The following is a 72,089-nucleotide window of genomic DNA, read 5'->3' as shown; positions in this document are numbered from 1 at the left end:
TTGGCTGTCAGTGTCTCCTCCTTATCAGGACTTTGATTTTCACTCATATGCAGGAGTGATCATCATTGAGTGTAATGAGGGATCAGTGAATGGCTTCTATGCCGTGTTGGGTTATATGGGGTTTCTGGCAGCTGTGAGTTTTCTCCTGGCTTTCATGGTGAGGACATTACCAGACAGCTTTAATGAGGCCAAGTACATCACGTTCAGCATGCTGGTGTTCTGCAGTGTCTGGATTGCCATGATCCCGGCCTATCTCAGCACCAGAGGGAAATACATGGTGGCTGTGGAGATATTTGCCATACTGACCTCATGCGCTGGAATATTAGTCTGCATATTCTTCCCTAAATTGTATATTATTCTTTTGAGACCAGAGAAAAATAATAAGCAAATTATCTTTAAGCAGCCATAATTTTGAAAATTAATTAATATGGAGAGGAACATTAATAAAAAAACTGCCTTAAGAAGCAAGCATGTTTATTTGATCTTTATTACCTGTTTGAAGGGGCACTATGATGTAAAACTATTAAAAATGAAATGTATGTACACACACACACACACACACAGACACACACACACACACACACACACACACACACACACACACACACACACACACACACACACACACACACACACACACACACACAGTAAAATGCACTGTATGTAATATTACTTCTGAGTAGATATCACTTACAAAAAGTGTTTTTCTTCGATAGTGAAGATAGGAATCTGATAGCCCAATATAGTGTAGTATTTAAATCAATTGAGCAAATTGTAGATAAAAGCAACAAGAGTTATACTCACAAACATGAGTTACCACACAGGAAACCACTAGCAAGGCAGGTGGGGAGAATTAGAACCTGACCCCACTCAGGTTTTAGGAATTTGCTCTCTGTAGATAGGAATGGTATGAGATACACCCCTCCACCAAGGGTGGACTGGACTAAATGCAAAATATTTGAACAGAGGCGCCAACAAGAATAAAAAGTCTAAAAAACATTTACAAAGGGGGAAGTTAAAGTGGACTTACCTCCCTTGCAGATTAACAGACTGAAAGCTGTTATTTTCAAACAAAATAACATTTATTAGGTGCTCCAAAGTGTAACACGTTTTGCAGGTCAAAATCCTGCTTCATCAGGCAAATAATGGAGAAAACTGGGGGAAAAAGAATGCCAGAGGACACAAAGCTCAGGACCCATAAAATCTGATTGTTATAATAGCATTTTAAAGAAACAATGACATATTATCATGTGTACAAGTTGCCAATGAATGTGAAGCATATATATTGAGTGAAAGAGTTATTTGCTTTAATATATATATTGCTTCCCCTTATGTTATAAGGCAGCGCTGTTCAACTGGCGGCCCCCGGGCCGCATCCAGCCTGCCAGGCCACCTGCTGCGGCCCGCCCGTCTCCCTGAGATGCAGGCATGGCTTGCGCTATGGGCGCCATGCCTGCTCCCTCTTAATAGTGGCCTCTCCTGTGTCCCCGCTGCCTCACAGCTCAGACCTCAAAGATTGCGGCGACTGAGGTAAACAGAGTGTGCATGGTACCCGCATACACGAGTACGTCACATGCGGAAGTGACATCATTAGTCACTTCCGCATGTGACGTTCAGTCGTACGGGTGCCATGTGCACTCTGCTTACTTCAGTCACCGTGATCTGTGAGGTCTGAGCTGTGGGGCAGTGGCAGCGGGGACACAGGAGAGAGAGGTAATGGGCGAGGCACTGGACACCTCGCTATCTAACTGGTGGGGGCACCTGTCACTATCTAAGCTGGGGGGGCACCTGTCATTATCTAGCTGGGGTGACACCTGTCACTATCTAGCTGGGGGGACACCTGTCACTATCTAGCTGGGGGGGCACCTGTCACTATCTAGCTGGGGGGACACCTGTCACTATCTAGCTGGGGGGGCACCTGTCACTATCTAGCTGGGGGGACACTTGTCACTATCTAGCTGGAGGGACACCTGTCACTATCTAGCTGGGGGGACACCTGTCACTATCTAGCTGGGGGGACACCTGTCACTATCTAGCTGGGGTGGGGCACCTGTCACTATCTCACTGGGGGGACACCTGTCACTATCTAGCTGGGGGGACACCTGTCACTAACTGGGGGGGCACCTGTCACTACCTCATCCTGCCAAAAACACTATTGCCAGGCCAGCAAGGCACAGCAGCCAGTAGAGGAGAATTTAGAAGCCAGGTGAGAGGTGTCTACCATATTAAAGGGGCATTCTGCTTATTTATGTGAAATGCTGTTTATTTATGTGCCTCATGACTGCTGAATTTGTCATGTTGGGGGCCTCATGATTGCTGAATTTGTCTTGTTGGGGGCATCATGATTGCTGAATGTGTCTTGTTGGGGGCCTCATGATTGCTGAATTTGTCTTGTTGGGGGCCTCATGATTTGTTGGGGGCATCACGATTGCTGAATTTGTCTTGTTGGGGGCCTCAAGATTGCTGAATGTGTCTTGTTGGGAGCCTCATGATTTGTTGGGGGCCTCATGATTGCTAAATTTGTCTTGTTGGGGGCATCATGATTGCTGAATGTGGCTTGTTGGGGGCCTCATGATTGCTGAATTTGTCTTGTTGGGGGCCTCATGATTTGTTGGGGGCCTCATGATTGCTGAATTTGTTTTTTTGGGGGTCACATGATTGCGAACTGCGAGACTATGGAAAAGCTGAATCATCATCATGAGATGATAGCATTAAACCTATTTTTTTAGCTTTTTAAAATGGAAAATAAAACTGGGAGGTTCTAAAAAACAACAACACATTTTTCAGGAGTAGAATGGATGAAATTGTTTATCTTCACAGTTTATTTTCAACTTGGATTTTCCATAATGTTTATGTATGAGTTAAAACGTTTGTATGTAGTTTAAATTTGCTGTTGCCACTTTGCGATAGATAAGTGACTTTTGAGTTGCAGTTTGGGCACTCGGCCTCCAAAAGGTTCGCCACCACTGTCCTAATCTAATGTCCCACATTGCTAAGTTCATGTAAATTTGTCTCCACCCGTGGCCACACCCGCACTCTGGTCCATTGCCACACCCATTTTTTGGCGCGTCGCTTTACGCGCGCCGCTCTACGCACAACGGAACCCTCATGGTTTTTGGCACGCTGCGTGCGCCACACAACTTCACCAAAATCTTAAATTGCATTTTGTGGAAAGTGCTGCCAATCTAATTGTCCTTTAATTGCATTTTTTTACTGGGGGGGGGGGGGGTTGCGGCTCTAGCAAGAACCTTCGGCCCTCCACCATGGGGTCTGAAAAAAAAATGGCCCTCCATGCCCGTGAAGTTGGAGAGCACTGTTATAAGGGATAGTTCTTTAAGGCAAGCTATTGGTGGTGAGTAAGCATTTTATTGTGATTATAGTGCTCAGTATCGGTATAGGGCATATAAATAGTTGTTATATGTTGGATGTTTTGAGATTTTAATCAACTGATCTATCACTGGTGGATTTGATTTCTATATTCTGCGAGGGCCCTGCTGAAGAGAGAAGTTATATCTGTGTGACGTCATGTGATTGGAATATCAAAGCTATAAATTTAATATAGTGATAATTATACACTAATTGTTAATTAATATACAGTATATTACTTGGTTTAAAATGGGCTTTCAGTAGTTAGCTGAGCTGAGCTTAGCATGTGTCCCTTTCCTTGTAGGGGTTAAGGTCACAGAGGTCAAGACCATCCTCATTAGGAGTGTAAATATAGATCTCTGTCAAGCCAAGCTTATGGTTGCAGGAATTGTACCCTGACTTTGATTGACAGGTGGTGGTTTTTGGGGGTGATGTAACTCCACCCTAAGTTATTCTAAGTTAATGGAAGAGGTTTAGTTTATAATATAACCATATGTAGTAAATCTCAAAGATTACATCATTAGCATTATTATCTCACTCACTCATACACACACACACATTCATTCATTCTCTTTACATGACAGACACATATACAAATATACATATGCACAAATAGAAGACTACTACAAACAATAGATTCGATATACAGATTATACAGAAATTTACTCATTCTGTTTTTATATCTTTTGTAACTAACTGTACCTTATTGATTATTGAATATCTACGAAGATCAATAACGTTTAATTAAAATCCACATCCACATTTTACTGTCTCCTGAGGACTTTGTTTTTTTTTAAAAGAACCATTTTTCGAATCCCATTTTATAACATTTGGTGAGCCGCCAGTCGCAAAATTCTTTGATTCACGAAGATCACATCATCCAGACACAAAACTAAAGCAGCCACATAGCAACATCGTTTTAAAATCGGGGGAACGAGAAGGAAGCTGAGCTGTGTTTTTGTGAAACTCTATTGCGCTGAGCCTGAAGTGGGAAATGTGACAAAGTTGACAGGAGATCTGATGACGGACGTCATGTGGATGTAAGCAGGAATCTATTTGCAAGGGTAATTATGTTTTATTTTTTGTTGAATTGGCTAAAAGTTTAAATAAAGTCAGATCGCGTTATTCAAAATTATCAAAGTAATCCAAAATTAATATTTGTCAGCTAATAAGGAAAATAGTTACTTAATGTTTTGCTAAAATGAACAGCATGCAAAGGAAATGTTATCCCTGTTTCTATGTAATATGCTTTTATAGTGGCAAACAGAATTCAAACCTTGTCAGTGGGTGTGCATATTTAAGAATTGGAATATCAGCATTCATAAGTAAGATGTGATTGCTTGTGACCATAGACAGGCAGATATTGTAAACAATCGTTTTTCGTAAAAATTGTTAAAAGTAGGTTTTAAACTAGTGCGTTTAGTCAGGAAGTTATTCTTAGTGAGTTTACTGTGAAATAACATGATTTGGTTTAATTTAGACTAAATAAATTTGAATTGTTGCAAGTAACGATTGCACCAATAATTTAATCAAAAAGGAATAATGTGTTAGGTAAATTTAGCAGCACATGACTATAGTTATAAACTTGTTTATCACTTGCATTATAGAATTGATTTATGATGCTTTATAAGGTAAAAAAATATTTTTTGGAAATCACTATGTGTGTTCAGTCTAATTTGATCAGTGATTAATTTGATTAATGTAAGCAGATCATGATATGCTGAGTGCACAGTCCCATACATTGTTGATCATGAATAAGTATGTCTTTATACTTATATACATATTTTTCATATGGGTCATTTTTTCTTACCGGAGGAAAGATTAAATGTATGAAAATATAATTAATGAATGGTGACAGATGTTTTCATATCTTTTTCCGGTCAGAGGTGTGAAATCAAATGTGCCAGTTCTAATTATTGTTAATCAGGGGGACATTGTGCTAATGTATCAGATATCTGGATTAAAATGGTATACTTTGATCATTGCTGTAAATTGTCAAGTAATGTATGCACTGATATCCTAGACTGTACACAATATAATTACGTTAAAAGGACAGCATATTAGAGGAAACTTCTGATAAAAGTAATTGTTTATTTTATACTAGCCGACCCGCGGCGTAGCATACGCCGCATAAGGGGGTAGAGGGCAGGAAGGGGGTATTGGGCACAGCAGCGGGGAGGGGGGTCGGACCCCCCTCAACTGGGTCCCTCATGTGTGCTCCCCCTCCAGCTTAAGCTCAGCAGGAACCCCCCCCCCACCTGGGTCCCCCATGTGTGCTCGCCCTCCAGCTTAAGCTCAGCAGGAACCCCCCCTCCCTCACTCACCTGGGTCCCCCATGTGCGCTCCCCCTCCTGCTTAAGCACAGTAGCAGCCACCACTATTAGTAAGAGGCAGCGGGCGGGGATGCCTCACCTCTTCCGTGTTCCAGCGTGTGTTCCACTGTTGTCACTTCCTGCAATGCCACTCACTGTATTGGTGTAATTTGCCTTTTTAAAAAAGAAGGAAATCTGCAATAATTCAGCTATAAATGAACATTTGTGGTTACCCACAATGCACTGCTACTAAATATGCCAATTATTCTTTTTCACCCTTAGTAACCCAAGCAAGCATCCAGATCCACTGGTGTATAGCAAGCCTATAGCTTTAAATTTTATACAGTCATATCAAACCCACATGTAGACAGTCTGTTTCAGACTTTTGGTTCTTATCAGTACATGGTAGGGATTGATATGGCTGTATGAGAGAGGGCTTGGACCAGTACACCTGAATAACCAAGCAGCTCAGGGCGACCCAAACCACTCGGAATGTATAGGGGGATAAAAGGGACCAAAAAGACCTTCTACTAAAAAAAATCAAAGCTTGGTGAAATTTGGCTTCTTAAAACAGAAGCAAATCTGAAATAATTCAGCTATAAGTGAACATTTGTGGTTACCCACAATGCACCGCTACTAAATATGCAAATTATTCCTTTTCCCCCTTGGTAAGTCAAGCAAGCCTATGGGCCTGATTCACAAAGCGGTGCAAACTGATTAGCACGTGAAGTGCCGTTCGTGGACTTTTGCACGAGCAAAGTGCCGCGATTTGCGCGATAGCGGTCTTGAATCGCAGCAGTTTGCGCGCGCAAAACTCCGCAATCGTGCGACTCACGGCAAATTGCACACACAAAAGACCGCGATTGCACAAATCGCAGCACTTCTCATGCTAATTGTTTAGCACACCCATGCTAAACAGTTGGTACTGCTTTGTGAATCAGGCCCTACAGCTTTACATTTTACACAGTCATATCAAACCCACATGTGACAGCATACTTCAGTCTTTCAATCCTCATCAGTACTTGGCAGGGATTGATATGGCTGTATAAGATAGGGCTTGGACCAGTACAACAGAGTAACCAAGCAGCTCAGGGTGACCCAAACCACTCGGAATGTATATAGGAGGATAAAAGAGACCAAAAAGCCCTCCTACTAAAAAAAGCAAAGCTTGGTGTAATTTGCCTTCTTAAAACAGAAGCAAATCTGCAATAATTCAGCTATAAGTGAACATTTGTGGTTACCCACAATGCACCGCTACTAAATATGCAAATTATTCCTTTTCACCCTTGGTAAGTCAAGCAAGCCTATGGGCCTGATTCACAAAGCGGTGCAAACTGTTAAGCACGGGTGAGCTAAACAGTTAGCACGTGAAGTGCTGTTCGCAGACTTTTGCGCGCGCAAAGTGCCGCGATTGCGGTCTTTTGCGCGTGCAAAATTCCACGATTGCACAAATTGCGGCAAATTGTGCACGCAAAAGACCGCAATAGCGCGAATCACGGCACTTTGCACCACAAAAGTCCACGATCGGCACTTTACGTGCTAACTGTTTAGCACACCCATGCTAAATAGTTCGCACCGCTTTGTGAATCAAGTCCTATAGCTTTAAATTTTATATAGTCATATCAAAACCACATGTGGCAGTCTATTGCAGACTTTTGGTCCTCATCAGTACATAGCAGAGATTGATATGGCTGTATGAGATAGGGCTTGGACCAGTTCAACAGAGTAACCAAGCAGCTCAGGGTGACCCAAACCACTCGGAATGTATATAGGAGGATAAAAGAGACCAAAAAGCCCTCCTACTAAAAAAAAGCAAAGCTTGGTGTAATTTTCCTTCTTAAAACAGAAGTAAATCTGCAATAATTCAGCTATAAGTGAACATTTGTGGTTACCCACAATGCACTGCTACTGAATATGCAAATTATCCCTCTTTGCCCTTGGTTTGATATGACACTACTTCTTCTTCTTGCTTGGACCAGCCCCTTCTTCTTGCTTGGACCGGCCCTGGGGGCAGGGCGCTACTTCTTCTTCTTGTTTGAAGGTTGAGGCACTTACTCTATTATATATATAGATGTGCTTAAGTGATAACATATTTATTTTCACTTATGATTTATTGTATACATGTATTTTATCTCCTTAATTATTACATTTTATTTCCTGAGAAATATGTGAAGAAGATCAAAGGTAGTGGTGATTTTTCTACCCTTTTCAATAAATTGATGAAATCTAAGGTATGATATTAATTGAGTTATGGGACAATAAAATAATTAGAGTATCAGTTGTCTATAGAGAAGTTGATTTCATGTTTCATTGAGTTTATTTTGGATACTAGCAATGGAATACGTCCAGTTGCTATGTTCTTTAGTAACGCCCAGTTGTAATGAAGTATGGGGAGTGTCATGAGGTATATTTAAAGGGACAGCTGTAGCTATGTCATCTGAGCTGTGGTCATCTAAGTTGCAATGGTTCAATGAAGTTTAAGAACAATTAAAAAAATAGTTATTTCAAGATACATCAGAAAATTCTTTAAAGAAATGATGTATTGATAATTTTTTGAGATATTATTGTGTAAGAAATGCAAAGGTGTCATTTTTATGGTAGATGAGTTACATATAGTTTACTTGCAATTTGCACTCACACAGCAAGTAGATTTACTGATAAAAGAAACGAGAATACACACAAAAAAGATTCATGCTGTGAGAAACACAGAAGATGTAATCGCACTTGACAAGAGTTATGATACTGCATTTTCTTGTTATAGATTTTAATGATCCATTCACGGTTGGAGATGACATGCAAAGTCACATGACGCAAACTAAAGAGCCATTTGAGATGAAGGAATGAATGGCATTTCTGAGGTTTGCAAGGAACAGGGCTTAGGCCTGAAGAACTTTGAAAAGTTTTTTCTTCTCCTCATGGACTAAGTTACGCTGAGTTTTTACATAGTTTATACATTGAACTGAACTGGAGAAGTGAAATGTAATATCTCTATTTTTTTATTGATGTTTTATGTTCAATTGTTTGTTTGTTTTGTTTGTTAGTGAACAGGGTTCATAGTGAACATTTTTAAGGAAGTTTTTTTTAAACTTATTAACACATAGATCAAATATTTTTTTTTTTTGTTATTGTTTATTGTTTATTGTTTGGAAATTGAAGATTTTAATAGATTTTAATAGAGAAAATTTTCATAATATATTTTGTATGCAAAGTTATTTTGCAAGTTTGATGGAATCATTCATGAACAAGTTTTAGATGGTGTAAAAATTATTGATTCTATAATTAATGGTTTGTATTTAGAGATCTTGAAATCTGATTTAAAGGCAAAGACCTTAACAGAAAGCAAAGGGCTAGATAGATAGCATAATTATGTCAATTTAAATCAGATGATGTGAAAGTATTATGATACAAATGGCATCAGTATCATGTTCTTTAATAATACATTTTTTATTATATTTTTTTAATTTTGATCAATAATGAGCAGAAACATAATTGTCAAGTATATGTTTGAGAGTTCAAACTGAAAATATTACAAATTTCCAAACAATAATATAAGCTTTTTAAGGAGATATAACTTGATATAAAGTGATGCAAGGTATACATTTTATCATATGGATTTGGGATAGATAAATTATATGAATGCTATCAAGATGAATATGTAGCATATTAATGATATCAGTAGCTGGAAGGCAATACAGTTTAGTATCTAACATTATTAGGGTGATCCAATGAAGTATTTACATTATTATTAATTTATCAAAGATTTTATGATAATTTTACAATGGATGAAAAAGTTATGAAATTCAAAGTTTAGATTTGTCATCATGCTTGCATGTTTAGTCCAAGGATATTGATTTGGTTTAAAAAAAAAAGTCTATCATTTTTGTCTAATGTGAAGATTTCTGTACACTAACTGAAAGGGTTAACTTACACACTGACACCTGAGAAACAAAGAACAGTTGCAGTTAAAAGTTTTTTGAGTTCATTCACAAAGGAGAAGTTATATTACATAAGAGGAGCATATAAATGCAATTAGTTTAATAAAGTTAACAGTTTCTCTATATAATATATTGTTATACATAAATTAATAAATTTTCCAAATAAGATAGGTGGAAAAATTAAAATTTAAAGGATTGTTATTAGCTTATCTAAAAACAAGAGGTAGCAAAGTTTACATATAATCATCAGTAAAGTATGATAAAATATAATTTTATTACATTTTAAATAAAACATTTTTGATAATGATAAAATTAAACAAAAATATATTTATAGAAGTGAAAGTAATTTTAATAAACGATTTAACTTCTATAAACAGGGGGATGTTATATGTTGGATGTTTTGAGATTTTAATCAACTGATCTATCACTGGTGGATTTGATTTCTATATTCTGCGAGGGCCCTGCTGAAGAGAGAAGTTATATCTGTGTGATGTCATGTGATTGGAATATCAAAGCTATAAATTAATATAGTGATAATTATACACTAATGGTTAATTAATATACAGTATATTTCTTGGTTTAAAATGAACTTTCAGTAGTTAGCTGAGCTGAGCTTAGCATGTGTCCCTTTCCTTGTGGGAGTTAAGGTCACAGAGGTCGAGACCATCCTCATTAGGAGTGTAAATATAGATCTCTGTCAAGCCAAGCTTATGGTTGCAGGAATAGTACCCTGACTTTGATTGACAGGTGGTGGTTGTTGGGGGTGATGTAACTCCACCCTAAGTTATTCTAAGTTAATGGAAGAGGTTTAGTTTATAATACAACCATATGTAGTAAATCTCAAAGATTACATCATAGCATTATTGCTGATCCAACTAAAAAGGCAGATGCTATTTAGAATAGGAGGAGGAGTATATGAAAAAGATCATGTAATGAATAGTCCTAAAAAGGAATTGTACCCAGTGTCAGATAAGACAGGATTTTATCATCTGTTGTGTATATAAGAACCAGCAGGGAAGTTTGGACGGGCACTCATTCTCTCACTCACTCATACACACACACATTCATTCATTCTCTTTACATGACAGACACATATACAAATATACATATGCACAAAAAGAAGACTACTACAAACAATAGATTCGATATACAGATTATACAGCAATTTACTCATTCTGTTTTTATATCTTTTGTTACTAATTTTTGATGTACCAAAGAACTGTACCTTATTGATTATTGAATATCTACGAAGATCAATAACGTTTAATTGAAATCCACATCCACATTTTACTGTCTCCTGAGGACTTTTTTTTTTTTTTTTTAATAACAATTTTTCTAATCCCATTTTATAACAATAGTGGTCTTCCTAATCACAGTGCTTGCTGTACATTAAAAACACATTTTTTTGTGGTCTGCAAAGGTAGAGCAATTGGATGTGTAGCAGCGGTGTGTGTGTGTGTCTGTGTGTGTGTGTGTGTGTGGGGGGGGGTATGGAAAACTGTCCACTAGTCATTAGGAGGGGAATGTGCAGCGGTGGGGAGAGGTAAAGAGACCTGTTAAATAATGAATGAAGAGATCAGGGACATCACTTATCTAAGGGAGTCTGTGTAACAGCCAAGTGCCTCTGTACTATTAGTTGCCGCTTGGCCACATACTGTATATATAAATCTTGATTGGCCAATAATCCAATTAGAGACTAGCATAATATCGCGTGCAAATGGGCGCGTGCGCATGATATCATCCACACGTGCAAAAGGACTGCAGGGTAGCGGGCGCCATTTTAGTTCGGAACATAAAGAGGTGTAATTGAAGCGAGTGCGCATGAAATCAGGCGCATGCACATTGATCACAGGGAGTCCTGCGGGAGCCATCTTTCTTGTGGGAACAACCTGAAAGGTGGCCCACGCTATTACAAAAGTTATACAGGGGAAAGAAGGGGTTTTTAGTGGGGTTAAAGAGGAGGACCTAGGAAAGTAAATACAAAAATTAAAAAAATAGACATTAGTTTAAAGAATGTGTTAAATTCATAGGCAGAGATATATCAAGAAAGTTAGTGTCATTGATAGGGACAAAATGATGTTATGCTGACATCTATCGGTAGAAATTAGAAATAGCATACTTCATTGTGAGCAATGTGTTTCATTGGAGGTATTGCAAAATAGCGGCATAACATATATAATGTACAATTAAGAATACATTAGCTCATAAAATAGGGAAAATTGAACAGGGCACATATATATAAAGAAAAGTGTGTGTATATAAAAAAGAAAGACATTGCTTTGCTGGAGAATAGATATGCTCTGCCTCTGCAGGAGACCAGGGTTCGAATCTCGGCTCTGCCTGTTCAGTAAGCCAGCACCTATTCAGTAGGAGACCTTAGGCAAGTCTCCCTAACACTGCTACTGCCTATGGAGCGCGTCCTAGTGGCTGCAGCTCTGGCGCTTTGAGTCTGCCAGGAGAAAAGCGCGATATAAATGTTATATGTCTTGTCTTGTCATATGCTAAAATTATATGAAGCATAGAGCATACAATAATCTATTGGCTGTTTGTGGCTTCACCCCATTCAGTGAATTTGTATCCAGTCACCCAAAGACTAACTGTATCCAGTTTGAAGCCTCAGCCATTAAGAGTGTATGAATGGCAGCAATGTAAATATTTCCCTTAAAAATTAATAGGTGAATTTTGATTGGCTATTGTAGGCTCCACCCACATTTCTGAATATTAATCCCAGTCACCCAGTGGCCAACTGTGTCAAGTTTGGAGACCCTGCCATGTAAAAAATGTTGTTGTTGGCGCCACCCACTTTTTCTATCCTTGACTTAAAGTCACTCAATTACCAAGTTTATGAGGTTCGGGGTCTCCTTGGTATCAATAATTTGTATATTCCCATTAAAACTAAACAAATCTGATTGGCTATTTGTGGCCACCTTTCTGAATTTAAACCCCATTCACCCGATGACTGACTGTAGCAAGTTTGAAGCCTCTGTCATTAACAGTGTAAGAATGGCAGCAGTTTAAATGTTCCCCTTGAAAAATAAAAAGGTGAATTTTGATTGGCTGTTGTAGGCTCCACCCACTTTCCTGAATATTAATCTCAGTCACCCAGTGACCGCGTGTGTCAAGTCTGAAAACCCTACCATTAACAGTGTAAGAATGGCTGCAGTATACATTTTCCCATGTAAAATGAATAGCTAAAATTTGATTCACTGCTTTATGCTCTGACCAGTTTTACTGGATTTGTAACCTTGGTCACTAAGCGACCAGCTGTGCCATATGTGGGCACTCTGGCTTTATTGCTGTGAGAATTGCAGTCCTTTATATTTTTTCCATTGACATGAATGGGTGAAATTGGATTTGCTGTTTGTAGCTCCGCCCAGGTGTGCAGGGGGACGCGAGACCCCCAGAACATATCATCCCAGGTAGTAAGGGATCTGTATACCAAGTTTCGTTCAATTTGGTCAAGGATTTTTGGAGTGATTGCGGCACATACACACATACATACAATTTTATCTATATTGATTACTTACAGTTTTTGTAGGAACTTGACAGGTAGGTTGTTAAAAACATCTTGAAGAACTAACCACAGATCTTCTGTGGATGTATCTTTCTGTCACTTCATGTAATCCCAGACACACTCAGTGCTGAGGTTAGGGCTCAGTGCAGGCCATACTATAATTTCAAGGACAGCTTGTTCTATTTTAAAGTGAATCTATAGCAACATGTGAAATGATGAGATATATATAAACTTACTAGCTGTTGTCCCGACATTGCCCGGGTATGTATCTGGCTGGTGTTGGCTCTGCCCATTTTTTCTAACCGTAACACACGATTACTCAATGACCTAGTTTGTGGGCTTTGCAATCTTTAGTATCAATAATTTGCATTGAAATTAAACAAATTTGATTAGCTGTCTGTTGCAAGCAACTTGCTCCATCCCATTTTCTGAATTTAAACCCCAGTCACCCAATGACCAACTGTACCAGGTTTAAGGCTTGTGCCATTAACAGTGCAAGAATGGCAGCAGTTACAAATTCCCCTTGAAAATAAACAGGTGAATTTTGATTGGCTTTTGTAGGCTCCAACCATTTTTCTGAATATTAATTCCAGTCACCCAGTGACCAACTGTGCAAAGTTTGAGAACCCTGCCATTAACAGTGTAAGAATGGCTGCAGTTTACATTTTCCCACTGAAATTTGTATTTGTCTCCGCCCACTTTTTGATTATGGATATATAAAGCATCCTATATGTTATTCCAGGTAATGTACTATGTGTGTGCCAAATTTCATTCAAATCCGAGTGAGTATTACACACATTAAAAACATCAACGCTCTTTATTATTTCACTACTGACCACAATATAATGATATCGCTTGCAGCGTTATGCTGATAGTGCACACATTGTTACGCTGTATGCGTGTTATGAAACAGCGCTGTTTAGCAAATCAACCCCAAAGCGTCCAACACATGGACATGATAGAAAGGGGCTGATACTGTGTCAGACTAGATCTGGCAATGGTTCCCCTAGCAGCGGGCGGCCATGTTCTCCTGTGTCAGATTATGTCTGATATTGAACCTATACTGGAAAATGGCAATGCTGGACAAAGTCCGACACAGGATCAGAAAGATACAGTATATAGTGACATACGTATTGAGTGTTGTGTGATCACTTTTCAAAGGTCAGTGGGGATGGAGGATTGGGAAGGCTGAACTATGGAGTGGAGCTCCGGATCTGCTAAAAAAAACTGTGAAGGGATCTAAAGGTGCTTTTCAACCATTCAATGATATATCATTCAATTCATTTGTAACCTAACTAAGAACAAACACCAATAAACACCAACAAACAACAATAAGCTGACTCAAAAGAAGTGATGAAATTCTGATCTCTGTGCAGAGGAAGAGCAGAAGGGAACTTTGGAGAACATACATAATCTGCCAGACCTTGGTCCACCTTGATACATTTTATTTTTAGAAATGTGTTATATTATAGGACAAGCTTTTGCATTATAGTAGAACATGGTGAAATTGCATCATTATTTTCCCTGTGTGAGCTACAGAGGTTTACAGATTCATGTTGTACTAAATTTATGTTTTCTGCTATTTAGCTCAGATTGGAAAATCATAATATAACATTTTGGTAAGAAAATGCAGCCCAGTATTCCAGCACTGGAGGTCAGTATGGCAAATATCTCCACAGCCACCATGTATTTCCCTTTGGTGCTCAGATAGGCCGGGATCATGGCAATCCAGACACTGCAGAACACCAGCATGCTGAACGTGATGTACTTGGCTTCATTAAAGCTGTCTGGTAATGTCCTCACCATGAAAGCCAGGAGAAAACTCACAGCTGCCAGAAACCCCATATAACCCAACACAGCATAGAAGCCAATCACTGATCCCTCATTGCACTGAATGATCATCACTCTGGAGTAAGAGTGCATATCATACTCCTGATAGGGAGGAGACACTGACAACCAGACAACACAAACCATAACTTGGACAGAGGAGCAGATGACAACTAAGGAATTGGAGATTTTGACAGTGACCCATTTTCTACAGTAACTTCCAGGTTTGGTGGCTTTGAAGGCAATGCAGACAGTGACAGTCTTGGCCAGAACACAGGAGACAGAAATGGAGAAGAAGACGCCAAATAACACCTGCCTCAGCATGCAGGTTATATCCACAGGACGTCCGAGGAACAAGAAGACACAGAGGAAGCTCAGCAGGATGGAGGTCAGGAGAATGATGCTCACAGTCCGGTTATTGGCTTTTACAATTGGGGTATCCCAGTAATAAATAAAGATCCCTAAAGTAAGAATTGTCATGCATGAAAATATTAAAGTTGCCAATGAAAATATTAAAGCTAGAACATCATTTTCATAGGACAGATAGTCATAACTTCTGGGGACACATCTCACTTTCTGCTCATCAGGCCACTCTTCATCAGGACATCTGAAGCAGCTTTCACTGTCTGCAAATAATGTTGGCAAATACAGATATGAATAAATAAACAAATAATGACTAACATCATGCAAAATATAGAATAATGGACTTTTAAAGTATCTTTAAATACAGTTTCTTTTCAGAAGTGTTTTAGCGAGAGTGGAAAATGGTAGAGAATTGAAAAACCTAAACAATCCTGCAAATTTTGACTGATCTTGTCATAAAGTTAAGAAGAGCAAAGAGAATGCATCTATTAATAATAATAATAATAATAATCTGAACATTTGTATAGCGCTTTTCTCCTGTCGGACTCAAAGTGCTCAAGAGCTGCAGCCACTGGGACGCACTCAGGAGGCCACCCTGCAGTGTTAGGGAGTCTTGCCTTGAACTCCTTACTGAATAGGTACTACTGACCCTAGCCAGGATTCGAACCCTGGTCTCCCATGTCAAAGGCAGTGCCCTTAACCAGTACTCTATTCAGCCACTCCCAGTACTCTATTCAGCCACTATCTATTAGGTACCCGTCAAAGATTGTATTCATCTTTTTTAGAGTTTCCTATAAAATCTATACAAAAAACAAAAAGAAAATATGCAACACACTAGCGGGGCCCTACTCCACCCTACAACTCTCCAGTCTAAAAAAACTCAGGGAAAATCTCAGAAGATTGCTGTGCAGAAAATTCAAATACACATACATGGTTATACAGTGTTATTGACATCATAGAGATATTTATTTATTATTTATTTCAAGTATTTATATAGCACCAACATATTACGCAGCACTGTACAGAGTATATTGTCTTGTCACTAACTGTCCCTCAGAGGGGCTCACAATCTAGTCCCTAGCATAGTCATATGTCTATGTATGGTGTAGTATATGTATCATAGTCTAAGGCCAATTTTAGGGGGAAGCCAATTAACTTATCTGTATCTTTTTGGGATGTGGGAGGAAACCAGAGTACCCAGAGGAAACCCATGCAGACATGGGGAGAACATACAAACTCCTTGCTGATATTGACTTGGCTGGAATTCGAACCGGGGAATCAGCGATGCAAGGCGAGAACGCTAACCACTATGCCACCGTGCTGCCCATGGGTAAACTTTGTTTCTCTAATCAACTAAGACATATCTGCAGATAGAAAGGTTTCAGTGAGAAGGCTCAATATAGTTTGATTACCTATTAAACATCGCTGCTTTTCTCATTCACCTCTCCTCCTGCTCCTCTGATGCTGCGCCTCTCTACCAATTCCTACAATGGCTGCCAACATCCAAAGAATCCTGTTATACTCCTAACACCATCATATAAAGCTGTACATTGGCTATCCCCTTCATACACGCATTCATCTCTAGAGATCATCCCTCCTGGAACCTTTTCTCCTTTCAAAAGAATGGGACCCTTATGACATCAGACATCATACACACAGCCACGTTACTAGGCAACCACGTGGTACACGTGTATGAAGAACAGAGTGCGCCCGGAGCAAGCGGGGACAAGCAGAGGTCGTGGACAGGTAATGTATAACTTGTACTGGACCCTTGGGGGGGGGGGATAGTTGGCATTTAACATTAGGGGGATAGCGTCTGGGCGGCGAGGCTGTCGGATTTGGCGTCACAAGGCCGATTCCTTATCAATTTCAGCATGAAATTGATTGGGAATCAGCCTGTGGTGTATGGGCAGCTGACAGATCTCTCTCTAATCAGATTCGATCAGAGAGGGATTTGTCTCTTGGCCAAATCTACCTATCACCAGTAGATGTATGGTTACCTTTACTTCAACCAGACCACGCCAAACTATCGGAATAGACTCTATGCTGTCCACTCCTGCCGGCTATTGGAGCCTCAGTGTCATCTGCCTTCATTTACCAAGAAGCTGCATGACAGTAGTGGCCAGCGGAGGCAGAGTGACAGGGAAGGATAGCGGAGTACACTGCAGCATGTAACGATAAACACATGGGGACGCTGTAGCTGAATAATAAGACCCCGTGACAGATTGCAGTAACTTCAGCTATATAGCGATCCCCTTCAGCATGATCTACATTGCACTGGATATGGTGGTAGTTTATATCTGAGTATATAGCAGTATTGTTAAAAGTTCTCATCCTTGGAGCTTTACATGACTGCTGCTGCACAACTGCTATTTTACTAATGTTTTAGCAGCCCTGTGGTGTTTTATATGACCCAATAGACAATATACTAATAGTAAACATGTTTTATTAATTCTAGGTTTTCAGGGTCACTATTTTTTCCCGTATTCTCCACTGATCTGTGACTTCTCTCAATAGGGTGGTGAACTTAGAGTTGTAGCACTGAGATAGTTTTCTTTAGTTTGGCTGCTGTTCTCATTTTTAACCAGCTGAGCGGTCTGGACGAGCTCAGCTCGTCCAACACCGCCAGCGGCTGCCGCTCAGGCCCTGCTGGGCCGATTTTAATGAAATAAAAAGCAGCACACGCAGCCGGCACTTTGCCAGCCGCGTGTGCTGCCTGATCGCCGCCGCTCTGCGGCGATTCGCCGCGAGCAGCGGCGAAAGAGGGTCCCCCCAGCCGCCTGAGCCCAGCGTAGCCGGAACAAAAAGTTCCGGCCAGCGCTAAGGGCTGGATCGGAGGCGGCTGACGTCACGACGTCGGCTGACGTCGATGACGTCACTCCGCTCGTCGCTATGGCGACGATATAAGCAAAACAAGGAAGGCCGCTCATTGCGGCCTTCCTTGTTTATTCTGGGCGCCGGAGGCGATCGGAAGATCGCCTCCGGAGCGCCCTCTAGTGGGCTTTCATGCAGCCAACTTTCAGTTGGCTGCATGAAATAGTTTTTTTTTTATTTAAAAAAAACCCTCCCGCAGCCACCCTGGCGATTTAATCAGAACGCCAGGGTGGTTAAACACCCTCTCACTTGTTAGATACAGGCATGTGTAGATAAACTAGGATAGAGAAGAGTAACAAGAAACTGTTCTTTGGCTGCTTTATAAAAGTAAGCAAAGGTGTATCTACTAGTTTAGCCTCCATTTGCCATTCCCACCTGTGACATTGGACATCTCCCCTTCTGAACACGGGATGCAGTCATAGCAACAGGCATACATTCCTCCATTTGGCGTTTTTCTGGACCCAGGAGAACATCGGTCATTGCAACGTGAGATAGGCATCTTGTACATGCAGAAAAGTAAAAAAACAAAAATCACATTTTAAGGAAAGCTATCACATTTTCCTTTAATTTTGGTGAAGAAAAGACACCTGCCACTTGATGATTTGGACACAGTGGGAATTTATGACATAAATCACCAGAAACCACAGAAGGTCCACACCATGGAAGTAAATGAATAAATATCCCTTATTAAATTAAAATAAATTAAATTTGATATGAATACGTATTTGACTTTCATGGTGGGGACCTTCAGTTTTCTTCTAGTGTTTTTGTTGTAAAATGTCTTCATTTTAGACTCACATGGTTATTTATTTGCTCAAACATGGGTTTCTTTGCATAGATATTATGACATTAGTCAGCATATAGTAAGCATTAGTATAACTCTTGCTATAGATGTATGGGTCTCGTCTGTGTCCATGAGCAGGGATGATCGCTTGAGCTGCAGGACCAGAGAGACGTCAAAAATCCACCGGGTAGATATAAGAGGATTTTTTATCTCAAGAAATAATAAGAAAACAAAAACAAACAAACACTATCTCTAGGGATGAGTGGAGAATGCCTCTGGCTGTCTTGTGAGAATTTCCTTGAAATTCTGGTAGTTCCACAAATTTTTGCCAAAGCAGCTTCGGGATTTGCATTGAAGCCAAAGATGTTGATTTTAAGGGTTGATAGCAAAGTATCCTATACATGCTAGTAAATAGTTAGATTTAGAAAAGGAAAATGTTTTTTAAATGCAGTAAAATGACAGATAATGTATCTACCCATCTACATTGAAAATTAACAGTATATGTACAGTCTGTACAGTATGTATGTATGAATGTATGTGCCGTGATCATTCGAAAATGCCTTGACCGATTTCAACAAAACTTGGTATTCAGATCCCTTACCACCTGGAATGATATTTTCTGGGGGTTTTGTATCCCCCCTGCACACCTGGGCGTAGCTACAAACAGCCAATCAGATTGCACCCATTCACGTCAATGGAAAACATGTAAAAGACTGCAATTCTCACAGCAATAAAGCCAGAGTCCCCACTCTTGGCACAGCTGGTCACTTGGTGACCGAGGTTAAAAACTCTGAAAAAGTGGGTGGAGCATAAAACAGACAGATTACAGTCATTCATTTTACATGGCAAAACGTAAACTGCAGCCATTCTTATGCTATTTATGGAAGGGTTCTCACACTTGGCACACTTGCTCACTGGGTGGCTGGGATTAATATTCAGGAAAGAGGGTGGAGCCTTCAACATCCAATCAAAATTCACCTATTGGTTTTGAAGGGAAATATTTAAATGCTTGCTATTCTTACACTGTTAATGGCACAGGCTTCAAACCTGCTACAGTGGAACACTAAGAATCCACCGCAGGAGATGTGGGCGCAGCCGGCACCACCATAGGTCATAATATGAATTATGGCTATAGCAGCACACAGAGTGTAACTTCATCGCCGTCAGAAGACAGAGCTGAAGTTATATTTAAAACACTGTAATTCGACTTCCAGCAATAGGAAGCTGAATGACATCATTCCTCACCATCCATGGTGGCCTGGAGAAGGAATAGTAATTAACACGGCCGGGACTTGTGCGGCAGCAGGATCAGCCATTAGAGTTGGGCCGAACCTCTGATTCAGTGGTGGGTTAACAGTACAGGTATGCAGTGGTGGGTTCACTGAACAGGTATGCAGTGGTGGGTTCACAGTACAGTTATGCAGTGGTGGGTTCACAGAACAGGTATGCAGTGGTGGGTTCACTGAACAGGTATGCAGTGGTGGGTTCACTGAACAGGTATGCAGTGGTGGGTTCACTGAACAGGTATGCAGTGGTGGGTTCACAGAACAGGTATGCAGTGGTGGGTTCACTGAACAGGTATGCAGTGGTGGGTTCACAGTACAGGTATGCAGTGGTGGGTTCACTGAACAGGTATGCAGTGGTGGGTTCACAGTACAGGTATGCAGTGGTGGGTTCACAGAACAGGTATGCAGTGGTGGGTTCACAGAACAGGTATGCAGTGGTGGGTTCACTGAACAGGTATGCAGTGGTGGGTTCACAGTACAGGTATGCAGTGGTGGGTTCACTGAACAGGTATGCAGTGGTGGGTTCACAGTACAGGTATGCAGTGGTGGGTTCACAGAACAGGTATGCAGCCAGGGACAAGCTAAGCCTAACTAATCTTTCCCTATGAGAGAGAGTGTGCAGCAGCTCGCCCTACTCTCACTAACACAGGCACCGTAATGGCTGCCGCTGCCTGCCTTTTATTAGGGGGGGTGTGGCTCCAGGGGCTAGTGTAGCCTAATTGGCTACACTGGGCCTGCTGACTGTGATGTAGAGGGTCAAAGTTGATCCTCATGGTGCATTATGGGGTGAACCGAACTTCCGCAATACTTCGCCTGCGGAACGCAAACGCGAACCACGGAAGTTCGCATGGAACCGTTCGCAGGCGAACCGTTCGGCCCAACTCTATCAGCCATATACCGGCTGTATCCTGCGCCCAAGTCTCCTGGAACCGATTCATCTTGTACATGCTACAGTCGGTCATTGGGTGACTAGGGTGCAAATTCACTAAAGGGGCGGAGCCACACACAGCCAATAAGATTTTTTTGATTGATTTCAGCCAATCTGTTAGTGGCAGGGTTCTCAAACTTGGCAGTCGGTCACCGGGTGACTGGGATTAATATTCAGGAAAGTTGGTGGAGCCTACAATAGTCAACCAAAATTCACTTATCGGTTTTCAAGGGGAATATTAAAATTGTTACCGTTCTTACACTGTTAATGACAGAGAAATTAAACCTGGTACATTTGGTGACTGGGGGTTCAAATTCAGAAAAGGGGTGGGGCCACAAACAGCCAATCATTTCAGTGATAAACTGCTTCTATTCTATTATTGATGTCAAGGACCCCAAAGCTCACAAACTTGGTAATTAAGTGACTATGTGTCAAGGTTATGAAAAATGGACAGAGCCAACAACAACCAAATGGGAAAATGTAAACTGCAGCTATTCTTACACTGTTAATGGTAGGGTTCTCAAACTTTGCACAGTTGGTCACTGGGTGACTGGGATTAATATTCTGGAAAATGGGTGGAGCCTTTCAATAGTCAATCAAAATCCACCTATTGGTTTTTAAGGGGAAACTGTTGCCATTCTTACACTGTTATCGGCAGAGACCTTAAACCTGCTACAATCGGTCATTGGGTGACCGAAGTACACACAAACAGTCAATCAATTTGTTTGCTTGATTTCAATGGTAAAATCAAGCAAACAAATCTGGTCATTGAGTTTCTGAGTGTCAAGGTTAGAAAAAGTAGTCAGACCCAACAACAACCAAATATATACCAGGTCTTCAGCTAGTGTTTAAATACAAAAGAAAACTACCATGGGATACTTAAAGAGGAACTCCAGTGAAAATAATGTAGTAAAAAAAAAATTGCTTCATTTTTTACCATAATTATGTATAATTGATTTAGTCAGTGTTTGCTCATTGTAAAGTCTTAAATCTCCCCGATTTACATTCTGACATTTATTACATGGTGACATTGTTACTGTGGGCAGGTTATGTAGCTGCTCCTAGCTGTTTTGGCTGTTAGAGACAGCTGTAAACAGCTAATTCCTGTCTGTGAACATTGTTACATTGTGGCAGCTTGCCCAGAGTACCGCGGTACTCAGAGCTTCTTCTGGGAGGGGTTTCAGCACAAAATCAGTCATACAGCGCCCCCTGATGGTCTGTTTGTGAAAAGCATTTTATTTCTCATGTAAAAGGGGGTATCAGCTACTGATTGGGATAAAGTTCAATTCTAGGTTGGAGTTTCTCTTTAAAAAGTAATTTTTAGGAGTAGGAGTAGGATGATAAATATAATTGTAATGTAATCAGTTTATTTTGACCTCCGGTTCACCTAAAGAATGAAAACAAAGTGTATGCAATCTGACATCAACAGTATGAATTGTATAAAGATCATCTGCATAAAGATTTGGCCAGCACAGATAACATATTAACCAGGGAAAAAAAAGAAAATCAAAACACCACAAAAATCTGCAAATGCTTTTAACAAAGAATTTAGACATGCTTTTAAAATGTAATTTACCCTATCTAGGACCGCCTCACGCCAAATGGCGTGCAGTCCTGGGCAGGGGCGTATCTGGGTGATATAGTGCCTATGGCAAACACTGAAATTGCGCCCCCCTCCCCCCCATCAGACCACCTTGTCCCATAATGCAATGATACAAGTCTCCCCAGTATAGGTTGCTAGAGTTAACCCCAAAGTAAAAGTAACCAGAGGTAGCACCCTAGTATAGGTAGCCAGAGGTAGTTAACACAGTATAAGTAGACCCATGGTTACGTTGCCCTCCCAGTATATGTAGTTAGAGATGTCTCCCCAGTATAAGTAGCCTTCTTTAGCATAAATGGTAAGAGGTATCCCCCCAGTATAAGTAGTCCCTCAGTATAGCTAATGAGAGGTTCCCCTCAGTATAAGTAACCCCCCCAGGATAGGTGTGGCAAGTGTCCCCCAGTATAAGTAGACCCTCCCAGTATAGGTAGTGAAAGATGTCCTCGAGTATAAGAGCAGGTACAAATGCGTGAGAGGCATCCCTCAGTATGGTGGTGAAGCACGAGGGAGGAGGAGGCAGCCATGGCGCCCATGGTGCTGTGGCGCCCATGGCACAAGCCATGCCTGCACCCCTCTAGATACGCCTCTGGGGTGTGTTTTGCAGGAGATCCGCCGATGCGCGCACACCTCCACATGATTGATGGAGCAGAGCAGAACCATCAGTCTCCCAGCGGCGATCGCCGCAAGGAGACTGTTAGACAGTGAAACCGCCATCTAATAACAGTGTACAGTGCTGTGATCTAAGGCAGCGCTATACTGGGGACATCAGAGATCAGCTTTTATAGGCTAATGATGCCTATGACAGCTGAACATGGTGATTGGCTGGCGGGGATGGGAGGGCAGGTGTGAAAAAAAATACAAACAAAAAGGTCGCATTTATTTTAAAAATAATCAGATAAATATTTATAAAAAAAAACATTGGAGGAGCGATCAGACCCCACCAACAGAACGCTCTGTTGGTGGGGAGATCCTGTTGGTGGGGAGAAAAGGGACAGGGGGATCACTTGTGTGCTGAGTGCTGACATGTATGGCCCTGCAGCGAGGCCTTAAAGCTGCAGTGGCCTATTTAGTGAAAAATGGCCTGGTCTTTAGGGGGGTTTAACACTGTATCCCTCAAGTGGTTAAAGTACCACTATTATGAAAATCTTAAAATTGTAAATACAGTAAAACCTTGGATTGAGAGTAACTTGGTTTTAGAGCACTGTGCAATACAATATTTTTTATTTGTGAAATTTTGACTTGATATGCAAGCAAGAAATGTATACGTGTCACATCATCACAGCTGAGCCGATGGTTGTTCTCCTTTTTACGCTGTAGGATTGTACTTAATTGTACATACTCTGAGTGTACGGACAGTGCCACATTTTTGTGAAATCCTCAAAAGCAGGCAACAGCAACTGTCATTGGAAAAGTTCCATGTTAAAGTACTGCTGACTTGGTGGGATTTACGTTTAAATTATTTTATTACTGGTGCTGTGTAACTTTCACAGCACACAATACCATCCATCCCCCTCCAGTGCCCCCCTGTGGCCCGTTTTAACAACTTATATTATCGGGGAGGAAGTGACAGTTCTCGTCCCCGCTGTGCGTACATAACTTTGCCCCCTTCAGCTGCCGCTTTAGTTCCTTATGTGTTACACTGCACACAGCGTGCAGGGGAGCTGCGCTGTGTGTGGGCTCATGTTAATCGAGGTTTGAAGAATATCCGATCTCAGTTATCCCAAGTCCGCACACAGCGCAGCTCCCCTGCGTGCTGTGTGCAGTGTAACACATAAGGCTCTAAAGCGGCAGATGGAGGGGCGGAGTTATTTACCCACAGCTGGGAGGAAGAATTGTCACTTCCTCCCCGATAATATGTTCTGCCTCAGTCGAAGACTTTGACTAAGCAGAATGGGGTTGGGAGGGGGCACAGGAGGGGGGAGGCTGGTGCTGTGTGCTAGTTGCAGCACCAGCAATAAAACATTATTAAAGGTTTAATGGCAGGGGAAAAAGATTAAGCAGTACTTTAACCCCCCCAACACAAAAGATTGCAGTGAGCCCACAGATAAGGGTGGTTTGGATTACAAGAATGTTTCCGGAACAAATTATGCTCGCACACCAAGGTTCCCCTGTATATGTAAACATATACAGATAAGTATGCTTCTTCCGGAGTAAAATGAGCCATAACTTACTTTTCTCCTGTGTTGCTGTCACTTACAGTAAGTAGTAGAAATCTGACAGAACTGACACGTTTTGGACTAGCCAATCTCCTCATGGTGGTTTCGTAGGGTTTCCTTTATTTTCAAAAGCACTTAGCGAGTTGCAACGTCCAAATGCCAAAAAAGTCTATGTGAGCAAGGAGGCTGGCCAGCATATTTGTATAAATCCTTTTCAGGGAGTGTCTTTATAAAGAGTAAAGGCCATGCTGAGAATTTCCTTAAGAAGAGATGGACTAACCCAAAACCTACTACTTACTGTAATGGACAGCAACATATGAAAAAAGTAATTTATGGCTCATTTTACTCTGGAAGAAACATACTTCTTATTTATGTGTGTTTACTTACATTTTAAATGTAAAGTGGTCCTTTAACCACTTCACCCCAAAGCAGTTTTTACTCTAATGAACAAGAGCGATTTTCACCTTTCAGTGCTCATCCCTTTCATTTGCCAATAGCTTAATCACTACTAATCACAATGAAATGATCTATATCTTGTTTTTTTTCACCACCAATTAAACTTTTTGGGGTGCATTTTAAAGAGGAGCTGTTAGGTATAGGGTCTCAGAGAAAATAAACACATATATCAGTAGCTAAAGATTGGCTGTACTTACATTACATATGCATTTCACTGTCCACATTTGTAGTTCACAGAATTTTTATATAGTATTTGCAGAGAATGATGCTCCTGACAGCTCATGGCAGGTTCCATGTTTGTCTGTCTCCTATGAAGCCAAATGTGTCGTCATGTCCTGCCTGCTTCCTGATGATTCCACTGAGAAAAAAGCTCGTAATGAATAACAGTACTGAGCAGTGAATATTAATTAGCCAGGTGGCTAGGAACAATAGCGGACTCCTGCAGTGTACTCTACCCGGAGTTTTTCAGTGCTGTCAGCTGCTGCTGTTGTAACTTGAGCCTCACTAGCAGCCAGGGGAGGGCCCCGGAATGCTTTGCAGTTTCTGTTATTCGGCTTGCGTCCTCCTTAGGAGCCTGGGAATACGGAGCCTTGCTGTCAGCAAACCTCTAAAGTAAGAAAGATTTTTAACTGCAGTATTGCCTTTTTGGCTTCCTTCTAAACTGTTTAACACAGGAGAATAGAGGTTTAAATTAGCTTTTGCAGCCTGACAGTTACTCTTTAAAGGGAAAAACAAGGAAAAAAATTAAAAAATACACTATTTCTCCAACTTCATCCCCTATAGTTTTAATATAAACACTGCTACTGTACACAAAACCCACACAATTTATCTGCCTATTTGTCCTGGTTATCACAAGATTTTAATTATGTTCCTAGTACAAAGTATGGTGACAACTAGTGTTGGGCGAACACCTAGATGTTCGGGTTCGGGCCGAACAGGCCGAACATGGCCGCGATGTTCGGGTGTTCGACCCGAACTCCGAACATAATGGAAGTCAATGGGGACCCGAACTTTTGTGCTTTGTAAAGCCTCCTTACATGCTACATACCCCAAATTTACAGGGTATGTGCACCTTGGGAGTGGGTACAAGAGGAAAAAAAAATTTTGCAAAAAGAGCTTATAGTTTTTGAGAAAATCGATTTTAAAGTTTCAAAGGGAAAACTGTCTTTTAAATGCGGGAAATGTCTGTTTTCTTTGCACAGGTAACATGCTTTTTGTCGGCATGCAGTCATAAATGTAATACATATAAGAGGTTCCAGGAAAAGGGACCGGTAACGCTAACCCAGCAGCAGCACACGTGATGGAACAGGAGGAGGGTGGCGCAGGAGGAGAAGGCCACGCTTTGAGACACAACAACCCAGGCCTTGCATGAGGACAAGAAGTGTGCGGATAGCAATTTGCATTTTGTCGCCATACAGTCATAAATGTAATACAGATGAGAGGTTCAATAAACAGGGACCGGAAACGCTAACCCATCACAGATGTTCATTGTTCATGTTACTTGGTTGGGGTCCGGGAGTGTTGCGTAGTCGTTTCCAATCCAGGATTGAATTATTTTAATTTGAGTCAGACGGTCTGCATTTTCTGTGGAGAGGCGGATACGCCGCCGATCTGTGACGATGCCTCCGGCAGCACTGAAACAGCGTTCCGACATAACGCTGGCTGCCGGGCAAGCCAGCACCTCTATTGCGTACATTGCCAGTTTGTGCCAGGTGTCTAGCTTCGATACCCAATAGTTGAAGGGTGCAGATGGATTGTTCAACACAGCTATGCCATCTGACATGTAGTCCTTGACCATCTTCTCCAGGCGATCGGTGTTGGAGGTGGATCTGCATGCTTGCTGTTCTGTGTGCTGCTGCATGGGTGTCAGAAAATTTTCCCACTCCAAGGACACTGCCGATACCATTCGCTTTTGGGCACTAGCTGCGGCTTGTGTTGTTTGCTGCCCTCCTGGTCGTCCTGGGTTTGCGGAAGTCAGTCTGTCGGCGTACAACTGGCTAGAGGAGGGGGAGGATGTCAATCTCCTCTCTAAAGTCTCCACAAGGGCCTGCTGGTATTCTTCCATTTTGACCTGTCTGGCTCTTTCTTCAAGCAGTTTTGGAACATTGTGTTTGTACCGTGGATCCAGAAGGGTATAAACCCAGTAATTGGTGTTGTCCAGAATGCGCACAATGCGTGGGTCGCGTTCAATGCAGTCCTAGGCCGAAGAGGTCATAGCCTAGGGTCACAAAACCTGTTTATTTGGGCAATTTCAATGGTGGCGAGTCTGACATACATAAATCGCAGCAATGGCCGTTAGCAACGTCTGAATCTCACGAAATGTCTCATGCAGGTAGAAGACATATTGTTAGACTTGGATTCCAAAGATGGGGTCCCTACATCTCTGCAAACCAGAGTTACAGGGGTCCAAAATTGGTAAAATCCCCCATAGGCTTTCATTGCCTCCCTATTTCACTTTCCAAAATCTCACATCTTTTCAAAAGGCAATGGCTCAGCAGTACCAAATTTTCTAGCATTGTAGGGACCCTTAGGGGGATCATGACTGGTGAGTTTTGCCACTGCTGAGCCATTGCCCTTTGAAATGGTGTGAGGTTTTGGGAGGCCCAATGAAAGCCTATGGGGGATTTTACCAATTTTGGACCCCTGTAACTCTGGTTTGCAGAGATGTAGGGACCCCATATTTGGAATCCAAGTCTAACAATATGTCTTCTACCTGCATGAGACATTTCGTGAAATTCAGACGTTGCTAACGGCCATGGCTGAGATTTATGTACGTCACCATCACTACCATTGAAATAGCCCAAATAAACAGGTTTTTGTGACCCTAGGCTATGACCTCTTCGGCCTAGGGGCCCGAAACTCACCAGTCATGTTCCCCCTAAGGGTCCCTACAATGCTAGAAAATTTGCCACTGCTGAGCCATTGCCCTTTGAAAAGATGTGAGATTTTGGAAAGTGAAATAGGGAGGCAATGAAATTCTATGGGGGATTTTACCAATTTTGGACCCCTGTAACTCTGGTTTGCAGAGATGTAGGGACCCCATCTTTGGAATCCAAGTCTAACAATATGTCTTCTACCTGCATGAGACATTTCGTGAGATTCAGACGTTGCTAATGGCCATGGCTGAGATTTATGTACGTCACCATCACTACCATTGAAATAGCCCAAATAAACAGGTTTTTGTGACCCTAGGCTATGACCTCTTCGGCCTAGGGGCCCGAAACTCACCAGTCATGTTCCCCCTAAGGGTCCCTACAATGCTAGAAAATTTGCCACTGCTGAGCAATTGCCCTTTGAAAAGATGTGAGATTTTGGAACTGTAAATAGCAGGCCCAATGAAAGCCTATGGGGGATTTTACCAAATTTGGAGCCCTGTAACTCTGGTTTGCAGAGATGTAGGGAACCCATCTTTGGAGCCCAAGTCTAACAATATTTCTTCTACCTGCATGAGACATTTCGTGAGATTCAGACGTTGCTAACGGCCATTGCTGCGATTTATGTACGTCAGACTCGCCACCATTGAAATTGCCCAAATAAACAGGTTTTTGTGACCCTAGGCTATGAGCTCTTCGGCCTAGGACTGCATTGAACGCGACCCACGCATTGTGCGCATTCTGGACAACACCAATTACTGGGTTTATACCCTTCTGGATCCACGGTACAAACACAATGTTCCAAAACTGCTTGAAGAAAGAGCCAGACAGGTCAAAATGGAAGAATACCAGCAGGTCCTTGTGGAGACTTTAGAGAGGAGATTGACATCCTCCCCCTCCTCTAGCCAGTTGTACGCCGACAGACTGACTTCCGCAAACCCAGGACGACCAGGAGGGCAGCAAACAACACAAGCCGCAGCTAGTGCCCAAAAGCGAATGGTATCGGCAGTGTCCTTGGAGTGGGAAAATTTTCTGACACCCATGCAGCAGCACACAGAACAGCAAGCGTGCAGATCCACCTCCAACACCGATCGCCTGGAGAAGATGGTCAAGGACTACATGTCAGATGGCATAGCTGTGTTGAACAATCCATCTGCACCCTTCAACTATTGGGTATCGAAGCTAGACACCTGGCACAAACTGGCAATGTACGCAATAGAGGTGCTGGCTTGCCCGGCAGCCAGCGTTATGTCGGAACGCTGTTTCAGTGCTGCCGGAGGCATCGTCACAGATCGGCGGCGTATCCGCCTCTCCACAGAAAATGCAGACCGTCTGACTCAAATTAAAATGAATCAATCCTGGATTGGAAACGACTACGCAACACTCCCGGACCCCAACCAAGTAACATGAACAATGAACATCTGTGATGGGTTAGCGTTTCCGGTCCCTGTTTATTGAACCTCTCATCTGTATTACATTTATGACTGCATGGCGACAAAATGCAAATTGCTATCCGCACACTTCTTGTCCTCATGCAAGGCCTGGGTTGTTGTGTCTCAAAGCGTGGCCTTCTCCTCCTGCGCCACCCTCCTCCTGTTCCATCACGTGTGCTGCTGCTGGGTTAGCGTTACCGGTCCCTTTTCCTGGAACCTCTTATATGTATTAAATTTATGACTGCATGCCGACAAAAAGCATGTTACCTGTGCAAAGAAAACAGACATTTACCGCATTTAAAAGACAGTTTTCCCTTTGAAACTTTAAAATCGATTTTCTCAAAAACTATAAGCTCTTTTTGCAAAAAATTTCTTCCCTCTTGTACCCACTCCCAAGGTGCACATACCCTGTAAATTTGGGGTATGTAGCATGTAAGGAGGCTTTACAAAGCATGAAAGTTCGGGTCCCCATTGACTTCCATTATGTTCGGAGTTCGGGTCGAACACCCGAACATCGCGGCCATGTTCGGCCCGAACCCGAACATCTAGATGTTCGCCCAACACTACACGTGACCCGTTCGGCCAATCCCAGCGCTAGCCGAACGTTCGGGTAACGTTCGGCCATGCGCTCTTAGTTCGGCCATATGGCCGAACAGTTTGGCCGAACACCATCAGGTGTTCGGCCGAACCCGAACATCACCCGAACAGGGTGATGTTCTGCAGAACCCGAACAGTGGCGAACACTGTTCGCCCAACACTAGTGACAACATATTATTTGGAAATAAAGATATATTTTTTCTATGGATTTTTTCCCACTAATTTCACGTGCACGCTCACGGGAACGCAAAAGCACGCACGGGAGCGTGCATGCGCACACGTGTATGTGCACAGCGGCAGCAGCACTGTTTGACTTAGATCAATTCGGAGAGTGTGTGGTCTACCGGCACTATGAGATACACAGTCCTGTCACTGGAAGTGGGAGGTATCAATCATCCAGACACCACCTTGATTAGGAAAAATGCGTGCTCATGATGCTGATACAGATATATGGAACATGGATCATTGAGAAAGGGAAACAAGTTCCATCAGGCACTGCAGTTAATTTGTATTTATTTAGGATTCAAGCATGATATGGATCACAATATGCGAATTCCGGGGCTTGATTCACTAAAGTGTGCTAACACAGTTAGCACGCCTAAAAGCTTTGCATTTGCAAACTAGGGTGCTAAGTAGTTTGCAATTTTAGCTCGCGTAAAAGTTTGCGCACGTAGAGTTTTGCGTGCACCACTTCACGTTAAAAATCAGCCTCTTCGTGTGCAAAGTATGCTTATCATGCTACTTAGCACGCAAAGCTGCTGATTTTGCACGCAAAGCGGTGCACACAAACCTTTGCGTGCGAAGCGCAAACCTTTACAGGCGCAAACTTTTGCACGCATATTAGCGTGTGCAAACCCATTGCATGTGCTAAGTGGCTTTTCACTGGTGTGCTAACACTTTAGTGAATCAAGCCCCAGGTGTTCATAGGCAGGTGCAAAAGTCATAAGCAAACAACTTGTGCTATGATGACAAAGTCAATATTTCAGCATAAAATAGATGTCCTACCAGATCAGAAGGTGGTGGTGGGCGCAGGGCAAAAACGGTAGCCTAACGGCCGTCTCGCATGGCGGTGCTTATTCCGAGGCTGATCAACGTTGTTACACATAAAACACTGGGATTTATCTCCTGTATCACGTGTTAGGGGTGGGTTACGTGATGACGTACGCGTTAACTTCGTATGCGTAACAACGTATGAGTCGAGCAGAAAAGTACCCGTCCTACAAAAAAGACGTCATCCCGATGAAGCGTAATAAGTTACGCATTAGCGTAGACAATGCGACTCACTATGGGGCGCAAGCGAACGCATACCTATGTACGTGTAGAGCCAAGGAAGATGAATAATTCACCATCTTAAAGGAGTGCATTCCTCCTAAATACAAAAATATGGCACTAGCAAAAAATGGCCATTTGAATGGCTGTGCAGGGGGTACAGAAATTCAAACGTGCACGTGGAACGTGAAACTACCTAAAAACACTTAAAAATGTGAAAGGGAAGTACAGCAAGGAGGACAATGTTGAAAAATATTGCAGGAGACATATATCTTATTTACAAGCAGAATAACATAGATTTGCATTCAATTTAATTTTTTAAATGTTAGATTTTACATTTGGAAGAAATACATGACCTAATCGAACTATGGGTCCAAAAAGCATGCTAAATCATTATGGTCGTTGAAACCTAATGGGCCAAGAGCTTCGCTCTTGATAATCAAAAGTGACTCTTTCCTTAGTAGCAGGCGGGCACGGTATCCACCTCTCGTAGGGGTCATGACTTGCACCAAACCACAGAATCTGAGTACTTTAGGATCACTACCATGTTCCTGTCGGACATGGTCAATCAATCTAGTGGCTCCTTTGCCGCTTTTTAATGGAACGTCAATGTTCCTGTATCCACTCTTTTAAGTGGCGGGTGGTTTTACCAATATAAAATCGGCCGCAGGGGCACCACAGAGCATAAACCACGAATTTAGTGTTGCATGTTATTAAATCACGCACTATCCACTGCAATGCACCTATCTGAAAAAAACGTTCCAGTTTGCATAAATTGGCCGTGAGAGCAAAATTGACATCTGTGGTTTCCCTTAGGCCAATTATCCGAGGGATTCAGGGTGCTTTCACTTCTGGTGACATACTTTAGCCACCAACAGTGGGTGTACGTCTGAATGCCACTAGGGGGAATGGAGGCATCGCCAGGACTACCTAACACCAATTGGCATGCATTCCTGGGGGCATGTTTTGCAATTTCACGTGCACGCTAGCGGGAACACACGTGCACGCACGGGAGCGTGAACGCGCGCACGTGCATGCGCACAGTGGCAGCAGCACTGTTTGACTTATAAAAATGTCCTGGAGCCGTTAAGAGGCTCTAGCAGGACGTTTTTATAAGCCTGCTTGTCATTAAGTGGTTAAACAAACAGCAATTTATTAACCTTGCCTCCTTTCCAATTCACGTCTTCTGATGTAATGTTCAGTGGTTCATCTGCAATTGTAGTACCACGGAAAGAGGCCAGTGGAAGAACGTCAAATGTAGAATGCTTCCCGTATTTACCTGTGATCACATTTCCCAACACTAACTCAGATGGAATTTCAAATATCCTTCTGGTGATGATCTCTTGCCCTATGGCTTCTGTGTCATCAAATCTTGTCACAAAGTGGTGCAGCTTACCAGGGAAGATAAAAATGTGTTATCATAAAAAGTCTTCATCAATGGCCACTCATGATCAATCATCTTTATAATTAGTGATGATCGTAACCAACTACTTACGGTTATGCAGAATTTTGCGTACATTTTCGCAATTATGCTTATACATAATTACAAATGTCATTTTGCATACATGTCATTTTTGCGTCATTTTGTGCCACTTTTAGCAGTGAATAGCTAAGCCCCCATGTTATTGCCACCAAAATTACTACACATGTTAACCACCTGAGTGGTATGGACGAGCTCAGCTCATCCATATCGCTGCAGGGGATCGCATGGCCCCGGGTGTTTTTTTTTTTTTTTTTATAAAAATGGTCTCGGATCATGTAGTAGATCATCACTTAAGTCCCTGAGGTAACTATTTATGCTTTTTTTAAAGAGACTCCGTAACAAAAATTGCATCCTGTTTTTTATCATCCTACGAGTTCCAAAAGCTATTGTAATGTGTTCTGGCTTACTGCAGCACTTTGTACTATCACAGTCTCTGTAATAAATCAACTTATCTCTCTCTTGTCAGACTTGTCAGCCTGTGTCTGGAAGGCTGCCAAGTTCTTCAGTGTTGTGGTTCTGCTATGAACTCCCCCTTCCAGGCCCCTCTATGCACACTGCCTGTGTGTTATTTAGATTAGAGCAGCTTCTCTCTTCTCTCTTATCTTTTACAAGCTGGATAAATCGTCCTCTGAGCTGGCTGGGCTTTCACATACTGAGGAATTACAGACAAAGACAAAGCTGTTTGCAGGAAGAAAAGAGCAGCCTGAAACTTCAGTGCATGAGAGATGCAGGGGGAAAGAAACACACAAATGATCTCTTGAGATTCAAAAGGAAGGCTGTATACAGCCTGCTTGTGTATGGATGTATTTTGTATGTGTGGACATACTGTACATCAACTTACTTCCTGTTTTGGTGGCCATTTTGTTTGTTTATAAACAAACTTTTTAAAACAGTTTTTAACCACTTTTAATGCGGCGGGGAGCGGCGAAATTGTGACAGAGGGGAATAGGAGATGTCCCCTAACGCACTGGTATGTTTACTTTTTGTGTGATTTTAACAATACAGATTCTCTTTAACATGCTGTTTTTTTTTTGTTGTTGTTTGTTTTTAAAGTGCTTTATTTTGGTATTTATGGGGAAGGGGATAAGAATGTGTTAATAACGAATTGAGGATTTATTTTTTAATGTATGTTAACGTATTTTACATGTATTTTTATTTTTTGACCAAAAGATGTCCCCACACTTAATCTTGTGTAATGTGAACAGTACACAGGAAGCTACAGTATGTGTATGTGTGTTTTACTTGCACTTTGTAAATGATCACAGGCATCTCACAGATGCCGGTGATCATTCATTACAGATCCTTTGATTAGCTTTGGGAACACATGCCCCCATTCACTGATTAGTACTGAGTGGGACGACAATGGGAATGCAAGCACCTACCCTCACTTATGCACAGAAATATAAAAGCATATACACAGACATATGTATACATAAATACAATCCTGATCAGCAAGTGAAGTCTTCAGGGGCATATACAGTATATATACCTTCCAAGAGATACAGAACTATATCTAAATTTTTGATATTATTATTATTATATTTATTCAGGGATATGTCTGGATTGGCCAGAGAGGCAGTGTAAGGTCTTGCAATGCATGAGGATAAGCAGCACCCAAAGTCAAAGACACCCTCCTCCTGGTCCAGCTTCTTCAGCCATGTCAGCCTCTGCTATTCTTGTCCCTTTGCAGCCATCCTCCACTCCGCCCCTCACCTTCAGCAGTTCCTTCTCATCTGCCCCCAGTCAGTAGAGATGGGCCGAACTGTTCTGCTGGCCAATACTTTGCAGCAAACCAGCAGTATTTGAAATCTGCATTCAACACAATTTTTTCCCCAAAAAATTTGCGTTCGCATTTTTCCCATAGACTTTAATAGCAGGTGAACGGCCACTGACTTTAGCGGTTAATAGCCAAGTCCCCTTACGTGCTAGAAACACCAAATTTTCAGGGTATATGGAGGGGGACAAGAGGATTTTTTTTTAAAAAAAGCCTTATAGTTTTTGAGAAAATCAATTTTAAAGTTTCATAGGAAAAAATAATACTTTTAAATGTGGTAAATGACAGATAATGAAGCAAACCTAACGGTAGTGTAAATTTACATATATCAAAAGAAAGAGCTATACATTTCATGACAGCATTGCGTACGGACCCCTGGAAACACCTTCGAAGTTGCAATGCTTTGGCCAGGGATCACTATACAGCCCGGCCGAGTGGGGCTTTGCATCCTGAACTATACCAGCCTGCATGGTCCATAGTATTAAGAGGTCCAAGGGAGAGGGGCAGCCAAGCCTTAACCTCTCCCCCTGGAGCCCTTGACCCAGGAGGAGGTGAGGGTCGATGACACCTTGGAGGGGGTTCATGGTGGCATCTGGGAGTCCCCTTTTTGAAGGGTACCCCCAGATGCCCACCCCCTCCCAGGAGAAATGAGAAGACCCCTTACCCATTTTCACAAAGGGTTAAATGCAATAAAAACACATCGATGAAAAAAGTCCTTTAATAGTCTTAATTAACCAGAAATACTTACCTGTACCTTAAAAAAAAAAGTTCCCACGCCAATATCCTCAGAAATGTCCCAATATCCTCTAATCTTGCAGTCTTTAATTACATGTTGATTGAAATTCTCTGCGGACCGCCACCACACACGCCGTTCCTTCCATCAGCTCTCAGCTAGAGAGTGTGTCCTATAGGGACGCTTTACTGCCAGCTCCCGCTGTCCCCCTGCCTCCCACACCTGTCGCCTAACCCATGCTGGCACCTAGTGCCTAGTCTCCATTCCAGTTAGATTTGAGACACACAGAGCTTCAGCTCCTGTTCCTCATCCATGGCAACAACATTAATGGTTTGATTCCTCAAGCCACAGCCACAGATCCCATGAAAGGTTAAAAGCCCTTCAGGAAGCCTTCTTCTGCTCCTCTTGCTCTTCCTCAACACAGCCACCATCCACCTCTTCTGACTCCTATTTAGACTCCTCCCTCTGCCCAGGTGCAGCTCATGACATAGCCCCCTTTGGTATTTGGAAAAGCATTAACTTTTCCTCCTTTTGACAAACCTGCTGAACTTTGGCTTGATCAATGATACATCACACAGCATGCTCCAGAACAAAAATGTATGGTATGTTGTCACTGATGGCGCCTTTGCTGTGACTTGCCAATTTAGTAATCTCCACAAAATGACACATAAGTATGCACTTTCCTGGCCTGCCTTATGACATCCAGGAATCCTGAGTACTTTTCCATGAATTGTTGCCCAATCAAGTTAGTAATTCACATTATTGATTACCTTTACCATTATTAACACTTGTTACCCTAGTAACTGTTGTGCTAGTTGAGTACCGCAGGTTGCACTTATAGCGTAACTCGTGGCACTCACTGGGGGAAATTAGGGTAATATTGCCATATTACAGCTTCTGCGTGAACTTTTCTAATATTAGAGTAAACCTGCAATGACAAAAAGCCTTTGGATGAGGCTTCTCCCATCCACCATCCCTCTGTTGCAGTGCTTGAAACCCCAAACACTGGGGATGTAAATATTTAGCTACTACGATCCAGCACAGATGCAGTAGAGGCTTTATGTTCGGGCTCAGGTAGAAATAGCCGAGCCCAATCGGGTCTATCGGGTCCACTCTACTGTGCAGGCACAGGCGACTCCCACCTGTACAGTAGAGCGGATCCAATTGGGCTCAGCTATTTCTGCCGGAGCCCATCGAAAAGCTGCTACTGGGTCTGCACTTGACCGTCGTGGGTAAATATTGCCCCGACTGTGCAGTGCTTCTCGGTGATTGTCGGTTGAATTTTCAGGGGGACGGGCAGTGCTGGATTCCTGAAGCTTCAGAGGACAGGGGAGCATCATTAGGATCCTGAGGATTCCCACTCCTGAGGTAAGTACACAATAGGGGCTGTTTTTTTTCTTGCAGGTGTACTTTAAGGTTGTACAGGGACAGCCACTGATCAGTATATGCCTGCAGAGCTGACAGCAGTGCAGGTCCAGGGTGGCTTTTAGGTTCCAGGTCCAACATCCGCAGCACAGCATGACAATGTTGAACCTGCATTGTTGAATAGACTTTAGGGAAACATGGGGGCGCAGTGGAAGAGGAGGGCACAGCAGAAGAGGAGGAAGAGACTGCAGAGGAAGGAGGACTTTACACTGTAGTGTCTCAATGAAAACAGATTTTTGGAAGGCCTCAGAGTCACATTTCCTTGAATGAAGGCTGAATCTGGGTGGATGACCATGAAGTATGCAAGCTGGAAGGCAAAGTGGAGGATAAATGGGAAGTGAAAGTAGAAGGGGAAAAGGTAAAAGGTGGAAAAGGAGGAGGCTGCCATTCACTTGGAATGCTTATTTCCTTCAGTGCTTGCTCCCACAGGGCTTTGTGGCAGGAGTTCATGTGCCTTCTTAATGCTGCTGTACCTCGGTGGGTGTTGGTCTTCCTACCACTAATTTGTTATGGACACTAGAGTTGGGCCGAACCTCCGATTTTAGGTTCGCGAACCGGGTTCGCGAACTTCCGCGGAAGGTTCGGTTCGCGGTAAAGTTCGCGAACCGCAATAGACTTCAATGGGGATGCGAACTTTGAAAAAAAAAATAATTATGCTGGCCACAAAAGTGATGGAAAAGATGTTTCAAGGGGTCTAACACCTGGAGGGGGGCATGGCGGAGTGGGATACACGCCAAAAGTCCCCAGGAAAAATCTGGATTTGACGCAAAGCAGCGTTTTAAGGGCAGAAATCACATTGAATGCTAAATGACATGCCTAAAGTGCTTTAAAACATCTTTCATGTGTATACATCAATCAGGTAGTGTAATTAAGGTACTGCTTCACACTGACACACCAAACTGTTCACTGAACAGAACAGGTATGCAGTGGCGGGTTCACTGAACAGAACAGGTATGCAGTGGTGGGTTCACAGAACAGGTATGCAGTGGTGGGTTCACAGAACAGGTATGCAGTGGCAGGGTCACTGAACAGGTATGCAGTGGTGGGTGGGTTCACAGAACAGGTATGCAGTGGTGGGTTCACAGAACAGGTATGCAGTGGCAGGGTCACTGAACAGGTATGCAGTGGTGGGTGGGTTCACAGAACAGGTATGCAGTGGTGGGTGGGTTCACAGAACAGGTATGCAGTGGCAGGATCACTGAACAGGTATGCAGTGGTGGGTGGGTTCACAGAACAGGTATGCAGTGGCAGGATCACTGAACAGGTATGCAGTGGTGGGTGGGTTCACAGAACAGGTATGCAGTGGTGGGTGGGTTCACAGAACAGGTATGCAGTGGGCTCACTGAACAGAACAGGTATGCAGCCAGGAAAAGCTAAGCCTAACTAATCTTTCCCTATGAGAGACAGACAGCAGCTCGCCCTACTCTCTCTAATGCAGGCAGCCAGGCACACGAGTGGCCGTAATGGCCGCCGCTGCCTGCCTTATATAAGGGGGGGTGGGGCTCCAGGGGCTAGTGTAGCCTAATTGGCTACACTGGGCCTGCTGACTGTGATGTAGAGGGTCAAAGTTGACCCTCATAGTGCATTGTGGGGCGAACCGAACTTCCGGAAACGTTCGCCTGCGGGAGGCGAACGCAAACCACCGAAGTTCGCCGGGAACCGTTCGCCGGCGAACCGTTCGGCCCATCTCTAATGGACACAGGGTGCAGATGGCAATGTTACTATGAAAGGGAGACACACAGAAGTAAGAATACACTGCAGAGCCTTGTGCTGGTATTGTGTTAACCGTAGAAGTGACCATGCATGGTAGATGGCCAACCCCAGGTGCCATCACACTCAGTTGTTTGCCTTCTGACTCCTGCAAGCAGGGCTGGTTCTCTCACCAGGCAAGGTTAAACATTTGCATCTGGCGGCAGAGATTACAGGGGCAGCATTTTTGTACTGTGTTTACACTAACAGCATGTAGACAGAGTAGGACGAGAACGAGACTCACAGCAGCCAGCCAGTGTGCTATATTGTGTTGAGCTGCAGCATGTCATGTGAGAACATTAAATGAAGCAAAAATTATTGATTGCTGTGCGATCATTCCAAATCAGGTGTGTGGGGGGGGGGGGTCACATTCTCACAAGTTTGCCTCAGGCAGCAAAAAGTCTAGAACTGGCCGTGCCTGCAAGCTCTCTCATCTTCCTAGTCTTCTCCGATTCTCTGTCTCTCCCTCTGAACCCATCTCCTCTTCTTCCTGTCTTGTGGGCACCCATGTGACATCCAGGGCCACATCATCATCATCCCTATTGCTTGCAGCTTCCAACTCACAGAAGGCCGCAGCAGCAGGGACCTTACACCTTGTGGTGACCTGGATACTGTCATCTGAGTGCTGGTTATTAAGTCTAACTTCCTCCTCTCCTCCTCCATATGATAGCACATCATTTAGGTTTGTTAAAGTATTGAAGAATAACTTCTATGAACATATAGCCACACACTGAACTGTATATAAGCTTCACACCACACCACAAATAAAAACAACAAAACATTCACAGCTGGATGAATTTTTCAAATCCAGCCATATGGAATGCTGAGGCTGGTTTCACACTGTATTTTGGCATCAGCTATGTGTTGTGTCGCGCCCGTCGCACCGCAGTGCACCGCCAAAAACAGGCCTTCACGGAACACCAAGTTAGTACACGGTGTTACCTGTCTGGCATTCGGCCCAGCAGGAAGTGACACGTGCTTGCGGTCACTTCCTGCTTTGGGTTTGCAAAAGTGTATGGAAGTGTATTGTAAAAAAATACTCTTCCGCGCATGCGAGCCCCGAAGCCAACGGTTTAAAAAACCCAGCGTCGCCATATACTAACATGACTTCCAGACTGACACAGATCACCACAGGTTGCTGCAGAATCCCAGAGGTAACGTAGTTCTGTGCTAACGCTAAATTGGGCACTTCCAGTGCAGCATACCGCAACGTGTATAAACTCCCCCATAGGGCTTCTTCAGGCTGCGGCACCAGTCTGGAAATTTGCTGCACCACAACAGTGTGAAGCGCCCTATCAACAACAATTATTAGGACAACAATACTAATTTATAACTATCTTACAACTTGCTTTAGTCCATATCCTCCATATGTCCTCCTCAGTAAGTCCATTTTGTGCAGAGCAGCAGCCAAATTATATACTGACATGTATGCATAGGGCGGCTTTGACTCCCGAGCTTGAAGAAATTTTGACCTGGACTTTTGTTCTTTTGTGCAGTTAATTCCATCAAGATTATAAAAATGTTTAAAGAATCTGTGTTTGTCCGGGTTTGTGAAATGACATCTCATTGACTCAAATTGCAGATCTTCCATTAGTGGGTCAGAAGGGAACGATGTGACGTCATCAAATAGAGAGCTCTCTCCCTGAAAGGAATGTTTGCGCCAGACTAAAATGAAGCTGCAGTTGATGGGTTTAAGATAATTATCATACAAATGGATCATGTTTTGCCATGACTCTTGGACAAATAAGGTAAAATCCTTCCTAACAGTGTGCAGGTGATGTAAAAGTAAAGCATGGTGTACTAGAAAAATGCCACATATTATTAGAACCTTGGCTTTCGATTTCCAGAGAACCCCCAGTCCTCCTGGATTTGTTGCTCCATAACGACTAAGTTGGATGACATATTCGATGCAGATCTCATGTTGGGCCAACATCCTACTCAGTTCCTTTAATTCCACATCACCACTGCCATCGTTTGATGTCACCATTCCAACCCAGTTCCATCCAAAATGTAACAAAGTTTTTATAATAGCTGCATAGCGAACCCTTTCATCTGGTGTTATCACGTGTAAAGTTGGGAACATTTTCCTGTCCTTCAGCAGAGGGTCAGTCACCTGATAATTAATCTGTAAATGAAGTAATGAGCCATGATTAACCACTTCCTGCCCCATGATGTGAAAATAAGTCTCTGCACTCTCTACAAAATCCTAGATAACACTGTTATTTATCTCTGAGCTGATAACAATGCTACACAGTTGTAAAATAATGACATCAAGCCCCTCCCTTCCTCCCAGGGAATTCAATGGCAGGGTTAATGTGTAAACAAGTGTAAAACAAACATTCCAGGAACAGTTATAACAAGAAAGTAGGTTATATGCAATGTGTTACTAATACATATTAAAACAAATGAACTGTTTAAAGAGACTCTGTAACTACATTTTGAGGCTTATTTCTTCTATCCTATATGTTCCTATAGCTGTTCTAATGTGCTCTGTCTTACTGCAGCCTTTCCTATTTGCACAGTGGGTGTGTTATCTCTGTTATATGATCTAATCTTCTCTCCTCTGTCGGCTCTGTCGGGCTGAGGCAGTCAGGCTGGAATTTGCTGTGCTGCTTGTGATTGGATAAAAGCTATTCACACCCTCTCCAGGCCCCCTGCACACTCTGTATGACTCACACACTGAGCTACTCTCAGCCTATCACTCGCTATGCCTTTTGTTTGTAAACACTGCATAAAAATGGCAATTAAAAGTCAGGATTGCAGCAGGGAGAGGCAGAAACAGCACAAAGGGGCCCAGGAGAACATACTGTAATGAATAGAATGGTATGCTTTTTATTGTAATAATTTTACAGTACAGATTATCTTTAAATAAACAGGAGAGATAGACAAATAAAATGTGTGGACTTAATGTACAATAGACACTATTTACATTAAAGCTATAATGTATGAAAGTTGATAAATTATCTATTTTTTCCACTTTTTTTCTTATTTTCCTTTTAAAATACATAGAAAATAAGGTCATTAATAAAAAAAAATATCAGCCACAAAAAGCCTAATTTGTCCTGTGTGTTAGGATGCAAAAAGATGGGCAGAGCCAACACTAGCCAAATACATACCCGGGCAACGCCGGGCGACCAGCTAGTGTATGTACTGTATATACAGTATGTATGCATGTATGTGCCGCGATCACTCGAAAACGCCTTGACCGATTTGAACGAAACTTGGTATACAGATCCCTAACTACCTGGGATGATATGTTCTTGTGGTCTCACATCCCCCCTGCCCATCGAGGCTGAGCTACAAACAGCAAATCAGATTTCACCCATTCATGTCAATGGAAAAAAATGGCTGCCATTCTCACAGTAATTGAGCCAGAGTCTCCACACTTGGCACAGTTGGTTACTTGGTGACCGAGGTTACAAATCCAGAAAAAGTGTGTGGAGCATAAAACAATCAAATTTCAACCATTCATTTTAGATGGGAAAATGTAAACTGCAGCCATTCTTACACTGTTACTGGCAGGGTTTTCAAACTTGGTACACTTGGTCACTGGTTGAATGGGGTTAATATTTAGAAAAGTGGGTGGAGCCTACAACAGCCAATCAAAATCCACCTGTTGATTTTCAAGGGGAATATTTAAACTGCTGCCATTCTTACATTGTTAATGGAAGAGGCTTCAAACCTGCTACAGTCGGTCATTGGGTGACTGGGTCCAAATTCACTAAAGGGGCGGGGGACCAAACAGCCAATCAAATTTCCTTGGTGGATAAACTGCTTCCATTCACACATTTTTGATGCTAGGAACCCGAAAGCTCACAAACTTGGTCACTGAGTGACTGTCTGTGTGTCAAGGTTACAAAAAGTGGGTGGAGCCAAAAACATTTCACAGGGAAAATATAAACTGCAGCCATTCTTACACTGTTAATGGTAGGGTTCTCAAACTTTGCACAGTTGGTCACTGGGTGACTGATATTCAAGGGGAATATTAAAATTGCTGCCATTCTTACACTGTCAATAGCAGATGCCTCAAACCTGGTACAGTTGGTCACTGTGTGACTGGGGTTCAAATTCAGAATGGGGCAGAGCCACCAAAAACCAATCAAAGTTCTTATATTGATTTCAGCCATTCTGTTATTGGCAGGGTTCTCAAACTTGACGCATTTGGCCACTGAATGACTGCGATTAATATTCAGGAAAGTGGGTGGAGCCTTAAACAGCCAATCAAAATTCACTATTGGTTTTCAAGGGGAATTTTTACATTGTTGCCCTTCTTACACTCTTAATGGCAGAGGCCTTAAATCTGGTACAGTCAGTCACTGGGAGACTGGGGTTTAAATTCTTAAAAGGGGGGGGGCCACAAACAGCCAATCAGATTTGTTTAATTTCAATGGGAAAATGCAACTTATTGATGCCAAAGACCCCACAGCTCATAAACTTGGTCATTGAGTGACTGTATGTCAAGGTTAGAAATAATGGGGGAGCCAAAAACTACTAACTTTTTACATGGGAAAATATAAACTGCAGCCATTCTTACACTGTTAATGGTAGGGTTCACAAACTTGACACAGTTGGTCACTGGTTGACTGGGATTAATATTCAGAAAAGTGGGTGGAGCCTACAATGGCCAATCAAAATGTACCTTGATTTTCAAATGGAATATTAAAATTGCTGCCATTCTTGCACTGTTAATGGCACAAGCCTCAAACCTGCTACAGTCAGTCATTGGGTGACTGGGGTTCAATTTCAGAAAAGGGGGCAGATCCACACACAGCCAATCAGATTTTTTCATTTTACTGGGCAAATACAAATTATTGATGCCAAGGACCCCAAAGCTCACAAACTTGGTCATTGAGTGACTGTGTGTCCAGGTTACAAAAAGTGGGTGGAGCCAAAAACAAATTTCAATGGGAAATTATAAACTGCAGCCATTCTTACACTGTTAATGGTAGGGTTCTCAAACTTTGCCCAGATGGTCACTGGGTGACTGAGATTAATATTCAGGGAAGTAGGTGGGGCCTATAATAGCCAATCAAAATTCACCTGTGGATTTCCGAGGGAATATTTAAATTGCTGCCATTTTTACACTGTTAATAGCAGATGCCTCAAACCTGCTACAGTTGGTCATTGGGTGACTGGGGTTCAAATGCTGGAGAGGGGCGGAGCCACAAATAGCCAATCTGATTTGTTTAATTTCTATGGGAATATTCAAATTATTGATGCCAAAGACCCCAACGCTCACAAACTTGTCATTGAGTAATCGTGTGTTAGGGTTAGAAAACGTGGGCAGAGCCAATACTAGCCAAATGCATACCCCAGAAACTCCAGGTCATCAGCTAGTTAATTTATAAACAAGGCTGGACGTATACTTTACTTTCGGCCATAGGCCAAATTTCTTGTTGTTTCCTATCCATGTGCAACAGAGCCCCTCCCATTCCATGTGCAACAGAGCTCAACAGAGCCCCTCCCATTCCATGTGCAACAGAGCCCAACAGAGCCCCTCCCATTCCATGTGCACTAGAGCCCATTCCATTCCATGTGCAGCTGTACCACTCTTTCATGTACAGCTCCCTTGAATGTCATCTCTTCTCTTTCATATGTTTCTCCCCATTTGCAGACTCCCTTTTCCAGTTGCAGTCTTCTCTCCCATAGTTCATAAACACAAATTCAGCTGATTGGCCTGCTTGGTTACACAAGCTTTTCCTAATTGGTTGAAGATAAATTTCATATACAAAATATTGCTCACTCACCTGGGTGTACCGATAGAGGCTAAGTAGCTGGGCCATGACGTAGCTGGTAGGTAAACTGGTGTCACCAATAAAGCCAGCCACTTCCCCGTACCTCCTGCAGGAATAGTTAGGAGCCTCCACCGGTTTTCCGGATAATATATGCAGCACATAGCCCAAGTTTTGCTGTGGACTTCCACAAGTGTCAAATATATGATAACCCAAAGTAACGTTAGGCAGAATATTGGGGTTCTTATTAATTGTATTGACAGCAAAGATCAGTGTCAAGATGCATTTGTACTCTTCAATGTTAATCCTGCAACATATTAAAAGCTTTAAAAAGTACATACAATAACTGATACTAAAGTAAACATGTTTAAATATTTTTATACTGTAAAACATTACTAAAAATCTATACTAAATACCATTATGGCTCAGTTCACACTGGATGGATCAAAAATAGCCCCCCCCCCAAAAAAAAAAACTGAGAAGTTAAACAGATCAGTTGTTATTTGGCACCAGTTTTTGATCTGTTTTGTTAGTCCATGGACAACGCAAAGCATCTGTCACTCTGGAATTATTGAAACCCCCAAACTTGCGGTGCTTTCAACGGAACGTGCTGGACAGATCCATTCTAACGAAGCAATGTGTACAGATCCATTGGTTGACATTGGATCCGTTCCTATCTGTTAAGACATGTATCGGTATGATCCACTAAATAGACCACTTTGCCGGCCAGTGAGAACCAGGCCTAAGATCTCTAAGAATGAGGAATTAAAAAAAAAAAACTTTTGTAAGAGAGAAATGTTTGTGATATGCTTTATCAAAACAAGTACATTTTTTTCAAAGATACATATGTTACCCTTTTAGGAGAAGAAATGTGCCACATTGAACCATGTACTTAAATATGATCATGAAAATGTTGGTGTGCGCAATTCATTTCCCTGATTAGTATAAAAGTACATTAGCCATCTTTGCAATTAGGGCTGCAATCAAAATCCCCCAAAAGGTTGCCAGTTTCATGTAAGATACACTTCTGGGCCTCTCTTGGGCCTCCCTGCAATGAAATATTCTGGGCTTAACCCACAAAAGCCATGCATGAGAGGCTCCATACTCAGGGGTGGACAGCCCATGATGCCAGGTGAAACTAGTTCATCAGGCGGCATGGGCGCTGAAGTGGCATCCTGCCCGCCTCCCTCACTCCCCATGGCCGTGGCTCAACTCACCTTCTGAGCTGCCAGCCGCTTCCTCTGGGATAATCCCTGGCCTCCTCATCTCATCATAGACCTCAGAGACCGCGGCTGCTATGAAGAGGAAGCAGGACAGCGGCTCTCTGTAGTGGTGCATATACAGGAGTTTCTTACTTCTCGTATATCGCTGTTACCATGGGAGCCACTGTCCTGCTTCCTCTTCATAGAAGCCGCACTCTATGTGAGGTCACAATATGATGAGAAGAGGAGGCCAGGGACTATCCCAGAGGCATTGACCGCTGATTTAGAAGGTGAGATGAGTGGTGGCCGTGAGGAGGGAGGGAGGTGGGAGCAACTGAAGCAACTATACTACCTGAACTGGGGAAACTATACTACCTATACTGGGGGCAAGTATACTACCGGTACTGAGGCAACTATACTAGCTACCTTTACTGGGGCAACTATGCTAGCTACCCATACTGGGGGCAACTTTACTACCTATACTGGGGGCAATTATACTACCTATACTGGGGGTGACTATACTACCTTTACTGGGGGCAACAATACTACCTATACTGGGGAAACTATACTAGCTACCTATACTGGGACAACTATACTACCTATACTGGGGCAACTATACTAGCTACCTATACTGGGACAACTATACTACCTATACTGGGGCAACTATACTACCTATACTGGGGGCAACTATACTACCTACACTGGGGCAACTATACTACCTATACTGGGGGCAAGTATTCTACCGGTACTGAGGGAACTATACTAGCTACCTATAATGGGGCAACTATGCTAGCTACCCATACTGGGGGCAACTTTACTACCTATACTGGGGGCAACAATACTACCTATACTGGGGCAACTATACTACCTATACTGGGGGCAACTATACTAGCTACCTTTACTGGGCAACTATACTGGGGCAACTATACTACCTATACTGGGGCAACTATACTACATATACTGGGGGCAAGTATACTACCGGTACTGAGGCAACTATACTAGCTACCTATAATGGGGCAACTATGCTAGCTACCCATACTGGGGGCAAATTTTCTACCTATACTGGGGCAACAATACTACCTATACTGGGGCAACTATACTACCTATACTGGGGGCAAGTATACTACCGGTACTGAGGCAACTATACTAGCTACCTATAATGGGGCAACTATGCTAGCTACCCATACTGGGGGCAAATTTACTACCTATACTGGGGGCAACAATACTACCTATACTGGGGCAACTATACTACCTATACTGGGGGCAACTATACTAGCTACCTTTACTGGGCAACTATACTGGTGCAACTATACTACCTATACTGGGGGCAACTACACTAGCTACCTTTACTGGGCAACTATACTGGGGCAACTATACTACCTATACTAGGGGCAACTATACTAGCTACCTTTACTGGGGCAACTATACTGGAGGCAGCTATACTACCTATACTGGGGGCAACCATACTAGCTACCTTTACTGGGTCAACTATACTGGAGGCAGCTATACTACCTATACTGGGGGCAACTATACTAGCTACCTTTACTGGGGCAACTATACTGGAGGCAGCTATCCTACCTATAAATAAATGTTAATGTTAGCACATGCCCATTCCCCGCTTACCATTTGACTGTTCTTTTGAAAATGTTCAGTAAGGAAGAAAGGCCCAATTCTCCATGAGAACTTTGAATTTTCACTCACTTTTTTCACTACATATCAATTAGGAGAGTCTGCAAAGGCAATGTAGGTTGGTAACAGCAAGAGATAGCAGAATCTTTCAGAGTTCTCATTAACATATTGGGGACCGGCTGCCTAAACTGCCACAAGGACCAGGTGAATTTGCATGTGGGTGGGGGCGTGTTTGCAGGGGTCAGGCAGCTGGATCCCCACTTTTGATAGCTGGGCTGTGTCCCCCCCCCCCCTGTAGCCAGATGTCCCCCCTGTAGCCAGCAGCCTTTACTCACCTTCCAGGCTCCAGCGCTGAGCCGCAGTGAACCCCTCCGCTCTGACCGGCATCTGCTGCTCAGTTCTGAGTCACAGCTTGATGAATTCATCAATCCGGGACCCGGCACTGACGCCTGAGCGAGCGGGGATGCCGGGCAGAGTGGAGGGGAGCGCCGATTGCCATGAGAATGGCAGGAAGGTGAGTTGATCCTCTTCTTTTCCCCCCCTACCACCGCATCAGTAACAGGGATCACTACAATCCTCCAGCGATCGTAGTATACACATGATCAGAAGCCATATGTGATGGCTTCTGATCCCTGATGGTAGATGTCAGCTGTCATATGACAGCTTAATCTCCCCTCTCGGGTGTGCACGATCACGTTGGGAGCGGAAACAGTGGGCGGAGTAAATTCTATGCCGCATCAGAGTTAGGCGGCCAGAAGGGCGGCATAGGATTTACTCCACCGGTCGCCTAAAGGTTAAAATGTTTATTAGAAAATAGATGCAAAAAATGACAATTTTGCACTTACAAAATACATGTAGGAGGTCCTCGAAACATATTATTTCCAAAGGATTCATAGTGAGCAGAGATTAGTCCTCCAATAATCAGATCTCCCTCTTGATAATATTCATATTCAAACATAAATCTTGTGGCATTGAGTCTGCATTGAGTGTCCAGGCTCCAGGCTATGGCTGCTCCATAGTAAGTGACAGAGAGGAGTGACAGCAGATAACGGACAGGTTGTACAGGAGACCAAGTCATGTCATATACTGAGTGTCCAGGCTCCAGACTATGGCTGCCCCATAGTAAGTGACAGAGAGAAGTGACAGCAGATAACAGACAGGCTGTACAGGAGACCAGGTCATGTCATATACTGAGTGTCCAGGCTCCAGGCTATGGCTGCTCCATAGTAAGTGACTGAGAGAAGTGACAGCAGATAACGGACAGGCTGTACAGGAGACCAGGTCATGTCATATACTGAGTGTCCAGGCTCCAGGCTATGGCTGCTCCATAGTAAGTGACTGAGAGAAGTGACAGCAGATAGACAGGCTGTACAGGGGACCAGGTCATGTCATATACTGAATGTCCAGGCTCCAGGCTATGGCTGCTCCATAGTAAGTGAATGAGAGAAGTGACAGCAGATAACAGACAGACTGTACAGGAGACCAGGTCCTGTCATATACTGAGTGTCCAGGCTCCCGGCTATGACTGCTCCACAGTAAGTGACTGAGAGAAGTGACAGCAGATAGACAAGCTGTACAGGGAACCAGGTCATGTCATATACTGAGTGTCCAGGCTCCAGGCTATGACTGCTCCATAGTAAGTGACTGAGAGAAGTGACAGCAGATAGACAGGCTGTACAGGGGACCAGGTCATGTCATATACTGAATGTCCAGGCTCCGGGATATGGCTGTCCCTTAGTAAGTCTTAGTAACAGGAGTGACAGCAGATAACAGACAGGCTGTACAGGAGACCAGGTCATGTCCTATACTGAGTGGCCAGGCTCCAGGCTATGACTGCTCCATAGTAAGTGACTGAGAGGAGTGACAGCAGATAACAGGTTGTACAGGAGACCAGGTCATGTCATATACTGAGTGTCCAGGCTCCAGGCTATGACTGCTCCATAGTAAGTGACAGAGAGGAGTGACAGCAGATAACAGGCTGTACAGGAGACTAGGTCATGTCATGTAGGAGATCTCTTGTCCCTGGCAGCTGTGCACATCTCCAGCACAGGAGAGACACACAATCACCAGCACCTTATATCATCATCTGAGGCAGAATTACATTTACAGACGCAGCTACACAACAATAAAATCATGATATAATTGTAATAACACAATTTATTTTCTTACTCTTGTCAAAATATGATTTAGAGCTATTTTGTGCACAAATTCACAGTGGCTTTGTATTCATAGTGCTGTAGTATTCCTTGCTTATAAACTGATAAAAGAATATGTGCAAATGAGTGCAATATACATAGAAGTAAATACACAAATGTTTAAAGTAAAAAGTATTTCACTTTAATAAAGTGACATCAAAATGTGTTAAAGTGGACCTGAACTCTTGTTGAGGACAGAAGGAAAACAGAGAAAAATGCATCCTGTATGTATTTAGAGAGTTTAGCCTGTTTAATTCCCTCTCATTTCTACCTATTCACAAGTTGTAATTTGATCTCTCCCCTTTGTCAAATGACCCCTTTGTCAAATGGGGTCAAACTTTAAACACATTCCAGAAGGGAGGCGTGGCTAGTAATGGACCAGTGAGTATCCAGAGGCATCCTGCTGTCTAAGTACACTAATTTGCCCTCCTTCCAGGCAGTAAGAGTGAGTGAACTCCTGGGTAGTGGCCCGGATGAAAACAATACAGCAACCAGACGTTGGGCAGGCTGGTACAGAAGCTGGCCAGTTTTGCTTGAAGCAGTTCCCAAGATGGATCCGGTGACCTTGTTGGCTTGAGCTCTACAGCAGTGTAAAAGCTGAAGGTTCAGAGGGAGCTGCCGAACCACTACCTACAGTAAGGAGTGGGAGAAGATGTAGGGAAAAATGTCAGGCTCCACTTTATAAAACAGCCGGAGGAGCAGGGGGAGGCAGGCAAAAAAGAACCCTCTCGGGCAGAACCTAGGGCAGCAATTAAGTCTGTCCAACCATTACTTACATCGCAGTTGGTCTCCATCCAGTCATGCTGTCATTTGTAAAGCATGAAATGTCCAAGCTCAAGGAATGAACAGCAGAAAACTGAGTGCAGGATCTGTTACACAGAGGTCCTGATGGGGTCTACATAACAGGATCTGCAGAGAGTAACCAGGTCTTCAGACTATACAGCAGGGTCTGCAGAGAGTAACCAGGTCTTCAGACTATACAACAGGGTCTGCAGAGAGTAACCAGGTCTTCAGACTATACAACAGGGTCTGCAGAGAGTAACCAGGTCTTCAGACTATACAACAGGGTCTGCAGAGTGTGACCAGGTCTTCAGACTATACAGCAGGGTCTGCAGAGTGTGACCAGGTCTTCAAACTATACATTAGGGTCTGCAGAGCATAACCAAATCTTCAGACTATACAGCAGGATCTGCTGAGAGTAACCAGGTCTGGTGGATCGTTCAAGTCCAGTCTTATCAGCTGAACGACGGACTTTACACACGCCCGATTTGACGTCCGTACGACTGAACAACCGGACATCCAAACGATGGGCCTTTAAAGGGAACCTGAACTAAGTAAAATAATTTAAAATAAACACATGATGTAGCTGCAAATACATATTACATACTTACCTCACTGTCAGTTCCACTCAGAAGCTCACCATTTTCTTCTTACAGTGATCCCTTCCAGTTCTGACAAAATTTTGTCAGAACTGAAATATACCAGTTGCTGTCAGTTACAACTGAATGTGCAAGATAATGTCCATGTTTCCCTATGGCTCAAGTGGGTGGTATTACAGTTTAACAGTGTGCTGACCAGGAAGCTGTTACACAGGGTAATGGCCATTTTCAAAATGAAGGACAGAGAATTCCATTGATCATAGTGGACAAACAGGACGCAGGAGAGGAGAAAGAGATTGAGGAGTAGACTAGACAGGGGGTAAGTATGAACTGTGTATGGCTATTTTGACTTTTAATTTTCAGTTCAGGTTCTCTTTAATTTGTCAGTATCCCACCCAGTCTTTGCTTTCCCTGTATGTAATCCCACTGTGAGTTTTCCCTCTGAAGATACAAATTTGCAGAGATCTAGAGTACTGCCAAACAGGGAGTTGGCATTGTCTAAAAATAGTTAAGTTAATGAGGAACAAAGAGTCGCTGGTGTTCATAAGTCTTTTTTAAGTATGAACTATTGTCAAAGTGCTGGGCAAAATTTGCCTTCAGCAAAGATGGTGAAGGGTCTGTCTTTTGGGGTTTGGGTGAAGTTTGTAAATGGCTTTGGCTGCATTTTGGATGGTTTATTAAAAAATCCTGTTTTCCACAGGTATTGGGTTCAGGAAGGCTCCTGCAGCGGCAGATTTGGGGCTGCAGGGCCTTCCTGTAGTGAAGGTGGTGGAGGATGTGGTAGAGAAAAATTTTCCAGTAGCTGGAAGTGACGTTTTCATCACTTCCGGTAGTTTAGAGTTAGCGGTAGCAGCTTCTATGAGAAGCAAAGTGATACAGGGGACGGTGGCTGTGATGGGAGCAATTGTGGCAACGGGCAGCAGGCTAAATCAGTTATAGGGGGGCAAAAAAACCCCTTTCTCCAACTGTGGGGAAAACAAAGGTAACCTGGGCAGCCACAAGGTTGCAGGGGAAAACTGGAAATGAGGATATGAGTAGGGTCAACCAGGTGCCTGCAACAACATTAACAGAAAAACATAAGTGAACTAATTAATTATGGTCGTCAGAGGGTAAGTGGGCAGAGGGTAAATGTCAGAAACACCTGATCTGCTGCATACTTGTTCAGGGTCTACGGCTAAAGGCATTAGAGGCAGAGGATCAGCAGGACAGCCAAGCAACTGGTATGCCTTAAAATCAATTAGGTATGGCAGCCTCCATATACTTCTCGCTTCAGGTTCCAAAGTCCTAGCTATGGCACAGTTACTTGAGTAAAAAAAAAATAAAAACAGCCAGAGGAGCTTGGCAAAGTTACAGACTTTTTGCATATGCTCCGTCCTTATTGCCTGAAGAAGCGGGGTTAATCCTGAAAAACGCGTTGTATGATCTTGTGGAGTGTATAAGTAAACTGCTTTATTGATATTATGTCAATATTATCTTGTGTCTGCTTGGAGGAGATAAGTCCACCAGTGCCGCCTCTATTTTTAAACTTTTCAGATACTTTCATTCTTTTGACAATGGCCTCAATTCACTAAGATCATGCTGGAGATAATAAGGCAAGAGAAAACTTACCTCCACACAGTGAGAGAGTTATCCTATCTCTTCATTCCTTTAGTTACCTCCTCTGTAGTTAAGTTACCTCCTCTGTAGTTATTTTCACATGCAGTTAATTAACAGCCTGTCTTTAACTTTAGAATTCTGGAGTTATTTTAAGGATTGGAGAGTTAACTTAAAGACAGAAGAGTTAACTTAAGGTTTGCCTGAGGTAAAATGTTCCCTGAATACGACATGCCTCATCGCCATGGTGATCGCTCTAGAAATGTTATTAAAGACAGGAGATACGCTTAGTGAATTGAGGCCATTGTCCAAGTCCACCCTTGGTGGAGGGGTGTTTTTTCCCCATTTTCTCCTATCTACAGAGAACGACTTCTTAATCCTGAGTGGGGTCAGGACTAATCTCCCCATCTGCATAATCAGTGGTTGCCTGAGAGGAAACCCTGACTTGTGAGTATCTTGTATTATTTACTCTATATCTCTTCCTCTGCTACCAGTACATACTACACCATATTGGGCTCTCGGTGTCCCTCTTTAATCTTACAATATGGTAAACTTATAAACATGGGCCCATATGCAATTAACTTTTTCTCCTGAGTTTTCTCTTAGGTGATTATCTCATAACTTGCCAATAAAATACTTTTTAAGCCACCAAAATGCAAGAAAATAGTACATTTTGATATTACTTTTTCACCAACTTTTTGGTACTTTTTTAATTGCAAAGTGTTAAAAAATGATTTTAACCACTTCAGGACCATAAGCTTACACCCCCCCCCCCCCCCCCCTAGTGACCAGGTTATTTTTTACAATTCAGGTCCCTTCAGCTTTAAGGGCTCGCTGCAGGGCCATACAACTAAGTACACAAGTGATCCCCCCTCCCCCCTTTTCTGCCCACCAACAGAGCTTTCTGTTGGTAGGTTCTGATAGCTGCTGCAGTGTTTTTTTTGTTTTTTTTTTAATAAATTTGTGTATTTTTTATTTATTTATTTTGCCCACCTTATCTATCTCCCCTCCAGCCAATGACAGTGATCGGCTGTCACAGACATCAGCCTATGAGAGCTGATCGCTCTTGAGCCTGTACAGCACTGTCAGGGATGGTCGTAGTCAGCCAACTTCGCTAGGCTGGAACTATGCGTAGTTTTACGCAATTACGCTTCGCCAAACTACGGCTTCGAAATCAAATATTCGCTTTGTATGCATTTCGTAAAATACGCGTTAAAATACGCAATTACGCGGAGTGCGAAGCGTAGTGTATGCGGATGCTTATGCCTGTATGCAGAAAATTTTACGCATTAATTCCTCTTTAGATGCTTATCCCATGAACTCTTCTATGCGTACATTCCCCTTTCCAATGTGTAAATTTGTAAGCATTCAATCGTACGTGAAAAAATAGATGTGAGTAATGCATACGTAGTTCACTACGCAATGCACATGTTAACTATGCATAGTAAGCGTAAGCTACGCGTAGCGGTACTTTGCTACGCGTAAATTTGTAAGCGTAGTTCTGCAACTTCACCTACGAACTACGATGCGTAGATGCAAACTACGATGCGTAAATTCGCACTGGCGTAGTTTCTGCTCATCCCTGAGCACTGTACAAAGTAAATAGATGGAAAAAATTCTGGGAGACTGATGACAGAGCGGGGATGCGCGTGAATCGGCGCACGCAATTCTTGCACAACCCTGCTCCAGGACTTGACATCTTTCGGCGTTAGGTGGTCCTGGGGCCGCCACCCTCCTGACGGTGATCAACGTTAGGCAGTTGGGAGAATCCAATTCTGCATCAGGTGACACTGCTGTCCAACTGGACTGAAGGTTGTCACCTGGGTATGCTTCACTGTCTGATGCACAAAGACATTCTTCAGGCACTGCATGACTGCATAGCTGCTGCTGGGAGCTCTCCTCCAGGCATAATGGGGGGGAGGGGAGAATCAATACGTATATTCAATGTTATGTTTTTCAACATCATTTTATGTATGTTCCGTCCCACCAGCAGTCTGAAGTATGTTGACCTGGCCCTTGACCAAAAAAGTTTGGGGACCTCTGAACAAGACGAATAATTAGAAAGGAGCAGGAGAGAGACAGCACAGCTGTTTCTAAACAAGTGAAGGGAAAAAAGATTTGTACTTATGAAAGGAACATATCTCTTCATTTAACCACTTGAGGACTGCAGGGCTAAACCCCCCTAGTGACCAGGCCATTTTTAGTAAAATGGGCCACTGCAGCTTTAAGGCCAACACAGCACACAAGTGATCCCCCCCCCCCTTTTCTCCCCACCAACAGAGCTCTCTGTTGGAGGGGTCTGATCGCTCCCTCCATGTTTATTTTTTTTTAAAATAAATATTATTGTTTGTGTTTTGTTTTGTTTTTATCCTGTCTCTTTAAAACCCTTCCCTCCCTCCCTCCCCACAGCCGGCCAGTTACAGCGATCGGCTGTCAGTGGCTTCTGCCTATGAGAGCCGATCGCTCTCTTGTCCCCAGTGCAGCGCTGCTGCTGATCGCAGCGCTGCACAGTTTAAATAGACGGCGATCACGCTGTCTAACAGTCTCCCGAGCGGCAATAGCTGCTCGGAGACTGAAGAGGGGGCGGAGCTCCGCCCTCCAAGCATGAGATCCGCGTGCAGCATATGCGCGATCTCATGCAAATTACAGCCCCAGGACTTTACGGCAATCAGCGTTAGGCGGTCCTGGGGCTGCCGCCGCGACCACGCCCATTGACGTGACGCGGGCGGCAGAAGGATAAATTGCATTTTGAAAAAGGGCCACAGAACCCCTTTAAACCACATGGAACTGATTTGGGATAAACTAGAACTCTTTACCATTATTCGAATAGACATTCCATTGTGGGAGCCTTGTTGCATTGTGGGAAAAAATAGCTGTTTCAAACTGAAGCAAAGCAGTCATTATCTCCCTCTGTGCATCTGTATGTCTACTGTAGGAAAAAAAAACAAAAAAACCTCTAGCCTATCGAATTGTAAGGGGATGTGGTTATAGATAATGGCAGTAGGTGCTGTTTTTTTCATGTCTGCCAATGTAAAGATGATGACCTGCAGGCTGATTGTGGATCAAACAACATGAACAAATTACATGGCGAATATCAATAGTTTCTTGATCTCTCTTCTATTTTGTAACATCTCAATTTGCAAAGTATTGATTGATTTATTTCCCTTTTTGTCTGTGTGCCTTTCATGGCTTAAAATGTATAGTGAAGTATTATTATTATTATTATTATTATTATTATTCACAATAAATACAAACACAACAGCAATGGTAAAGATAAAAAACCCGCTTTGTCATCATCACAATACCAACTACAGTCATGGCTGAAATTGTTGGCACTCCAGAATTGTTTCCAGGAAATCAAGTATTTCCCACAGAAAAGTATTGCAGTAATACACGTTTTCCTATACATATGTTTATTTATTATTATTTATTTATTTATTGTACTTATAAAGCGCCAACATATTACGCAGCGCTGGACATTAGTTTAGGTTACAGACAATATTTAGGGGTGACATACAGCAATATGACAATACAGGAATAATAGAAAACCAGATCACACAGCACAGTATGAGTACAAGGTAATGCTTAGTCACTGGATGGAGCATGGAGATCACACAGCACAGTATGAGGACAAGGTAATGCTTAGTCACTGGATGGAGCATGGAGATCACACAGCACAGTATGAGTACAGGGTAATGCTTAGTCACTGGATGGAGCATGGAGATCACACAGCACAGTATGAGTACCAGGTAATGCTTAGTCACTGGATGGAGCATGGAGATCACACAGCACAGTATGAGTACAAGGTAATGCTTAGTCACTGGATGGGAGCATGGAGATCACACAGCACAGTATGAGTACAAGGTAATGCTTAGTCACTGGATGGAGCATGGAGATCACACAGCACAGTATGAGTACAGGGTAATGCTTAGTCACTGGATGGAGCATGGAGATCACACAGCACAGTATGAGTACAAGGTAATGCTTAGTCACTGGATGGAGCATGGAGATCACACAGCACAGTATGAGTACAAGGTAATGCTTAGTCACTGGAGAGGAGCATGGAGATCACACAGCACAGTATGAGTACCAGGTAATGCTTAGACACTGGAGGGGAGCATGGAGATTAGGCAAGTTAGGTTCACTCAGATGCCTAGCATGGGTTCACAGTAATGGAGGTGCATGATCAGGTTGGACACAAAAGGAGGAGGACCCTGCCCAAAAGCTTACAATCTAGAGGGACAGGTAGGGACACGAGAGGTAGGAGACCAGAGTTCGGCTGTGGGTTTAGAGCACTTGTGAGGGGTAGCAGGCTAGAGTGAAAAGGTGAGTTTTGAGGGCCTTCTTGAAGATGCTGAAGGAGGGGGGTGCCCTAATGGGTGGAGGTAGGACATTCCATAGTGTTGGAGCAGCTCTTGAGAAGTCCTGGAAGCGTGCACGGGACTGGGTGATGCGGGGGGCGGTTAGGCGAAGTTCATTGGAAGAGCGGAGTGAGCGGCTAGGTGTGTACCTCTGAGTAAGATTGGAAATGTAGGTTGGACAGGTTTTGTGGACAGACACAATATCTTGAATCTGATTCTGGACTGTTTATTGTTTATTCCCTTTGTGTGTATGTATTGGAACAAACCAAAAAAAAAAGAAGGAAAAAAAAGAAAACGGGACATAATGGGCATTATTCACAAAGCTTTTTCACCTGTTTTCCTCTGTTTTCACCTGATCTACAGTATGTTACATTTTTAAGCTCCCAAAGATCACAAATATAATATAATTAAGGTGAGTAAAGTAATATTAAAATGAAGTTAATCAGGAAGAACTTACTTTGAGTGATTCTTTTGCTTGTAAATGTGCTTAAAGGTTATTTTTTATTAATTAGGTGATAAATAAGTCATGTTTGAGAAGTTTTGCGAATAGAGCCCAATGTCATACAAAACTCCAAAAATGGGCTGGTATTTTCCCGACTTTTTAAAAAAAATCGATTAGCCTTTGATGAATTGAAGCCTATCTCTCAGGGGCATAGCTACAACTCACTGGGCCTCATAGCAATTTTTTTGACCATGTGTGTCAGATCTGTGAGCAAATACACTTCTGATCAGGTTACAAGTTTTGTCCCCTTTCTAATCTTTTCTAATAGAAGTTAGCATTGCAACCCCCTCCCCCTCTACACTCTCTACTTGCAGACAGTGTAATTAGTAGCTAGACAAGCAGCATCAGCAGCGCTGCTCTCTCCACTCACATGGAACAACGAGGTTGCACTCTCTGCTAGGCACTGTATGTCACACACAGGCTGACTCCTCACTCTGCACAGCAGCATCAGGGAATCCTTCGTGCACACCACCACCAGCAGCTCCTCCTCCCTGGCCGGAACTACAAATTAATTGTCGGGCCAGCCAGGGAGGCATCTATTCACAGCAGACTGGTGAGAAAATAGTCCCCTCTCACCTGCCTGCTGCTGCTTCAAGATTTTAGCCAGGATCATTGGGAAAGGGGGCTTTGGGGAGGGTGGAGGGTGCTTTCTTCCTGCTCTGTTAATAAACTAAATTTTATAATAAAAAAATATGTTTCCTGCTACCAGGATGGAGCCCCCTAGTGGCCTGGGGCCCCATAGCAACTGCTATGCCTGATATCCCTATTCCTACGCCCCTGCTCTCTATTTTAACACATCTGGTGTGATTATGCACGTGGGGCAACAGTGTGTGATTGTCTCAAGTGTGACTCCTGCATGATTCCTACTTGAGAGCTGCCATAAAGTGTCCCAAGCTACCTCAATCTAACTGGTACCTTATTCTCTCTCATTTACAGCCTCAGAAGAGAAAGGGAGAGACGCAGCATGCTTCACTTCTCCCTTTTCATGTATCAGTACATGGCCATGGATGGGACTGTACGAAAGAGATGAAGGAGGCCTCGTAATGCCCCTGACGCTATTTATTGGGCACCATAATTTAACTTAATTGCTACTAATCATTGCTGTTATCATTGCCTCCTATGGCGGGGCCATTTTTATCCCCTTTTCTCCTGCTCCATTTTTATCTGCTTCCCTGCCCAGGCCCCAACACTAGGTGTTCGTAGATCCTTGGAAAAGTAGAGATTAGATTCCTAAATTCACTTTTTTGATGAACACCAGGGATGGTCATAGTCAGCCAACTTCGCTAGGCTGGAACTACGCGTGGTTTTACGCAATTATGCTTCGCCAAACTACGGCTTCAAATTCAAATATTCGATCCGTATGCATTTCGTAGACTACGCGTTAAAATACACAATTACTCGTAGTGCGAAGCGTAGTATATGCGTAGTATATGCGGATGCTTATGCCCGCATGCAGAACATTTTACACATTAATTCCTCTTTCGGGAACTCGGATGCTTATGCCTGTATGCAGAAAATTTTACGCATGAATTCCTCTTTAGATGCTTATCCCGGGAACTCTTCTATGCGTACATTCCCTTTTCCAATGCGTAAATTTGTAAGCATACAAACGCAGGCAGAAAATTAGACATGAGTAACGCATTCGCAGTTCACTACGCAATACACATGTTACCTACGCATAGTTGGCATAAGCTACGCATAGCGGTACTTCACTACGCTTGAAGTTATGAAAACATTATATTTTTTTTAAAGTTAAACTACTCTTTAACCTTTTCTGGACTACTTAACACCCTTAAAAAGTATCTGAACTGACATTTGACATGATGACATAAATATGTTTATGTATAGTGCTAAGTATCTATATATATAATAGAGTAAGTGCCTCAACCTTCAAACAAGAAGACGTAGCGCCCTGCCCCCAGGGCCGGTCCAAGCAAGAAGAAGGGGCTGGTCCAAGCAAGAAGAAGAAGTAGCGCCCTGCCCCCAGGGCCAGTCCAAGCAAGAAGAAGGGGCTGGTCCAAGCAAGAAGAAGTAGTGCCATATCGAACCAAGGGCGAAGAGGGATAATTTGCATATTCAGTAGCAGTGCATTGTGGGTAACCACAAATGTTCACTTATAGCTGAATTATTGCAGATTTGCTTCTGTTTTAAAAAGACAAATTACATCAAGCTTTGCATTTTTTTTAGTAGGAGGGCTTTTTGGTCCCTTTTATCCCCCTATACATTCTTAGTAGTTTGGGTCACCCCAGCTGCTTGGTTACTCTGTTGTACTGGTCCAAGCCCTAGCTCATAAAGCCATATCAATCCCTGCTATGTACTGATGAGGACCAAAAGTCTGAAATAAACTGTTACATGTGGGTTTGATATGACTGTATAAAATTTAAGGATATATGCTAAAGCTACTCAATAGCTGAGTTATTGCAGATGTCCTTCTGTTTTAAGAAGGCAAATTACACCAAGCTTTGTTTTTTTTTTAGTAGGCGGTCTTTTTGGTCCCTTTTATCCCTCTATACATTCTGATTGGTTTGGGTCACCCTGAGCTGCTTGGTTACTCTGTTGTACTGGTCCAAGCCCTATCTCATACAGCCATATCAATCCCTGCCAAGTACTGATGGGGACTCAAAGTCTGAAACAGGCTGTCTACATGTGGGTTTGATATGGCTGTGTAAAATTTAAAGCTATATGCTTTCTATACATTGGCAGTTCTGGATGCTTGCTTGGCTTACCAAGGGTGAAAAGGGATAATTTGCATATTTAGTAGCAGTGCATTGTGGGTCACTGCAAATGTTCACTTATAGCTGAATTATTGCAGATGTCCTTCTGTTTTAAGAAGGCAAATTACACCAAGCTTTGTTTTTTTTTTAGTAGGAGGTCTTTTTGGTCCCTTTTATCCCTCTATACATTCTGATTGGTTTGGGTCACCCTGAGCTGCTTGGTTACTCTGTTGTACTGGTCCAAGCCCTATCTCATACAGCCATATCAATCCCTGCCAAGTACTGATGGGGACTGAAAGTGGCTATCTACATGTGGGTTTGATATGGCTGTGTAAAATTTAAAGCTATATGCTTGCTATACATTGGCAGTTCTGGATGCTTGCTTGGCTTACCAAGGGTGAAAAGGGATAATTTGCATATTTAGTAGCAGTGCATTGTGGGTCACCACAAATGTTCACTTATAGCTGAATAATTGCAGATTTCCTTCTGTTTTAAGAAGGCAAATTACACCAAGCTTTGTTTGTTTTTTTTAGTAGGAGGTCTTGTTGGTCCCTTTTTTCTCCCTATACATTCGGAGTGGTTTGGGTCACCCTGAGCTGCTTGGTTACTCGGTTGTACTGGTCCAAGCCCTATCTCATACTGCCATATCAATCCCTGCCAAGTACTGATGAGGACCAAAAGTCTGAAACAGGCTGTCTACATGTGGGGTTGATATGACTGTTTAAAATTTAAAGCTATAGGCTTGCTATACACCAGCGGTTCTGGATGCTTGCTTGGCTTACCAAGGGTGAAAAGGGATAATTTGCATATTTAGTAGCAGTGCATTGTGGGTAACCACAAATGTTCACTTATAGCTGAATTATTGCAGATTTCCTTCTGTTTTAAGAAGGCAAATTACTCCAATACAGTGGGCAGCATTGCAGGAAGTGACGACAGTGGAACGCACGCTGGAACGTGGAAGAGGTGAGTCATCCCCGCCCGCTGCCTCTTACTAATAGTGGCGGCTGCTGCTGAGCTTAAGCAGGAGAGGGAGCGCATATGGGGGACCCAGGTGAGGGAGGGGGGTCCTGCTGAGCTTAAGCACAAGGGGACCCAGGTGAGGGAGTGGGGGGGTCCTGCTGAGCTTAAGCTGCAGGGAGAATGCACATGGGGACCCAGGTGAGGGAGGTCCTGCTGAGCTTAAGCTGGAGGGGGAGCGCACATGGGGGACCCAGGTGAGGGGGGTCCGACTCCCCGCCGCTGTGCCCAATACCCCCTTCCTGCCCTCTACCCCCTTATGCAGTGTATGCTACGCCGCGGGTCGGCTAGTATGCATTATTAGGCTGTGTTTATTTATTTATTTATTAATTTCTCACCTTAAAGTAAACATACCAATGAACTGTTGCAATATTTATCCTCCTACTCCTAAAAATTACTTTTGTAAGTACGGTAGTTTTTTTTTTTTAAACATTAATTTTTATTGCCAAGATTGCATAAAATTGTAGAACAGCAATTAAGTACAATTGGCTGTGGACAGATCAAATCAACGCAAAGGTAAATAATTTGTATCAACTAGTAAGAGTAGGTACACATTAAGTAGTAATGTACATCATAATGACAAGAAGGGAGATATAAAGTTTAATATGACAGGTAAACATGGTAATGAAGTAAGTTCACGTAATTCTCCACAGTTTCTAGCATTGGTCATCTAAGTGTCATAATTTCTTCTACATGTTAATATTGATTGTGGCTAGTGCGAAAGTTTGAGTTAAGGGAGGGGGGGTACTTAGCACACCAGTTGGCCACAATCAGGTGACGCTGTAACATTTGCGGCTGCGGGCATGCAGGGTGTCTCCGCTGCCGCCTCGGTTCCCTGTTTGCAGGTTGTTTCCGTTCCGCTGTCGTCTAGCATGCCGAGGACGGAATTGTCAGTGACTCATAGGATTCTGGTATCGCGCGGCCGCGCGCGTAGACAGGACCTTTATGCTGGGAGAAGGCGCGTCAGCTGACCAGCTGGTCGGCTGACGTCAGAGGGGACTCACGCCGCTCATGATTGGTTGATTCCTGTGGTCGCAGCTGTGAGGTCTCCTCTGCTTCTTAAGCCTTCTCTGCTCACTCGCAACCTGTCTGCAGTTGCGAATACATACGTGTAAGCGCTCAGACCTTAGACTAGTATCCGGTGTGCTTTGATCTGGGAGGAAACCAGGGATTTCACACAAGACTAGGATTATTGTTATTACTGTATATTTAATACTCTGTGTATGACTCTGGCTATCGCTGACTCTGCTCTTGCTTATTGATTCTGTACCTCTGCCCATCTGATCTAGTTTCTGAAACACTGCCTGAATACTCACTACTCTCTGGCTTACTGATTCTGTGCTGTATCTGTCTCTCAGTTGCCGAACCCAGCCTGTCTGACCTGTCTACTCACCAGTGGGCCCTTGCCACTGGTGAGGTGTTCCAATAGTGTCCACCAGCTCCTCTGGTGAGGTTCTGCCAAACTAGTCAGTTACTGTGTTCTTATAGTGCCCACCAGCTCCTCTGGTAAGGCCTAGTTTCTACTCTGTACTGTTGCACCAATCACTAAACACTATTGCATTATCCTGTTAGCTATACTTGTATTATTGGTGATTCTGCAGATCACATATAATCAGACATCTGTGTTGCTACACCAATCGTTACAGAACCGCAGACCAAAAAATGACTATGGATACACTGTTCAGTCACGTTGAATGCTTGATTACAGCGGTTAATCAGATGTCTCATGCGGTTAACACCCAGCAGACTCAGATTCACCAATTATCTGAGAGGGTGCAAAGCATTCAAACATCCACTGTACCAGTGTCATCCCCTGTTGTCCTGGAGCCCAGGTTCCCTCTTCCTGAGAGGTTTTCTGGGCATAGGGCCGATTTCCGGAATTTTAGAAATCGGTGCCTGTCATATTTTGAGTCATGTCCTAGCATATCAGGGTCCGAGAGTCAGAGGGTCATATTAATAAAGACTTTGTTATCTGGAGATTCACAGGCATGAGCCTACAGTCTTCCCGATACCCATGAGGCTTTGACATCGGTTCAGGATTTCTTTAAGGCTATGGCAGTTATGTATGATGATCCTGATTTAGTGGTGACGTCAGAAAGGAAGCTTAAGACCCTCAGACAAGGGCCTAACACTGTGGAAGTGTATGCAGCAGAGTTTAGAAGGTGGGCAATGATGGCCAGATGGGGGCAGCATGCTTTACCGGTACTTGACTGTTTTTTATCGGGGTTATCTGATGCAGTAGCTGATCTGATGTTGGGCCATCCTGAACCTAAAACCCTAGATGAGGCAATCTCTTTGGCAGTTAAGACTGATCGTCGTGTACGACATCAAAGACAGACCCGGGGTAAAATCACTAGGGGATCCTCTATGATTCCTACTCCTTCTCAGCCTGACCCTGTGCAACCAATTCCATCCAGTCTCCCCGAACCTGAAAAGATCAAGAGACCTTTGTTGAGATCTTGTTCACGGGATACTGGGAAGGAAAATGTATATTGCTCGCTGGTGGTTGGTGGTACCACTTTAGAGGATTCAGCTATACTATTAAGGGATAATAGACTACTCCTCCCATGTACTATTAGTTGGGGAGATCAAGTCCAGACCACACAGGCTTTCGTAGACTCAGGCTCTGCGGCCAACTTTATGGACTATGATTTCGCCGTTAAGCTTGGTCTTCCTCTCCAGTCCTTGGGCTATCAGCTCGTAGTTACTGCAGTGGACGATTCACCACTGCAGGGGAAACGATCTCTTTCCCAAACTCCTGAAATCTTATGTCAGATTGGGGTTCTGCATAAAGAACAGATACCATTTCTTGTTCTCAAAATGGCTACCTCCACTGTGATCCTTCGTATGCCGTGGCTTCAGAAACATTCCCCTCAGAGTGACTGGAGTTCCAAACAGTTGCTAAGTTGGTCTCCTTTTTGTCATCATCATTGTTTGGGGAAAGTCACGGTATGTGCCACCCAGGTTCAAGTGGAGGGGTTGCCTATTCAGTACTCTGAGTTTTCAGACGTGTTCTGTCCCCGGGCTGCAGACAAGCTTCCACCCCATCGAAGTTTTGACTGCCCAATTTACTTAAGATCAGGTTGTATGCCCCCTAGGGGCCATCTGTATAATATTTCCGGGCCTGAGAAACTTGCTATGCGGGAATATATTACTGACAATTTGGCCAAAGCATTTATTCATCCGTCCAGGTCCCCGGCCGGGGCAGGCTTCTTTTTTGTTAAGAAAAAGGACGGTGGGCTTAGGCCCTGTATCGATTACAGGGGTTTGAACAAGATTACAGTAAAAAATTGTTATCCTCTTCCCCTGATCGATGATTTATTCTCTCAGATTACTGATGCCAGTGTCTTTACCAAACTTGATCTTAGGGGGGCATACAACCTGATCCGCATAAGGCAAGGTGATGAATGGAAGACGGCGTTCAACACGCCGACGGGCACTACGAGTATCTTGTTATGCCCTTCGGGTTGTGCAACGCACCCGCCGTCTTCCAAGATCTGATCAATGAAGTTTTTAGGGAGGTTCTGGGACAATTTGTCCTCGTCTATTTAGATGACATCCTCATTTTTTTACCTACTCTGGCAAAACACAGGGAACATGTAAAGTACGTTTTGAGGAAGCTACGTCAGAATTCCCTGTACGCTAAGATTGAAAAATGCCTCTCTGAGGTTTCAGAAGTCCCTTTTTTAGGGTATGTGATCTCCACGGCAGGCTTGTCTATGGACTCCAGTAAGGTGTCTGCTGTCCTGGAGTGGCCTCAACCTTTGGGTCTGAAGGCACTCCAGCGATTTCTTGGCTTCGCCAATTACTACAGAAGATTCATAAAGGGGTTCTCTTCTGTAGTGGCACCTCTTACTGAACTTACCAAGAAGGGGGCATATACCTACAACTGGTCGGCAGAGGCACAAGCGGCGTTTTCATCACTCAAACAGTAGTTCTGTTCTGCCCCCATCTTGAGACATGTAGATGTGTCCTTTCCCTTTATCGTTGAGGTGGATGCTTCTGAGGTTGGGGTGGGGGCTGTGCTCTCTCAACATTCCAGCCTACAGGGCAGGTTGCATCCATGCACTTTTTTTGCTAGGAAGTTTTCTCCTGCCGAGAAAAATTATGATTTTGGGAATCGTGAGTTACTGGCGATCAAACTCGCATTTGAGGAGTGGCGGCATTGGCTGGAGGGGGCTGAGCATACCATAACAGTCTATACGGATCATAAAAACCTAGAATATATTGAAGGGGCTAAACGTCTCACCCCTAGACAGGCCCGCTGGTCTTTATTTTTTACGCGATTCAGATTTGTCATTACGTATAGACCAGGAAGTAAAAATTTGAAGGCAGACGCGTTGTCTAGATGCTTCGAACCTGAGACTGTGCAACCCACCTCTCCAGTGAGCATTATTCCCGAGAGAGTGGTCCTGGCAGCTGCAGGTATTCAGGATGCCCAGACTTCAGTTGAGATCTCTTCCCAGCGGGGCGGGTGCTTACACTCTGAGGAATGGAATTTCATACCAGGTGACTTGTTGTGGGCCCTGCCACCCAGAGGTTAGTTCTTCCCCTGTTCCCCTCTCGGGTCGTTGGCACAGGGACATCCTGCCCCATCCCTCCCTGAGGTCTCTGTGGCGCATAAATTTGAAGAGGAGTTTCAGGAGTTGCATCTGGACAGGCCTGGTGAACCGTGTCCGGAGTCCACGCCTCAAGAGGTGGTGGGGGCGTACTGTAACATTTGCGGCTGCGGGCACGCAGGGTGTCTCTGCAGCCGCCTCGGTTCCCTGTTTGCAGGTTGTTTCCATTCCGCCAGCGTCTAGCACGCTGAGGATGGAATGGTCAGTGACTCATAGGATTCTGGTATCACGTGGCTGCGCGCGTAGACTGGACCTTTATGCTGGGAGGAGGCGCGTCAGCTGACCGGCTGGTCGGCTGACGTCAGAGGGGACTCACGCCGCTCGTGATTGGTTGATTCCTGTGGGCGCGGCTGTGAGGTCTCCTCTGCTTCTTAAGCCTTCTCTGCTCACTCTCAACCTGTCTGCAGTTGCGAATACATACATGTTAGCACTCAGACCTTAGACTAGTATCCGGTGTGCTTTGATCTGGGAGGAAACCAGGGATTTCACACAAGACTAGGATTATTGTTATTACTGTATATTTGATACTCTGTGTATGACTCTGGATATCTCTGACTCTGCTATTGCTTATTGATTCTGTACCTCTGCCCATCTGATCTAGTTGCTGAAACACTGCCTGAATACGTACTCTCTGGCTTACTGATTCTGTACTGTATCTGTCTCTCAGTTGCCGAACCCAGCCTGTCTGACCTGTCTACTCACCAGTGAGCCCTTGCCACTGGTGAGGTGTTCCAATAGTGTCCACCAGCTCCTCTGGTGAGGTTCTGCCAAACTAGTCAGTAACTGTGTTCTAACAGTACCCACCAGCTCCTCTGGTGAGGTTCTGCCAAACTAGTCAGTAACTGTGTTCTAATAGTACCCACCATCTCCTCTGGTGAGGTTCTGCCAAACTAGTCAGTTACTGTGTTCTTATAGTGCCCACCAGCTCCTCTGGTAAGGCCTAGTTTCTACTCTGTACTGTTGCACCAATCACTAAACACTATTGCATTATCCTGTTAGCTATACTTGTATTATTGGTGATTCTGCAGATTACATATAATCAGACATCTGAGTTGCTACACCAATCGTTACAGACGCGTAGCACATAATATCTGCAATATTTCTAAGCAATTACACTTTTATGGCTGTAATATGCTTATCAGTGATGTTTACTATATTCCCGACAAGGTACTGACAAGACAGAAGCTGTCACTAGAGATGGCTCAGCCTAGGAGAACTCACGGAGAAGCACATGATCAGTTTGATCAGCTGATAGATTTGTAAGCCTCTGATTTGCTATGATGACTTCCTGGTATAACACATGATCATGACCAGCAAATCAGAGCCTTACAAATCTATCAACTGATCATGTGCTTCTCCATGAGTTCTCCAAGGCTGGGCCATCCCTAACTGTCACTTCCATGCCTAGAAATTGACTCTATCAGGAAGCAAAATAAAACAAGTAAAACAGCCTGTAATTAATATGTTTGTACTGTACAGTCACATGTTTATCTCATCATGTTAAATGTTGCCTCGAGTACACGTTAAGTGTTAAAACACTGTGGAAATTTGTGGAAGCTTAATAAATAAGTATAATAAATGTCATGTATAAGTAACCCCTGTAATACAAAGCTTTATAAATTTATATTCTACTAAATGTACTTTTTCTGCTGTTTAGCTCAGGTTGGAGAAGAATAATATAACATTTTGGGAAAAATATACATCCTAATATTCCAGCACATGAGGCCAATATGGAAAACACCTCCACAGCCACCATGTATTTCCCTCTGGTGCTGATATAGGCCGGGATCATGGCAATCGAGACACTGCAGAACACCAGCATGCTGAACGTGATGTACTTGGCCTCATTAAAGCTGTCTGGTAATGTCCTCACCATGAAAGCCAGGAGAAAACTCACAGCTGCCAGAAACCCCATATAACCCAACACAGAGTAGAAGCCAATCACTGACCCCTCGTTACACTGAATGATGATTACTCCAGGAGAAGAGAACATGTCATACTCCTGATAAGGAGGAGACACTGACAACCAGACAACACAAATCAGAGCTTGTACAGAAGAGCAGGTAACAACTAAGGAATTGGAGACTTTGACTTTGATTAGTTTTCTCCAGTAGCTTCCAGGTTTGGTGGCTTTGAAGGCAATGCAGACAGTGACAGTCTTGGCCAGAACACAGGAGACCGAGATGGTAAAGAAGACCCCAAATGACACCTGTCTCAGCATGCAGGTAATGTCCACAGGACGTCCGAGGAACAAGAAGACACAGAGGAAGCTCAGCAGGATGGAGGTCAGGAGAATGATGCTCACAGTCCGGTTATTGGCCTTCACTACTGGAGTGTCACAATAAAAAATAAAGTTCCCTAAAACTAAAATGGTCATGAATGAAAATAATAAAGTTGCCAATGAAAATATTAATGTCAGTACATCATTGTCATAGGATAGAAAATCATAGGATCTGGGGACACATCTTGCTTTCCTCTCATCAGGCCATTCTTCATCAAGACATCTGAAGCAGCTTCCACTGTCTGCAAAGAGAAAGGCAAAGAAATGACATTATCTACATGAAAAAAAAAAATCAAATTATCCATCTTTTAACCTCCTGTGCGGTATGTCCGATACTGTGTCAGGGTAGAAAAATTAGCTAAAAGCGGTATGCCGGGGTGTTAGGTATGCCGCTCAGAAGGGTTTTATACTAAGTATTTTAGCCTCAGAATAATTTAGCAAGGTATAGGGGTCCCCAGTATAGTTTAGCAAGGTATAGGGGTCCCCAGTATAGTTTAGCAAGGTATAGGGGTCCCCAGTATAGTTTAGCAAGGTATAGGAGTCATCAGTATAGTTTAGCAAGGTATAGGGGTCCCCAGCGTAGTTTAGCAAGGTATAGGGGTCCCAGTATAGTTTAGCAATGTATAGGGGTTCCCAGTATAGTTTGGCAACATATAGGGGTGCCCAGTAAAGTTTAGCAAGGTATAGGGGGCCCAGTATAGTTTAGCAAGGTATAGACGTCCCTAGTATAGTTTAGCAAGGTATAGGGGTTCCCAGCATAGTTTAGCAAGGTATAGGGGTTCCCAGTATAGTTTAGCAAGGTATAGGGGTCCCAGTATAGTTTAGCAATGTATAGGGGTTCCCAGTAAAGTTTCGCAAGGTATAGGGGTTCCCAGTATAGTTTATCAAGGTATAGGCATCCCCAGTATAGTTTAGCAAGGTATAGGGGTCCCCAGTATAGTTTATCAAGGTATAGGGATTCCCAGTATAGTTTAGCAAGGCATAGGAGTCATCAGTATAGTTTAGCAGTGTATAGGGGCCCCAGTATAGTTTAGCAAGGTATAGGGGTTCCCAGTATAGTTTAGCAAGGCATAGGGGTCATCAGTATAGTTTAGCAAGGTATAGGGGTTCCCAGTATAGTTTAGCAAGGTATAGGGGTCATCAGTATAGTTTAGCAAGGTATAGGGGTTCCCAGTATAGTTTAGCAAGGTATAGGGGTTCCCAGTATAGTTTAGCAAGGTATAGGGGCCCCCAGTATAGTTTAGCAAGGCATAGGGGTTCCCAGTATAGTTTAGCAAGGTATAGGGGTTCCCAGTATAGTTTAGAAAGGTATAGGGGTTCCCTGTATAGTTTAGCAAGGCATAGGGGTTCCCAGTATAGTTTAGAAAGTTATAGGGGTCCCCAGTATAGTTTAGAAAGTTATAGGGGTCCCCAGTATAGTTTAGCAAGGTATAGGGGTCCCCAGTATAGTTTAGAAAGTTATAGTGGTCCCAGTATAGTTTAGCAAGGTATAGGGGTTACCAGTATAGTTTCACAACATATAGGGGTTCCCAGTAAAGTTTAGCAAGGTATAGGGGTCCCCATTGTAGTTTAGCAAGTTATAGGGGTCCCCAGTAAAGGTAGCTAGCTATAGGTGCGCTAGTATAGTTGCCCCCACCCCCTGAACTCCCCCTGCAGCGATCCTCAGTGCCATTACTCACCAAGCCCCTCATCCACGCCAATCGCAGCAGCTCTGATCCCCACCACACACAACCCCGTTCTTCTCTGTGCGGAGCATGGGGAGGCGGTGTCATGATGTCAGATGTTCCGCACAGTGAAGACAGGGGCTGTGTGTGGCTGTGATGCTGTGATCGGTGTGAATGAGGGGCTTGGTGAGTATAGGAGCTAGGTATCACTGCAGTAGGAGTTCAGGGGGTGGTGGTGGGGGGGGGGGGGGGAATAACTAGGGAAATATTTAATATTATTCCATTAAAGGTCGGGTTTCCTTGAAAAAAATTTGTCTATTCTCTAGTTTTAACTTTTTTTAGGCTCCACATTACATTGTATTTCAAATCTAGGTTTATTTTACTATGAAAAGCCTGTGGAGCTTGAAAATTAAGCATGAAGGTCAATCAGGTGAATGGTGGGTGGGAGTGAAGGAATGACTGAAATCGATACTTTCAGGTATTTTCTTCATTGAGTGGCTGCTTGTCGAGTTTTTCGACCATTATTCACATAGAGGCTTCATTACAGCAAAGGATAGTGGAGAGGGACTAATGATAAAGGATCATAGTATACTACAGCACATAGAGGACACATGGGCAGGCAGCAGCTGTATAAACGAGGCCAAATAGCTGTCAGCGGGAAAGGTAACTAATTATACCATTCCTCAGGGCCGGGTCAAGACAGCTGCAAGAGAGGCTCCAGCCTCAGTACACAGTGTAGGAGGGGGTGCTGGGCAGAGGCAAGAGAGTCTCCAGCCTCAGAGTGCAGTGTAGGAAGCGGCGCACAACTCACTCAGCTATCATTCCCCTATTGTGTTTGTAGCAGAGAGAAATAATAAAAGGAGATACATGGCAGTGACTGCAAGCCAGATAACTAGATAACTAGAAATTAAGATGTTGGGGGGGGGGGGGGTTGGGGGCCCTGGGGAGCCTGTTATTCTAATAGCAATCAATGTTTGATGGCTGGGGTGGGAGGGATGGGGGGCGCACTTTGGTTTCTCAGCCTTGGGTGCTGGAGGACCTTGTCCTGGCTCTGGATATATCATAATGGTACATGCTAGGCTGGCTACAGCATGTAGTGTTGGTGGTGGTTTAGTGGTGAAGTGAGCTACCTACCACGCACTCAGTCCTGGGTTCAATTCCCAGCCACGGTATGTAAGCTGGCTTTTGAAATACTACAGTTCCCTGGAAGACGAGACTCTCCTCCCTCCGGGAGAAGGGAGGAAGAAAATATGGCTACCATTTAGGATAAACAGGGTCACTTTTGCGATTATTTTAATTTTTCCGGCAGAATTCGTAATTCCGCGGAATTTCGGACAAATCCTGCGGAATTTTCATAGCGACGGAATTTAACGCTGACGGAATCCGCGACTTCCGCCGGAACGGAATTTGCTCTTTCCGATCATGCCTAGTGGAGAGACAACCACAGGAATTAGGTCAGAATGCTGGCAGTAGTGGAGGACTTATAGAGGTTGAGGACCTGTTGGGAGACTACAGTGCTGGAGGGACCAGCAGTGGTTCAATAAAGGTTCCCTCAGTTTACAGTTGAGTACATTCACATTTCTATAAGTTACCATTTCAGGAGCTGCATATAACTGCAGCTGCATTACTGGTATTTCACTATTGCTTTAACTACCCCAAATATACAGTATTTTGATATGACCTAGGAGGGGGTAGGAACATTTTTTCTCATAATAACAGACAATTTTTTAGAAAATGTAAATTACATTTTTCTGGATCATTCATGTGCTCCATTGTTCTCCACTGCTCTATGATCTTATTAAATAAACTATGTATTTATTATTTTAGTCTCCATTGGAAAATCTCACCTGTGACATTGGACATCTCTCCCTCAGAACAGGGGATGCAGTCATAGCAACAGGCATAGATGTTTCCATTTGGAGATTTCCTGTAGCCAGGAGGACATCGGTCATTGCACCGGGATTTCGGCATCTTGTACATGTAGTAAAGAAAAATTGGAAAAAAAAAGAAATATAGAGGGCCACATGCAATTACCAAACTCGACCAGGGATAAGCACTGCCGAGTTCTTAAATTAGGCCTCGGGAATGTCGCCTACTGCAATTGCATTTGACATCATTGGAAGCAGTGACACGCTACACACGCAGACTGGTTGGTTTTTCCCAGCTGCTGACAGCAGGGCCTCCCTAGCTGTGTTAACACTCAGCAGGCGGACAGTGGATACCACAATTAGCGGTATGCTTACCCATGGATGCTACACTCTAGTGATCTATGAGGCTTCTGCTTCTTTTTACTTAATTCTATTTTATGTACGCGGTCACATGGTGACCTTTTTATCATTTTTCTAATAAATAGAGACTTCTTTAAACAAGTGTTTTTATTTGGAGGTGAAAATATGCCAGGAGACCCCAGGAGACCGGAGGACACAAATACCCAGCAGTTGGAGCCAGTGTGGCTTTGGGGTGG

General features: G+C 43.4%; 2 protein-coding genes across 2 annotated transcripts; both read right to left on the bottom strand.

The window, feature by feature from the left end:
• Positions 1-14,678: 14,678 nt before the first annotated feature.
• On the bottom strand, positions 14,679-45,847 carry LOC137504246 (vomeronasal type-2 receptor 26-like). The gene is made up of 7 exons (XM_068232841.1): positions 45,825-45,847; positions 44,485-44,776; positions 40,566-40,862; positions 36,706-36,879; positions 32,734-32,964; positions 18,567-18,690; positions 14,679-15,580 (listed from the first exon to the last, which is right to left on the bottom strand). Exons 1-7 carry the CDS (start codon positions 45,845-45,847, stop codon positions 14,679-14,681), a joined length of 2,043 nt encoding a protein of 680 aa, XP_068088942.1.
• Positions 45,848-67,301: 21,454 nt separating this feature from the next.
• Positions 67,302-68,057, bottom strand: LOC137503710 (vomeronasal type-2 receptor 26-like). The gene has a single exon (XM_068231534.1). It carries the CDS (start codon positions 68,055-68,057, stop codon positions 67,302-67,304), a length of 756 nt encoding a protein of 251 aa, XP_068087635.1.
• Between the last annotated feature and the right edge of the window lie 4,032 nt (positions 68,058-72,089).

Source organism: Hyperolius riggenbachi, chromosome 1 (genome assembly GCF_040937935.1).
Source record: "Hyperolius riggenbachi isolate aHypRig1 chromosome 1, aHypRig1.pri, whole genome shotgun sequence".
Taxonomy (NCBI): domain Eukaryota; kingdom Metazoa; phylum Chordata; class Amphibia; order Anura; family Hyperoliidae; genus Hyperolius; species Hyperolius riggenbachi.
The sequence above is the reverse complement of the archived record's forward strand: the minus strand, read 5'-3'. Positions and strand labels throughout refer to the sequence as shown.

Coding starts and splice junctions, on each gene's coding strand:
- LOC137504246 (XM_068232841.1), bottom strand. CDS start 45,847: ATGGTAACAGCGATATACGAGAA. Junction 44,777..45,824: donor GTAACAGCGATATACGAGAA/GTAAGAAACTCC, acceptor AATATGTTGCAG/GATTAACATTGAAGAGTACA. Junction 36,880..40,565: donor TCTGGAAATCGAAAGCCAAG/GTTCTAATAATA, acceptor TGTCCTCTGAAG/CTTCAGGAATCCAGCACTGC.
- LOC137503710 (XM_068231534.1), bottom strand. CDS start 68,057: ATGACCATTTTAGTTTTAGGGAACTTTATTTTTTATTGTGACACTCCA.